The 72,089-nt window shown below is 40.4% G+C and overlaps 1 protein-coding gene across 1 annotated transcript; it reads left to right on the top strand.

Moving 5' to 3' along the window:
- The first annotated feature begins 34,323 nt into the window (after positions 1 to 34,323).
- LOC119508401 (lysosome-associated membrane glycoprotein 3-like) lies at positions 34,324 to 45,333 on the top strand. The gene is given in 4 exon segments (XM_037802014.1): positions 34,324 to 34,417; positions 42,171 to 42,191; positions 44,573 to 44,754; positions 44,756 to 45,333. Coding segments are annotated over 4 exon segments (855 nt in total). The 3' UTR covers positions 45,314 to 45,333.
- Positions 45,334 to 72,089: the final 26,756 nt, after the last annotated feature.

The following is a 72,089-nucleotide window of genomic DNA, read 5'->3' as shown; positions in this document are numbered from 1 at the left end:
GCCATTTAATTGAGATGCCAGTGTATTTTGTGGTTTGAATCTGTAAGGTTTGTATGTGTAGATCCTACCAATGATCATATTTACATGTGTCTGAAATATCATTCTATAGAGCAGTGGTTTTTCTAGAGGATGCCCAGTTTGACTTCTTTGGAATGGAATTAATTAGAGATTTGAATGAATTGACTTGGGAAGATAAAGCCACAGTTCTTAACTTGTTCCCTAGGAGAATGGAGCTATATATATTTTTAAGGTGATTAAATATGCTGTTTGAGTCTTGAACACATGCAAACTATTGTCCTCCCATTCTTATTGTAGAAGAGCAAAACAGAAATGTGGAAGCTTTTTCTAGTTGAATATTTTCAACATAGGCTTCAAAGCCTTCTTCCTCAGGACATGTGTATGATCAGCTAATTAATAACAGGGGTTTGCTTATTCTGTGATTTGCTCTTCCCTGGGCAGTGCCACTCATTACTGGTGTCCTGGCCAAGAGACTGTTGTTTACATCTCTCTCCCTCCAAAGAGTTGAGCCTAAAGGGTTCTTCCTACTTGCCAAGGGTAGCACTTACATCTAAAACAAAGGAATTGTTTACAGCTACTAGTAATTTTGCGTGCCTTACAGCCAGGAACTTTACAAAGGCTGAATAGCTCAATAACAATAATAGCACTGAGGCAAACAATGCTCATAAACTTGACATAACCTCAAACATGTTAACACAGTGAGACATTAATCAGCTTCTAAGAGTACTATGTTTCTTCTCAGTTGTTTCTGTTTCCTTCTCTAAATGTAGTGACTTTCCATGTGACTACTCCTTATGATTTTGATGATATTCAAATGATAACTAGTCGCTTTTGCTATTTGATAACCATGCAAAATTCTAAGCGTCAATTGGGATGTTTCAAAGCATTGTTCCATGGCTCAATATTATCTTCTTTTTTCTGTCTGTAGCAAAGACCTTTTAAGGATCAGGGGAATGGCGGGGTAGGGGGTTGGGGGAGTGGAGGGGTGCAGTGTGCAGAGAGGACATAAGTGTGCTGTAGTATAGATTGGTGAGATTTCCCATTTTTATAGGATTTCCCAGTGGTGATGTTTCAGGCAATGTAACATTGGAAGGTTGACCTAGGAACCAGGCAGGGGCTATATGCATGTAACGCTACTCAGGGGAAGTCTCTGTCCTAGAATAGCCTAGTGGTTGAAGGTGCAGAGTTCAGAGTCAAAAAAGGGATGGGTTCCTATGTTGGCTTTGCCACTTATTAGCTATGTAACTTTGAGCTTCTGGTCTCTGAGCTTCTGTTCCTGCTTCTATAAACTGGGGTTGGCCATTCTCACAACTACTCTAGAAAAAAGATATCATTAGTCCCCTCTTGCATAGAGTTGTAAGGATCAACAGCAACTAGAAGCTAACATTCCTTTATTCATTTATTTATTCAGCAAATTTTTGTGAGTCAGACACTGTTCTAGTGGCTAGAGACAGAGTAGTGAGCAAGAAAAATAAGATTCCTCACCTCATGGAGCTTACATTTCAGTTGGGGTAAGACAGACAATAAACAAATGAACTAATATTCAAGGTAATTACTAGTTGTGATTCATGCTATAAAGAGGTGAAACCAAGTGGTATGATAGAGAATAATCATGGCAGGGAAATGAATTTAGATCTGGTGGTCAGTGAGGTTGACTTTTGAGCTAAGGACTAAAGTTGGGAGTATCTGGGGTTGAGAATATTTAGAAATGAGCTTTATCCTATTTAGTTATCACAAAATCCTATAGGATAGAGTTATATCCATATTTTCCAAATAAGGAAATTTGTATTTAAAAGATTGAGGTCATGCAAGTAATAGGTTGGACTGGGGCTGGCATTACAACTCTAGAACCCAAGTTTATGACCATGAAAGCCAGGCACTGTGGGTCTTAGAAGAGAGAAGAAAGCTTAGAAACAACCTATCTCAGTGCAGTTATTTTACGGATGAAGAAAGAGGCTGAGGGAGCATGTGTGACTTGCCCAAGGTGGTGAGGACACGACCAGAAACCAGGTTTCCTGCTGTCCTCCTCTGAGTCCAGTACTTTTCTCACTACACCCCTTTATCCATCTGGTTTGCAGTTAAGGTCTTAATGACCCAGCCAGTTTCACCATTTTCTTCTAGTTTCTGATAAAGATGACAGTTGGCTGATTTTGGACTCCTACAATGTTTTGTTGAAAGCTAAATCAATTTGACAGGTTTTGTTCTAGTGTGCATACTTGGTTTTGCTTTCTTTTAAATGTGTATATGCATATTATAAAAAGAAATTAAATCAGTATGTGAAACGGCGTTCAATGAAAATCTTTTTCCTGCCAGAGTTATCGCCCCATTCCCACCATGGGTTTTCTCCTAAAGGTAAACATTGTTAGCACTTTGTGTGTATCCTTCTAGAAATAATCTGTGCCTATGTAAGCATATATTTGCACATATCTGTTTTACAAAAGAATATACCATAGTGTACACAATATCTGCACCTTGCTTTTTATGCTTAGCATTAGATGTTAGAGCTCCTTCCTTGTCATCAACTTGGAGTTGATTCATTCTTTTTAGTGGCTACAGAGTGTTCCATTGTATGGGCAAACCTTAATATATTATCCCACCCCAACAGATCAGAATGTAGGTAGTTTCCAGTCTTTTGTGAGCACAAACATACTGTGGTGAATATTGTTGCAGAGATTTTTTTGTGTGTGCGTGTGCATATGCAAGTCTATCTGTAGGATGTACTTGTAGTGGAATAACTGGGTCAAATAGTGTTAAATTTTACGTTGTGATAGGTGCTGCCAAATTGCCCTTTGATGAGGTGGAGCATGCTCAAGAACTGTGTGTAAGATTAGCATCTGTGATACTTTGTGACATCAGCCTAAATTGATGAGGGCTTTTGGGAAAGCTTCAGACTTTTCTGCTCTGGGTTCCCTGGGCACACTCCTCTGTTCCCAACACATTGACTCTTGAGATCCCTCCTGGTTTGCCCTCTGTGCTTGGGTTAGAACCTCCGAGTCCCTGACCTACCTAGTTCCAATTCCTGAACATGTATTTACCTTGATCGTGCCCCATGACATACTGGTGCAGGCAATTGCCCTCACTTTCTGGGCCTTGGTCAGAGGGAGGAGGAGAGGGAGAATGGAGAAAGGAGAAAGAGGGAGAGAGGCAGAGGAGGTGGTGGTGGATTATGCCAACTTTCTTGTTGCTCTTTCTCCTTTCTGCGCTTGTTTTCTATAGATTTTGAACCTTTTTAAAGAAGATTTTGAACCGTCAGTTCCTTAGTCATTTTAATCTTTTGTTCATCACTGGGGTCCTTAGGATCTGCTACATCACTGCTGTCCAGCTTGTTTCTTTGCTTGCTGCCACTTAAACCCATAAGGAACTAGAGCTGGAAAAGAACCGAAGGAGCATCAACTCCAGTGATCTCCAAACTATTCTCCTTGGGGAGGGATGGTATCTATGGAGTTTACTCAGGATTACTGAGGGTAGCTTTAGGGTAAGGGGCTGTTATGGGGGGTGTGGGTGGTTGTGCTGTTTTGGAGCTGTTATGTACCCCCACAAAAGGCCATGTTCTATTAATCCATCCCTATGAGGGCAGACCTATTGTGGGTGGGAACTTTTGGTTAGGCTATTTTAATTGAAATGTGACCCAGCCTATTCAAGGTGGGTCTTAATCCTTTACCAGACCCCTTTATGAGCAGATAGAAGGCAGAGACACAGACACACACAGAAAGAGAGGACAGAGAGAGAGAGAGAGAGAAATGACCAAAGATATTTGGAGACAGCCATTGAAACCAGAACCCAGGAGAGAAGGACCAGCAGATGTCACCAGGTGCCTCCCCATGTGACAGAGGAACCCCAGATGCCAGCAGCCTTTCTTCAGAGAAAGTATCCTCTTGTTGATGCCTTAATTTGGACATTTTCATGGCCTTAGAATTGTAACTTGTAACTTAATAAATCCCCATTGTTAAAAGCCAACCCATTTCTGGTATATTGCATCCTGGCAGCTTTATCAAACCAAAAGAACTGTCAAGTATCTGGGCCTCTCAGTTTTGCTTTAAGTAGAGAGGTTATATTTTTATCTGGTTTATATTATTGTTTATGTAATATATTTTAAAAAGAAACTGTTGCCTTAGCAAAAAATGTTATAAAACCACCACTCTAGTCCAATTCCCTCTTTTAATGTAAGGAAACTAGTCCAGAAAGGAAAGGCAACTTATCCAAGATCACCCAGATATTTAAATGATGAAGGAGGGATTTGAACTCTATAGACTCCTGGTTCAGTTCTCTTTCTTCTGGAGAATATGAGCAGAGTAAAAGCCCCTCACAAACCACCCATTTGATGGAGAGGCCTAAATCTCTAGTTTATACTCAAACCAAACCCTTGTTGAAATTTCTTAGCTCCTTAAAAAAACAATTTTCACTTTTACACTGAACCCATCTGGGAATAAAAGTGTCTAAAGACACTCAGAAAAGCTGTTCTCACTGTACATATTTCTTTCCCATTTAAAAATTCTAGAAGGATTTGCCACGTAGTGTATCTCAGGAGAAAACTGTTAAGATATATTTTCTCGCTATTTTCAGCTGACTTTACCCATCTCCCCTCCAGAGAGCTTGGAGAAGCCTGAGAAGCACTTAGGTCTGTTCCAGAACCTACTTCAGATCTGTTTGAAGTGTTACAGTCGCTAAAATAGAAGGATTCTTCATTTGGTATTTTATTCTTAAAATCGCCATTACTGAACTTATTTGTTCCAACAAATCATGCACACCTATTGGCCTAGAGTGCCACAAGCCAACCCATGCCAAATTCCACCAAAGGGAGTACAGGCAAAAGGTACATAGAAAATGAAAACGAAAGAGACAGTACTCAAACATTTATCTCTAAGTCCAAACAAATGCGTCAGAGAAATGGATTGGAAATGGAAACATTTCACAAATTGTAAAGAAGAGAAATTTCAGTCTAGGGGCTGTGTTGACACCAATTCCCTCAGTATAACAGCCCTTGCTGAAGGTAGAATTTTCTTTATTCAGATTTTTCTTTGCTTTCCTTCAGTCTCTCCCAGTTACAGCCGCTCGAACCATCTTAATAACAATAATTTTAAAAAATCCCTCTTTATGGCATTAGTTACACCTTTCAAACGCTCATGGTATTTATATCCCTTTTCAGGTGTCATTTGGCCAAGTTCTACATATTTAATTCTTTTACTTTTCCCTCATAAAGGAATATTTCTGGCTCTCTGATCCTCCCCTCCCAATTCAGGAATAAGCAGAACCAAGCTATTGAGGGGTTCAGGCCTCTGTCCCTCTGAATTAAGGGGGAGAGAGGGCAGGTACTTAGAACACTGCTTATCCCAGTACAAGTGCACAGATTTTCGTATTGCAACACACAGAGGAAACTGTGGTTTTGAAAGTTATTTGGATGGAGTAATGAAAGATTTGTATGCAGAAGCAAGGAGCGACAGAAAGTTATATCAAAGGCTTGGCTCCTCATATGGGGCCTTCTGGAATTTCCTTGCCTTGGACTCTCTCCCTTTTCCAAATAGGACTGGATAAATAGATCTTCAAAATCACATAGCCCCTGCTTGTTTAACCTGGCTGCTTTCATTTGATCTCTTGAATATTGGAAGGATAGTGGGGTTTGGTTTTGGTCACTGCTTAGATCCTAGTTTGATCTTCCTCCTTCATGGGAGCCTAAGAAGGACTAATGAATTCATTCTGGAGAAGGGTGTTCAAAATCCAAATGTAAATATACACTGTGATGATTCTCATTTGGATTCAGTCTTTCAAATGTATGTGTCCACACGAACATCCATACTTCTCTCTTATTGTCGTAGCACTGTTGAGTGTTTATGGAAGAACACCTTTTATTTAGGGGAGTAGCTGGAGCACAGACATGGGATATGCAATTCAGGAACCTTGTTCTGGAGTATTAAGATAGATTATAAATGCAGTTCCACTACTTAATTAAAAGGAAGGATTTCCACCATAAACAAACAAAGGCTTGCCGTGAAAAGAGCTGCACAATAGCTTATTGCACAGACTAATGATGCTTTTTGCTAGAACAGCAGTGAGGGACTTTACCTGGGTCTCTAGGCTGAAATGCTGCAGAAAGTTCTCAGTGTGCTGATGAGAGAAGTGAGTGAGATAATATCTCCCTTCCCTTCTACTATGAAGTGTTGTTATTTTGCCAGGACTGAACTAAGATTAAGGGGGAACAATTAGGAGTATAAGAAAGAATGACATGAAGGTCAGAGGCAAATAAATAGGCTCAGGAACCAGAACCTCTTATCAACCGGCTTTAGAATCCAAATGACAGTTAACACCAGAAATTTGTCATTAAGAATGTTTCCTGTGTTTTCTCTGGGCTTCTTAGGGATTAACTTGAGGCCAGGGCTGTTTAAGGAAGATATGGAGAACTCCTGGGCAGTTGTTGGCTGTTCCTGCAGCTAAATGTCTAGATTGATGAAGGATATGTTTAGTCAACATAGCCTTGGTCTTCTGACTGTATTCATTCATTCCAGGTGTGAGGGGATATAATCTCTTTAACTTCCATGTAGCTAATGTACCTATCTCTTCTCTTTAGTTGTGGTCATAGCCTCTCATTTTGATGCTTTTTAGGTATTCATTCATCATTCATTTCTTTTGTTTATTCAATCTTTTAACAGATGTTTATTGGACACCTAATTTGTGCTTGCATGCCAAGCTCTCCAAATGGTCCCCTTAAAGCCTCTTCCATACGGGTTGGGATGGGACAGGAAATGCCCAGCACACTGATAACTCTCTCCAAAGAAATCCTTTCTCCTGACATGAACTTCTTATATGGGCTGGAGGTGGGTTTGGGGCCAAACCTCTCTTCTGTAAGTCTTGCAAGGATGGTCCAGCATCTTTAGAACTACAGTTTTCTTTCTTTGGGGTAGTCTGCCCAAAGTGTGAGACAATGGGAAGAGTTGTATTTAACAGCCAGCTACATTCATATGTGGGTTAGAGAGCTGTCTAGAAGGGAGAGAGGAGGGGAGAGGGAGAAAGAGTGAGAAGGAGAGGGCATAAAGGGTAAAGGCATGAGAGACTCAGTCACAAGTACAGCCAAGATGTTCTTTTATTACCTCCTTAGCCTTCTTTTCTGCAGATTCTTTATCTTGCCCCCTTTTCTTGCCCTATGCCATCTGAGTCAGGTAAATCCTCCCTCTGTCATTCCATTTTACTTGTCACTGGCCATCCCACTAGTGTCTTCACATGACTCTCAGAGCACAAGATCCCCTTTTTTAGTCTCCCAATGTCTGCACTCTCAAGGGGAAGGCTGGCACAGTGTAAAGGTGTGGATGTCAAGTCCAGAGGCCATTACTTGTTTATTGTGACTCCTTACTGTTTTTGACTCTCAGTTTTCTCCTCTGTAACAGTGGGGATGATAAGAAGCTCACTGAATATGGTGGCTAGGAGAATTAGATAAAAAACTGCAATGGGTTGTAAAATTCTATGCAATTATTAATTTTTTTTTCTACTCTATCATACAATACAATGCTCTGTATTTGTCTCATTAGGTTGGGGTGGGTAAGTTATCATTATCACCAAAGTATAATTTCCCTTTCCTCTCCCGAAATCACAATTCCCTCTTTTACTTAGACAAAGAGTTTCAATAAATTCATGTCTGCCTGTCCTTTGGCCAGACATCAGTAAGTCTTTCAAGAGGCCGGGGCCATGCTTTTGCTACATTCTGCTGAGTGCTTTGCCAGTTATTGAGAACCCACCCCCCAAACACACAAGCGTGCGCGCGTGCGCGCGCGCGCGCGCACACACACACACACACACACACACACACACACCTGTTAATTATCTGAGCATAAAGGAAACTGAGGATTGAGCTGAAGGGACACTTACTTTCTTGTTGCCCGGGGCCTGTGGTAAGCTAGTAGTTGCTTCCCCAGAACATATGGATTCGATTTTTGCCTTCAGGTCCCTTCTGTTGTCAGGAGGATGTACATAAATAAACAGGAAAAGGGTGCTTGAGAAGGTGCCAATGGGGGATATAGAAGAAGGTGCCAATATTGGCATCACAAAGGATAGGCTCTTAATTGGCATGAAGCAGAATTGAAACCCAGCCACCAGTCTTCTCAGGGTCACAGATGTTTTGGATGAAAAAATCGGTCAGTGTGCATAATGGATAATGGAAACTCTTCCACACTTGTCTGTTAGGAGAAAGAAAACACTCTGCTATGTTATGTCTTAGTAGACATTATTATCTGTTCTCCTTGGATTCTGTACATGTGAAGAAATCAACTACCAAGATGAGGGGTGACTGAGTTTTGCCTAGAAGATGATATAAATGTCTTAGTATAGGCATATTTTAGTATTTTAGTAGAAAATGTCTGGTAACTCTATTACCAATGACAGACAAGCTATATAAGGTTGCTTAACCAAGTGATTTTTCCCCTTTGAGTGGATTTCTCCACTAAGGGTAGGGTCTGTGCCTTATCCATCAGTGCCCTCCCAATGCCTAGCATGGCACCCAGTTTGTAGTAACTGCTCAATAAATATTTCTGGAATCAAACAGAGAGAAGTGTTAATAAAATTAATTGAGTAGACTGAGCAAAGTCTGAAAAAAAAATCCAGAATATTAAATAGTGTTTTTGTTTCATTTTATTTTGTTTTGCATTAGATTAGTGCTATTAGGCAAACTTTACCAAACCTACTGCTTCTGTTCTGGTGCCTGGAAAAGCAGATGGGATTTTATTGGCCCAAAAGGAATGGGCACTTTCTCTTTGAAGTGGGATTGAGTAAACAGTCAGGCGAGAGGTGGCCTGCCCAAGCAGTCCACTGGGAGAGGGGCAGGGGCATTAGGCAATGCAAGGCAGGAGTGGAGCATTGTTTTTGACCTGGTTGTGGTGCCAAAATGGTCTCAGCAAGGCGACTTACTTCCATGGGAGTGGCTGGCAAGGGTTTCTTTCCCAGCTGCAGCATCTGGCCTGTCTCTGCTTGAGCACAGGTAGAAGAGGAAAATAGAGCAGGTTAAAATGGTGCAGGCGTGGCAAGAGCATGGCAGCCAAGATGGCTGTGGCCCAGGATCTTTGAACCTTTACCCCACCCCTCTAGTGTTGTTTTGTTGAGAAGTAAGGGAGAGGGAGGGACAACACACCAATTAATAAGGAAATTTTTTTTTCCTTTCAGCTGGTTAGGGACTGTGAAGATGTAACTGAGAATTAAGAATTAACCAATAATTATGATTACTGAATCACTGCATAGATACTTTTGTTTCTTTTTCATACATTGTAAAATGGCCAAAGGGAAATGCATGAGGTTGCTGAGGCCCAGCTGCCTTGATCTTTGATAATGATTGTCTAACTGTATAGCCTTTATCTTGTGATGCTAAAAGCCTTGTGACTGGCCCCCATTTGTACCACCTAATCCTGTTTTTCAACTGTAGAGTCTTATGATCACAATAGACAGTCTCTAATGTTTATTAACAAAGAAACTTGAGTCAGCCCAGAACTAACCCACCCCAATTCCTAAACTGTCTTGCTAGATGAAGCTGGATCTAACCAAAATTGGCCCGCCTGACATGCGCAGTAGCATAAACTTTAACCTGTAAGTGACCTACACCTCATTATAATACTAAAAATCACATCTATTGTCATATTGAGGCTGCCATTGTCTTACACACATTCTGTGACTAAGCAGATAATCAATCCGCACATGCTTAATAATTGGATCACCTCTAATTACATCATCTAAAAATTACATCATCCTAAAATCTGCCCATCTTTTGATACTATAAAACTATCAGAGTTACTGCAGTTCTTGGAGACAGATTTTTAGGTCTATAGGCCATTTGATCTCCTGCTTCACACTTAGCAGTAAACTCTTTGTCTCTTTGAAATCCTGATGTCTCAGGGATTGATCATTTGAATGCATCAGGCAGAGAACCCACTGCTTTTGATCAGTATCAAAGAGGCTAACAAGGTTCGCTGGCTCAGGGGTGACCCAGGTTTGGGGGGAATTAAACCCAAATAGCATAGTTTTCCATTAAAAACAACAAAACCCAAAAGACAACAAATAAACAACAAGTTTATGGGAAAGTACCTAAAAAGCAAAAAATAAAAAATCTTCTTCCCCTTCTTCCCAGTCTCCTATTACTGCTTGTCTTTCTCAGGGAACACACAGGTTCCCACAAAGGCCACCCACTTAGGGGAGAAGGGGGACCACTCCCGAGGTCCGAGTCCACCAGGCATCAAATCAGGGGCTGAACGAACATGAGTGAACCATCTCACCCTCTGCTTGCACTTCTGCTTGCATCTCCCTGCACCCGTTTTGATTTCTGTTCTAAAGTACATGGGTCCTTAGGTATCATATTTCATTGTTGAGATCCAAAAGCTACTTTTAAGTTTTAAGCATATCTATTGAAATAATGCTTCAGTTAGAGTAAGGATAAGAAAGCTGGGAAATTTGTTTGGGAATGAGCACCGTTTTTTCACTGAATAGCAAAAATTCTAGGAGATCTCCTACCAAGGATTAGGAGATCCTGCAAAGGACTAAAAGACTAGGAAGGGGCTTTCTCAGGGGAAAAATTTATTGGGAAAGCATAATATAACAGAAAAGAATGTGGGCTATGGAGTCAGACAGGCCTGTGTTCAAGTCTCTCAACTCTGCCCCTTACTAGGGTGGGATTACAGACATATTGCTTGTCTTATTGTGGCCTAAATTCCTTCATCTGTAAAGCAGGAAATAATACCTACCTCACGGAGAGGATCAAAGTAAGTTAGCACTTAAGACAGTGCCTGGAACATCGTTAAGCGTTGGACTTAACTATGCTCTTTTTTATGCGGTTGTTAAAAATAGAGAGTCAGAAATTATAAGAAGGCAAGAATAGGAGGGAGTGATCAGATCCCTTGGCAGGTGGAAGTCCCAAGCAGGGGTGGGAAGTAACTCAAGTGTATCTTTTGAGGGTCTCTTCCCTCCTTTGTCTGCCACACTCTTAATCTCTTCCACAGATTTAAATGCATCTCCTTCTAGCTATCCAGAGCCACAAATAGTACCTCCAATGAGGTAATAGCCCAAGGGGTTCCACCCTGGGCAGGGCAGAAGTCTGGAGAATGGATTTTCCATTTCCAAGGCACAAGGCCTTAGGGATGAAAACTGCCTTCTGGAGGCCAAGAAGGAGTAAGTTTCTCTCCCTCTTCAGCCACTGGGAAAGAAAGCATCATTAGTCCTGGCCTACACCTACAGTTAGGGTAGAAGGACAGGAGCCCAATGTCACATTTCAGAGGGTCTGAAACTATAAACCACCACAGTAAGGATTTTGTGGGCTTTGACCTTTTCCCATCTTGTTAATTTTGTTTCCTCCCATCTCTGTTTCCCTGTAGTGTTCAGCTAAATCTCTAAAATGAAAAATAATCCCCCATGATTATTTTTGGGAGCCACAAGAAAGCAAGAGAACTGGGATGAATTATTCCCTTTACACTCAATCTTCAAGTAGTGGGAGTAGAAACCCAAGGAACAGAGTCCACAGTCGTGGCTATTGAGAGGAAATAAAAAGCTGACGCTAAGGCTTTGGGCCAGTTTCAAGAAACATAAGAAATGATAGGAGCTTGCTAAGGTTTGAGAAGACTAAAGGAATGTCCTCGGCATATGACCCCAATCAAAACCTTCTACTGCCAAGTGACTCTTTGCCAAGACCGTCAGCCAAGGCAGTTCTGTACATTAGTTCTCATCTTTATAAAGGCCCTGCAAGGTAATTACCACCCCCCATTTTGCAGCGGAGAAAACTGAGGCTAGGGGTGGTGGTGGTGGTGGAGTTATTTGCCCTAGTCTCTGGCCAGAGAGTGGTGCATCCAGGATTTGCACTCAGGAGTGCCTGATTCATAATGCATGTTTTCTCCATCCTGAGTGCTCCAGAATTATCCTTCATTTCTTTTTGGGAAATTTTCCCATTTTTTTCAAAGCCCTTATCTCAGTTGGCAATCCTGAGTACATGGTGGCTGACAGACTAATTTTTAGTTGAAGTGGTAAAGATTGAAAACCACTTACAATGTCACTCCCCTCACTGCATTTCTAAAAGAGGAACTTGGATAAGGCTATGAGTTAGGCCATGAAGGAGAATTTCAAGAGGTGGGATTTCATTGACTGTTGAAAAGAATGGGTGGGGTAGGGGGTAATTCTGGGCAGTAGTTTCCTCCTGGCATCGTTTCAATCACTCAGTGGAGGTGCCTGTAAGTTGCCTATTTATCACATTGTTCCAAATTCTTGGAATTATTCAAATGTGAGTGCAGCTTATTAGTTTCTGAGTCTTTTTTCCAAGTACCTTAGCAAAAAGTCTCCCTTATTGCTTCCACTTTAGAATAGTCTGTCAGGGATATTGCAGTCTTTTCTCTCCCCTGAGTCCTATTCTGTAAGTGAGCCAACAAAGAGTATATGCTGTAATGCTGCTTGCAGTTCTTGGGGGTACAGGAATCCTCAATGCCTTCCCCTCTCCCCACTCCCATCCATCACCATTAACTTTTGATTTTCCAGGTATTGGAGTGTGAGAGCCAGAAGATATAGTAGTGAGAAGGCAAGTTTTGCAGGAACAAAATGGTTAGGATTAGGGGATCAGGCAGGGAAGGTGGATTGGTTAAAGCAAAGAGTACCAGTCAGAAAAATAGAAACCACAGTAGGTCTTTTAACAAGGAAGATGTAATGTAGAGAACTGGTTTCAGAAAACTGTTTCAGAAAATTTTCAGAGGAAGCAAAAAGGAAACACTGAGGTAACACAGAGGTGATGCTTAAACTAAGTAGTTACCACTCCAAGGCCTGGGGAACAAAGAGGAGAAGTTGGGTTGATCGGAAGCTAGAAGCTCAGAGGGAGGGCCTCACAGTGTCGGGGCTCAGCCATCCGAGGATGGGGTACCACCCAGCTGGTACAGATACCTCAGCAGCTCAGGGTAGGGGACAGCGGGGATGAGGGGTGACAAGGTTGATTCTGTAAGGGCAGAAAGAAGCAGGAGATGGGAACCAACTGCCATTTCCAAGATAAAGAGCCCTTGCAGGGGTGATACTCACAGGAACAAGAGGCAAACAGGGAGGAAGTTGCTTTTCCCTCCTTCTACCTTGTAGTTTCCCTCTAGTTCCGCCTACTGGCAGAGCCTAACATGGAGCCAGCTGATAAAGGAAAAATATGGGTTTGCAGCCCCAGAATCCCAGAGCAGAGGAGAGAGGGTGGGTTTTAGAGCAAGAGAAAGTATCTTAAAAATTGGCACATAGGGTGAATAATTGTGTGTGGTTGCCAATAAATCACAGATTAAAAGGAGCTTCAAAATTGATGTTTGAAGAGGATAGTAAGAGACTGTTTTTAGTGAAGTGTTTCCTACCTCTACCCATCTGTGATGCTTTCACCATTGTGACTATTGACCCTGTGTTTGTGTGTGTGTGTGTGTGTGTGTGTGTGTACTTGCACATGTGTTTAAGGATTGTGAAGAGGGCTTGGTCTTTTTTACATCTGCAGGAGTCTACTCCGTCACGCTGGGAATAAACTATTACTCTCTTCTGTGTTGTTAATGATACTCCAAAATAAATGTTTTCCTTTAGATTACACCTTGTAATTTATGATTTAGCCCCAGAATAAGAAAATTTAGTGGATTGGGAAATGGGGAAAGAAGAGAATGTACCCAAAGAAATTTAACAGGGGCCAGAGCTGGAAGGATCTGGAATAAGGACAAACTCAATTGCCAGTAAACTTCAGTTAAGCTTCATGTCTTCAAATCTTAGGAGCAAGCCAATGGATTGCAGTTTTCTCTTCTTGCTTGTGTAGTTCCAGGAAGACAGGCAGTTTACAGCTGAGAAAGCTTAGTAACTGAACTTCACATAATACCTGGGAACATAAGAGTATGTGTGGGGAAGTGATGATAGGGCTATTTGCAGGTCGAAGTTAGTGCCTGGAAATTGTTCATCACCTGTCTTAGCATGCAGAACTACTGGAAACTAAATTGGTGGTGATTATGCAAGAGAGGTAAATGGCAGCAGAATAAACACCAGCTGAAAGGGCATCATGCTTGTTGAATGAATCAGAACCCAGTAGCAAGTTTGTGTTCCTTGATTGGGTCCTGGTTAGTTCTTCTCTCTTAGGCACTGGTTACATTGGAGTCCACCATAAGAACAAAGTGTAAAATTGCAAGTGCACTGTTTGTCAGGCTCCTACATGGCACCAAAATAGGTAAGTGCTGATCTCATAAATAACATCATCTGCTAGCACTGTAGTTCTCTGGCACCACAAATTATCAGTGATTGAGAGAAATCACAATAGCCAAAAATAAATTACAAGGAATAGATTGTTTACCTCATTCTGTCTGCAGGGTTCCTGTTGGAAGCACCTAAAGGTTAATATATTAGTATATTAATTATTTATTATCAGAAAGGTCATAAAAATTGGGCTAAAAAGTTTGGGCTCTGGAGTCTAACGAACCCAGATTTGAACTTCTTTTCTTCCACATAATATGTATGTGATCTTGACCAAATAAATTATCTAAATCTCAGTTTTCTCATATTTCAGGTGGGGATAATTATATTCCTTCTCTTGGAGTGCAGTTATAAAGACGAAACGAGATGATGTGAATGTGATGTTCCTCCAAGTTCTTGGTGCAAAATAAGTGCTCAAGAAATGTTTTTAGTCTAGCTTTATCCTTGGTATTGCTGTTATTAACAAATAGTCATTGAGCATTTACTGTGTACTAGAGACACAGTATATGGTGGCAGTCCCTAGGAAGAAAAGGATGAGTAAGACAATCCCTGGCATCAAAGAGTTTACAACCTACAGCCAATAGGTATTTGGGAGCCTTTATTTAGAGAAAACGTCCTAACTTGGGTGGGTTGCATGGACCCATTCTGCGAGATCTTAATAAGTGAGGGAAACAGCAGGTTTACTGGAGGAGTATATCTGCAGGTGCAAGGTGAACGGTGAAGTCAGGAATGGAGCCTGGACATGCAGTGCTGGCTGGGAGTGAATGAGGAGGCAGGAAGAAGTGGATTAGAGAGACATCTGTTTTCTCTTTGTACTGCTTTAACTCTGATGAACCCACAGAGCTAAACCAATTTAAAGGACACACTATCTCTAACCTCCAACTTGAATAGATGATGCAATGGTATTGAGTTAATGACAGAGGCTCTGTTAGATGTCACTTATGAAATGTGAATCCACATTTAATAGATAACTCGCTTGCTGTTAAATGTCTCTCTCTTTGTTGCTGACATGGATTATTGAGGACAAGGTGTGAAATGTTTTGATTCTAAAATTGTTGGAAAGACCAAGGCCAATAAAAACTACTCATGGTCCTTGAGTTAGGAATTGAGCAGGTGGACCTTCTCTTGGCCATCAGCAAACTTTGACAGATCCCTTATTGCTCCTGACAAATAGGCTTTTGGTATCTTCTGTGAAGAGAAGCAGGGTAGCCCAGTTATAAAAGGCTCCTTGAAGGATTTAAATGTGCTGCCTTGTAGAAGATGAAGGGTGACAAAAACCTGAAGACCACAGAGGAAATAACTGTGTTCTGCCAAGATTGAACACATCTAGAGGTTATTTTGGAGGCCATCTATACCTTGGTTAAAGGAAATAAAGACTCTGTTAATTGAAAGAGTTCTTAATTTTTCTATCCTGTAACGGAATATTAAATCTCAGTTAACATTTTTGTTTACTTAGCTGGGTTTCTGTGAAATTGCTAGGCCTCAGTTGTCAGCATTCACATATCTTTAGTAAGGCCCTTGCAAATTTTGTGAGAATTTTTAGGGTTGATAGGGAGTCACTATTCTCTTTCTTGTTATTACAGAAATTTGATAAACTACCTGAATACTAAAGTACCCATGAAACAACACTCCAGCAAAAGGAAATCATGGCTTTTGTGGTATAATTTTCATTTTTTTACAAACACATTTTTTTTCTTGTATATACTTTGCTATTTTTGGTTGACATGTGCAAACATATGCAAGAAAGCTGAATCTTGGGTTAAAAAAAAAGCCACTAAATGGTTTATATTTCAGTGAGCCAGTAAAATCCAGAAGTTTTCCCTATGGATAAAAATATTTTTCCATATAGCTTGCATTTCCAGAAATAAAAAAAAAAAAAAAAAAAAACTGGATCATTTTCCTAATTGGTTTGGTCCTTGGAAAGAGGATACCATATGTGATGCTTATAGTAATTCATTCTGGGACACTGGAACCTGCCATAAGGTAGCCCAGAGTTTGTGCCATGGGGAGCCATGAGTGAAACACCTTGTAATTCAATCATTTTTGGATCTTATTTTATTACTTTGGTAACAAAGCTCATTGAAGGGAGTCCACTAAGAGACTTTTATAAACATATATGCTTAATGGCAGATTCCCCTATGAAGGGGAGAGAAGTAAATTCTAGGATGATATTAAAATCTATTCAGCACATCACATAGCTTTATTATGCCCTGCCATTGCCCAATTTTGAATAAATTTGGCTGTATGTTTTTATTATTTTTTCCAAATTCAATAAGTAGGTTTTATTGCAAAAATTTTAATTTTAATTAAAAACAAAAATTAAAAAAAGCAGTAGCTATTGCTGAATTACATATTTGAATGTAGTTAAAAGGGGAAAATTCATAAAAGTCCTTTTCCTTGGTATTGACCAAGGAAGAAATGGGCCTAAACTGGACTTGGGAATACAAAGATGTGGATATAATGATAACAAAATAGTGGTTATGATCATTATTTATTATTTCATTAATATCAGTTTTATTGCAGCATTTTATAATGGCAAACTGAAAATAATTGGAATATAAATTAATAGTGAAAGTGTCAAATTTACTGGAATACATTTATACTGTGGCATATTGTGTGACTATTAAAGGGAAAAGATATACATGTAATGACCTGGAGAGATGAACAGATGTTTTTTCATGTTAAAAAAGGTAAATTGCAAAATAAAGTATATAGTATATATTAAAGAGAAAGGAAAAAAAAAAAAAACAAAACTATATGTACATTTTTGTCTTGTGAATTTGTATGAGCACAAAGAATGGTGTGAAAATATCACACCGAGCCTTACAGTGGCCCCATAGGAGGATGGATAGAGAGCTGAGGAAGATCATGAACTTAAAAACTCATCTCTGTATTTTTATTTGTTACAATAAACATGTATCACTTTTGAAATAAAAAATCTGATCTAATTTAAAAGGAAGATGTTAAAGTTTTTATGCACTCATGACCTCTAATATTTAGTGTTATTCTCTGAGAAGTCACTGTGCTAGACTTCAATATATTGTAATAATCGTAATAGCTCCATAGGAAGGTACCAGTATTGTTTCCACCTTATAGGTGTGAAAACGAAGCTCACAGAAGTAACCTGTCCAAGTTCACACATATATATCCATGTATCTACAAACTGGAGATCTTCTGGAGGAGGGTTTAGGACAAAGTACCAATAGACATAGAATTTTTATTTTCAAAACATAGTTTCAAAGTGGTATACCCATACAATGGAAAGTTCACTAACAATAAAAAGGAATGAAGTACTGATACACACAATATGGATGAGCCTTGAGAAGTTTATGCTAAGTGAAAGAAGCCAGACACAGAAAGACCACATATTTTACGATATAGTACATGAAATGTCCAGAATAGGCAAATCCATAGGGACAGAAAGTAGATTAGTGGTTGCCTAGAGCTGGGTGGTAGGGGTAGGAACAATGTGGAAGGGAGTGGCTACAAATGGGTATGGAGTTTCTTTTTTGAGGGTGGGGGGACAAAAATGTTCCAAAATTAGACTGTGGTGATGGTTGCACCATTCTGTGAATATACCTAAAACCACAGAATGGCTGACTTTAAGTGGGTGAATTGTACTCCATGTGAATTGTATCTCAATAAAACCATTATTAAAAGCATAGCTTTGTGAATGGACATCTTGGTGTGTGCACACACACGTACACCCTTCTGCTCAGATTGTTCCTTGTTCTCCTGGGCAATGGGGCTCATGCTGGACAGATTATTCTGATTTATTGAAGCACAAGGAAACTTACAGGACAGTGTCAAAGGAATGAGTGCACCCAAGGAGTTCATTTTTGTGTTGCTTTAGAAGATTCCATTCATGAATCCTGCATGGGTCTTTCTGCTTCCTTGAAACGATCTTCTCCTCCCAGGTCCCTTTGTTAATCAAAGTCTGCTGTAATTTAATGCTTCTCGAGTTTAAGAAGTCCTGACTCTGAGAGTTACCATTACTTCTTTCTTCAGCCAGATTTTTTCAGCTCCAATTCTATTTCTCAAATACCATCTTTTAAACTTGTCATTCCCTTTTCACTCACTCTTTTCTCTGACTGATTCATTAGCACAGGTTCAGTTGTTAGTTTACAGTTGCCTGAACACTAATAACAGTAGCTATTGTGTTTCACTAGTAAAATAGTTACAGCTACAGTTGTTTTTAAAAATTAAAAATAAATTATTACCAACAACTGGTTGCAATTATTCTCAGAAGCCTTCAGTTATAATCGTCACTGTTACCATTTAGGCTATGATGACTCACAATGCAACTACTGAGATGACCGGAAAAAAAATAAAAACCTCAATATGTTAATGAGGATGACTCTTAAAAAATCCAACAAATATTTATTGAGTGCAGATTATGTTTGGGACATGGTGAGATTTTATGGGAAATAGCAAACCTGCTAGAAACTTAAAATCTTTTAGGGAAGACAAGGCATGAAAAATTACAAGGTTGAATAACAATGTAAGAGTTAATGATGAATACCCAAAATGCTGAAATGTTCATTGTTCAAAATATTAAAAAAAAAAAAAAACTTTGTTAATTCACTCACCAAACAGCTGTTTATCTAGCATTTCTTATAAGCAATTTCTCATGGTTGAAGCCAGTGCTTTCATGGGGGCAAGTAGCCTCATGGGCTTCTCTCTCTCTCTCTATTTTTCTATGAAGTGGGATAGAAAACAGCTGAGCCTCATGGGGCTTACAATCTAGTGGGAAGACAAGAAGGTATATGATGATGTTACTCAAATCAGAGTGGCAGCATCTCCCTTAGACCCAAGTCTCCTGCTTGGTCCCTGCCTTTGAAAGCCTCCACTTTAGTCCTCCCTATGGAATGTGTGCATCCAAAAAGAGCACCTGTCTGTAAGGGGTGTGGACAGAAGTTGAGTGTGCAGGTTGCGGGTGTCTGCAAGCATGCATGGAAGGCACATCATGATATATGGAGAGAAGAGGAATAGGCCACAGGCCAGGAGCTGACTTTCCCACATGTGCCAATTTGGATATATTATGTCCCCCAGAAAAGTCATATTCTTTAATGCAATCTTGTGGGAACAGACTGATTAGTCTGTTGATTAGAGTAAAACCTGTGATTGAATTATTTCCGTGGAGGTGTGGACCCTGCCCATTCAGGCTGGGTCTTAACTAGATCATTGAAGTCCTTTAAAGGGAGCTCACACAGACAGCAGATGGATAAAAATGCCCATAGAGAAGCTGAGAGAGACATTTTGGAGACAGCCATTGAAAGCTGATGCTTGGAGATGCTTGGAGTTGCAGATAGAAGGACACTTGGAGATGCTAAGCTAAGAGATGAAGCCCAGAGTTTGCCCCAGAGAAGCTAAGAGAGGACCCCCAGATGCTTAGAAACATCCTGGGAGAAAGCACCAAGGATGCATAGGAGCTGAGAGAGAGGAGCTAAGACAGATGCCCAGAGACATTTTGGAGAAAGCCATTTTAAAACACAACCCAGGAGCAAAGGACTAGCAGATGCCAGCCTTATGCCTTCCCAGATGACAGAGGTGTTCCTGATGCCATCGACCTTTCTTCAGTGAAGGTATCCTCATGTTGATGCCTTAGTTGGGACACTTTTATGGCCTCAGAACCGTAAATTTGTAACCTAATAAATCCCCTTTGTAAAAACCAATCCCTTTCTGGTATTTTGCATAATAGTAGCACTAGCAAACTGGAACACCACCCACTTGGTTCTGAACCAGAACTCCGAGAATTCTAAATTCCAACCTGGTCTTCCAATTCATCATGTCAGTAATTTGTCAGGCAGGAGGATGAGCCTATTTTATTTAACAGTCTGCTTCTCTTATCCTGGGTCCTGCAAATGTGATGGGTGAGTCTTCAGAGAGTAGTAAATGTCATCATAGAGACAGGAACAGTAAATTTGATGAGGAAGCTTCATGGTTGGGTGACATGAAGGATCCTTAATAAACATTTTTCCAGGGCTTGCACTGTGGCAGGGACATTCCTAGACACTGAGATACCTAGAAGAATCTGCTGTGGTCCCTATCAGCAGGGAATGTGTAGTCTAACAAAGGAATGAGATTTGTAAACAAAAACTTCTATAAAGCAAGCTAGGCATCGTAATGGAGATTCTAGAAAGGACACTGAAGACACAAAGAACTTGATGAGCTCTTCAGAAAGCAATATGGCAAGACTTCCGGGAGAAGGAGGTCTTTGACTGGAGTCCAGAAGACTGAGTAGAAGTTTTCAAATAGATAGGAGGATAACTAAAGACCATTCCAGGCAGAAGATGATAGCATTTGCAAAGATATCAGCATGGCATGCTTGGGGAAGTGCACATAGTTTGCTATGAGATATAGTGTAGAGTTTGTGTGGGAAAGGTGAAAGATGATGTTTGTTCATCAATTTTTATGTACTTTAGTTGGGGACTAGAAATTGTGGAATAAACTTGGTTGGAGGTTAGAGAGATAGATAGGGTTTGATATTTCATATCATTTGTTATGCAAAGAGTTTGAAATTTATAACTACTATAGTTAATTAAGTAGGAGACTAGATAAGGGATAAGATGGGTGACTACTGCAAAGTCCAGGAAAGTTAAGGATGCAGTGTCAGTAGTGGTTTGGGTCAGGAATGTAGTACAGAATACCATAATAAAGGAACTTTATTTATAGAGGACTCTTTTTTTTTAAGGGGAGAACACACATGACTTGACCAATTGACATGGGGTTGCAGATAAGGAAGGCCAGAATAATACTCTCAGGGTGTGAGAACTGTTGTGGGTGGTAATGGCATTTATTAAGCTAGGGTGATCAGCACATTTAGTTGGGGTGAGGGTAGTGAGTATTAATTTTTCCTTTGGACACATGGAGTCATTGATATTCTTGTAGAATATCTAGATGGAAATGGCTACTGGGCATTTGGAACTATGGGTCTGAGATCATATAAGAATTCTTGACTGAGTATGTAGTTTTGTGAGCATAGAAGTAATAGTAAAAAATCCATGCAACTGGATGGAGTCACTCGTTTATTAAGTACCTACTATATACCAGGAATTGTATTAGGCTCTGGGGATACACTGATTAGATAAGGTCATATTTCTTTTAAGTGACTTACAGTTTATGTAGGGGTGGGGTTTAGGAGGTGGGATGGGAGGACAGATTATGTTCTGTAGGGAAGTATGGATGTTAAGGAAGTGTTCTGCTTTTGGCTCATTCATCTGCTTGTTTTATAGATTCAAAGAAGGTGAATATAGAATTCTATGAGATAGAAGAGAATGGTTAGATGGAATGGCTAAGTTTTAGCTCTGGTAGGATAGGTGGTGGTGTTCAGAGTATGGTACCTCGGGCTTGATGGTTTAGTAGGTGGAATATGGTACTGAGGAGCCATGGCAATGGTTGCTGATGTTCAGGGCCAGTGAGAGCCATGAAGTCCAGGAGGTACTGGAACTGTAAGATCAGGGGTTAGGTGACCTAAAGTCACCCCAGAAGATGGCACAAGTTGTGGTAAGGACTATATAAAGCAGGTGACTCCATCCTCATTGGACATCACTGGACATCCACTGGAGGCAGATGGGGGGAAAAGTCAAGAAACTGTAGAGGGTGGCAAAGCTAGATGGCAAGAGCTTTAAAGGCAGACAAGTTTTCAAAAAAGGGAGGAAAGATCACTGTCGGTTGGAAAAATGCTCATACACAGTTATCTGTCTTCACAGTATCTCCTGGAGGTGGGGTTAATATTCCATGGTGTGGTTTAATGTGATGGGGATTTGTTTGCAATGTGAATTCCAGAGGAATCAGTGGGAGATAGGTCACCTTTGGGAGCAGGTCACTGGGCAGGAGGCCCAGACTGATAATGTGACGGTTTGGGAATGGTCTTGAATTTCAGGTGGTAACAGGAGAGGTGGGTGAGCAGTTTCAACTTGCCTCATGGTTCAGGAACATTTAGAACTCTCACAAAATAGCAAAACAGAAGCATACCATTTCGGAATGGAATTTTGTGACCAAGTTTTTCAGTGATAAAACTCAGGTATTTGAGTCCCATTGCTGCCTCCAGCTTTGCTTGTCTATATGAATCTGGTCAGGGACCCTTCGAAAATAAGTGCAATTTTGGAAATGTTGGGGGTGTCCTTTTCTCCTTACCGTACAAAAGGACATAGAGCATTCCAGAGGTGAAAGTACAGAAGTCACCTTGTTCTGAGGCTGTTAAAGAGGCAAAGATTTCAACTGTAGGTGGTGGCCTGTTTGGGAAGGCCCTCGAATGCCAGACTGAGTTTTGTTCTGTAGTGAGAAGCCATGAACACTTCTGAAGAGGGGGGTGCGGGGTGGGGAGTGACAGGAGCAGCCATTCTGTGGCTTAGAAGGATCACCACAAGGGCAATGTGGAGGGTAAAGCAGCCCAGAAAAGGAAGACCTGTCAAGAGACTATGGGTATTGGCCACTTAATAATGAAGAGCACCTGGTACCTGCCCGCCGAAGCTTTTAATCTAGCTGGATGAAATAGAGAGTGTCAACAAACAGTTACAAGGTAGAATGCGGTAATATGAAAAGAGGGATTCAAAATGCCATCCTGACTAGTGGAGGGGAATTGAGGGTGGCTTTATAAAAGAGGTGGCATTGGTTACACACCGAGGGGCAGGTAAGCTTTTGATTTGTGGTAATGAAGGGAGGGAAATAGATATTCTGAAAATAGAAATTGCCTTGGCCCAAAGTGTGGAATGTGTTTAGGGGAAGAGTGAGTAGTCTGTTTAGTTTAGATCCAGGGTTCTTAACCTTTATTTGTGCCATGGACCTATTGGACACTCAGATGAAGTCTGTGGACTGATTGGAAGTATGTTTTAAATACATAAAATAAGATTGCAAAAGAAAGCAATTGTATTGAAGTAAAGTTATCACTAAAATAAGCAAACATGATATAGTAGTAAATGTGCTTCATTAGTAACGCAATAAATAACAAGGTCTAGCAATAATCTAATAGTGACTGTAATTTCCGTGTTGATGAGTTTATGCGGCATTTTGAGTTATGTGCAACTGTAATGTGATATGAGAATAACTGGGATCTAAAATGGTGACAGAAGCTACTGGTACTGCTAATACTGGGGTTTCATGCCTATGTTCATAATTGAGGAAAATGCTAAATTTTAGTTAGTGATTATTGAAAATAAAGATAAAACTTTTTCCTTATCCAAGCTCATGTATTCCATAAATTCTCTCCATAGATGCTTTGGGAATCTTGGACTCCCTAGCCACTTTAGAGACTGGAGGTTAGCAAATGAATATACCACAGTGTTGCTCTAAGTTATGAGCATTTCTTGGGCTTTAAGATATAATTTGATTTACAAAATCAAGATTTATTCACAACTGGAAAAGATCATGCTTATTGAATAAACCATGAATGCCCACGATGGTGTAGTACCTCAGGCCACTGTTTGGCTCTCTGTTGCCTCAGAAGACCTCTTGTCGATATTTGCAGAAGGATGAGTTTATTCCAGGTCCTCTTTAAAAGTCGACAGAAAGGCATCATGTAGAACTGACGTCTGTAGCTCGGTGGCTAGTGGGACAGCATGCTCTTTGTTTGTCTCCCAATCCTTGGATGGGGGTGGAGGGCAGTGGAGATACTTCCTTCAGCTCTGGCATCATGAGCTGTTCTCTGGTCTCCTTGTTACGTGGGCTGCTTAGCTTTTTGTTAGTTGGAGGAATCTTAGTAAAACGCAAATGGAGCAGTTAGATGGAGAGATAGAAGGCCAACATAAGCAGAAGGAAAGAGCGAGGGGGCCTTTGGAAAGTCTTTTGGGGGTGGTGATGTAGGTGTATACAGTGAGCCCAGTCTTTAGCACTGAGATTTCCCCCTGTGCCTGGGACTTAGGGGGACTAAGACTTTTGGTTTTGGAATATGACAAAAGCTTTGGTTACAGCTGCTTACGTTAGCGAGAAATAAGAGCCTCTTTGTTTTCTAACAGTCAAGTGGTAACAGAAGGACTTTACGTATGTGGCTTTAGTCACAGCCTGACCACACAGAATGGGAACCTTGGACACTCTGAGCTCCTGAGGCGGAGAGAAAATAAACCTTTTTAGTCCTGTAACCTTCCTGCTCTCTCCTTTCTTCTCTTGGCAGTGTGGCTCTATAGTAATGTGTCAACATTGTGCTTGTGAAATTTGCTCTTTATTCAGTTTATAACTGCTGTTCCTTGTGTCTCCCCACCCTTGGGGACACCTGGTATGGCTTGAGTTCAGAGATCTCAGGGTGTCCCAGCTAGGCTACTTCATGTCTCCTGTCATCCACCACTAGATGTTCCTGCTCATGGAAAATGTCAACTGTGCCACTCACTGCACAAAGGAGTGATTCTTTCTGTGAAGGCAAAGAGGAAACATCTGATGTTGCAGCCAGCCATCTGGCTATCTTTGGGGACTAACATGCATATTAATTTATTCTTTTGTTTATTACGTTGTTCACCCTCAAACACTTAGGTGGTGTTTATTACAATGTTAAGCAGGCTCCCAACTGCAATTCAACCTTTCAGTCCCAATCATTGGACAATTACTGCTGCTAGTGTATTTCTTGTTTAGTGTGCCACCAAGAAAAGTTGGTTGCCTGAGGTCTATTTCTCTTGGATGATGATCAGTCAGCTTTTCTGGCTTGTGAAAATGTAAAGATGAAGTATATTATGGAAAGATTTAATTTTCTAAAGTTAAGAAATTCAAAAAGGTTCCTTGAGAAAACTGCCCAGTGGAGTGTATTCATGGAATAGTACTGCTAAATCTTATTTATACAAAAGGTACAAAATATTTGTGTGGGTCAAATCTTCACTGAACTTGTAAGCAAAACAAAGTCCTAAGACAGATAGTTTGGCCTCTCTTGAATGGGTTCTAGTCACTGCTTTGCAGCATGAGTCCACTACAGGATCACATGCCCGTAAATATCCTTTTTCTGCTTGCCAAGGATGTGAAGAAGACCAGAACCAACCATCTATCTTAACAGGCACACCTGTGTTTACATTGACTTCTCCTTTTGGTTCCTCTTATAACACAGGAACTATCTACAACAAATGAAAACAGTGTCTAAGTCTACAAAGCTAAGAGGAAAGTGGAGAGACAATGGCTGGTTCACTGGATTACCATCTTCATTAAATTGGCCTCTAATTCCAGTTTCAACTAGGAAAGGAAGATGCCTCTGCAGATGTGAAGTGGCAAGTTGTTTCCATCTGAGAAGATGGTTTGAAAGAAGGTTTAGAGAGAGGAATGGAAAAAGGAAATATAAGGAAGCAAAGAGGAATTTACAGCAAAACCCTTTGGTGTTTGACATTCTTTTGTAGTTTTCTTTGATTTTTCAGTGATCCAAAGCTATCCCTATAGGAAACATTTGTAATTTCGGACCCTAATCTGTCAGGGTACAGGAAGAGAAAAGAGAATGGCTAAAGTTAATGATTTTTAGAACTAATTAAGGGACATGAAATTTAACACCTCCTTAAGAATCAGCATTTCTTGATACCTAGAACTTCATGCTTAACATCTTTTGGTTTTTCTATATACTGTGTTTATATATTAATATGTCTTCTGTTCTATTTGTTTATAGCATCACAAAGATAGCCATTCGCCTTTCCATGAACCTGTAGTCAATGTAAATTTCTAGATGTCAAAAGTAAAACATTTGGTTTCATTTATCTTACTCTGTGTCACGTAGGCTACTCTGAGACATGAATACTTTGAGTAGCTTGAAGGAAAACCAGGTTGACAAAAATGTAGATTGGTGACTTACATTGTTTGCACTGTTCTGCAAGGACAAATTAAAAAAAAAAGCAAACTTAAAGCAGTTAATATATATACCTATGGATTTACTCTTGAAAACTGGGCTTGTTGGAGATAGCTTTTAGAATGAAAGAGCAGATTAATTATTTTTCACTTTTTGACCATTTTGTGTTTTGTTCCTAAATACCCTAAATCCTGGTTTCCCAATGATTTTTATCAAATTAGTTTGAAAATTAAAATCATTTGCTTTTCCTTTTCAAAGTAAAAATCTGCAGCACCTACCATGTCATATTGCAAGTAATAGGCATCCAATAAATTCTTGTTGCATAAATGCCAAACTGGACACTAAATCTTGTGACTTTTCCCTGTTTCTGGTCATATTTATAAGCACACTATATATTTTAATAATAATTAACTTTTTTTAGTAAAATGTGCTGACATGTCTTCTGATTTAATCTTTATAGCATTATTATTCCTACATTTAGACCAATATATGGGGATTCATAAAGCTTCAGTTATTTTTTGTCCAACATTTATCACAAAAACTCTCAAACCATTTCTGATGGTTGTCTTCATTCCTTCCTGAAGATCCAACTTTCTATCCATCTGAAGAACTCCCTTTAGCATTTCTTAAGAAACTCTTTGAGTTTCTTAACTTTAGAAAATTCTTTGTTCCTTTTATCTGAAAATGTCTTTATTTTATCTTCATTCTTGGAGGATATTTTCTCTGAATATATTTTCTCTGAATATGGAATTCTGGGTTTATGTATTTTATAATTTTTTTCTTTCAGAACTTTAAATATGTTGTTCTCCCATTTTTTGATTTGTTTTTGATGCCCATCTAGTGAATTTTTTTTCTGATATTATATATTTTTCAATTCTAGAATTTCACTTTGGTTCTATTTTATAGTTTCTTGTTCTCTGCTAATATTTCCTGTCTTTTCATTTATTAAAAGGATATTTTTCTTTATGTCACTGAGCATAGTCATAATAGCTGCTTTAGAGTCCTTGTCTTACAACGCCAACATTTGGGCATCTCAGAATTGGCCTCTGCAGATTGCCTTTTCTCTTGAGAAGGGTCACAGTTTGCATATGCTGAGTACTTTTGGATTATATACTGGTGATTCTCAGTGATATGTCCAGAGTAAACTCTGGATTCTATATACTTCTTTGAATAGAGTTAATTTCTTTTGTCATAGCAGGCAATTTAGCTGGACTCAAACTGCAAATACTGTCTCTTGTGTGGCAGCTCCAATCTCAGTTTAGTTGTTTTTTCTTTGGTTGAGATGCTTGGAGTCTGCCCACACATGTGTGTTTCAATGGCCAGCCAGAGATTTGGGAGAAGTTTATGCACAGAATTTGGAGATTCCCATTTCTGGGTCTCTACCTGTTGGTCCTGCCCTGATGCTAGAAATCATGAAACAGGTTACTCTCCCTGTGTCATTTTCTAAGTGTTAACTCTCCTCCAGAATCTTCCTGCTCTTGGTTACTCTCAAAAGTCTTCAGGTGGCTTTTTTTTTGTTTATTTGTTTGTTTGTTTGTTTTTGGATTTTGTCCAGAGTTCATAGTTGTTATCTGTGGAAGAGTTGGTCTGTTAAGAGCTTACTTGGCCATTTTGAATTATTTTTGAGCTTCTTGATGATAACCACATTTTGGATGAAATAGGACTCTAAAAGCAAACACCTTTTCCAACTCTACAGCTGCCCCACTCATCAGTTATCCTTTAACTTGGTTGCTGTTCACTAGTTCTCTTTACTTGAGTGAAACAGTTGTAGACCATCAAAACATGTGTCAGCCTGGATCTGACTATGGTGTTCAAGCTAAACATTCACCTTTTACAGACCTTTCTTAGAAGTCTTTTTCTGATACTCTTATTTTTAAAACAGAGCAGAATCAGTTACAACAAGAACCATTAAAATTATCTCTTTATAACAAAGTAAATTGCAAGGTTGGTAAAATGGCTTGTTTATTTCAAGTTATATTTGACATGAAAAAAATGTCAAGCTAACGAAAGAACTGGGGCAATCTTGTGGAATTGGCTGTGATGGGACTTGAACTATCCTAATGGATTCAAAACATGGGAACAGTGAACACAATCCTTGTTAAGTGACTTAAAAACACAACCTAATGCAAACTTGTTCAATTTTTATTTCTTATTTAATGTTCTATTAGTTGAACTGTTGAAAGCATTCTTCATAGAGATGTTTTTCTCATTTGACAGCATTTTCAAATGTAGTTTGGAGGATATTGCATAGCTGATTTTCAGCCTTCAAAAAAATATAAGATATTTATTTACAGGGACTGTGGTATAGCCTAATAACATTGAACAAATATCAGATATACCTGAGCTTTGTATATTAGTGTAAATTGTAAAATTTCTGGCTCTATTAAAGTTACTACTGGAAAACTTCACTTTAACTTTTCTTGTAATAAACAGTGTGCAAAATTATTTTGGACATGAAAGTACAGAAATCGTTTTTTTTCTTTCCCTCTCTTTCTTTGTATTTCTGATCCTACTCCCTTGAGGGGTTCTTTGAACTGGCACTGTTCTTTTCAAAATTTAATAGCATTTGTAAAGCAAAGTGATACACCATTTTATGGCATAGCATTGTGGTTGAAACTTGATATGATTAATTTTATTCCCAGTAACTAAATCGTTCTTTTTTTTTAAAAATTTATTTTGAAATAAATTCAAACTTACAGGAACAGTTGCAAAAACAATACAAAACCCCATACACAGAACTCCAGCATACACCGTCCCCACTCCCCCGATACCCCAATCCACCAACTTTAACATTCTGTCACACCATCATTTCTTTCTTTCCCTCCCTCCTTCCCTCCCTCCCTGTCTATCATCCATCATCTATTACTCTGTCTTCTGAACATATGAGAACAAGTTGCACACATCCTTGAAAAAACAATGTAATTCACATATACATTTCCCGTGAACAAGAACATTCTTTTACGCAATTCCATTAAGTGCAGCTAAGAAGTTCAAGAAATTCAACATTGATACAAAGCTTACATTCTATATTTCCTTTTTTTTTTTCTTATGTCCCAGCTGTGTCCCTTTGAGCCTCCTCTCCTCCATCCTCAGATCCCATCCAGGATCATCCTTGGCATTTAATTGTCATTATCTATTTAGACTGTCTTTTTTTTTTTTTTTCAAATGTGGAAACATATATACAGCCTAAATCTTCCCATTCCCACCCCTCCCTAGCATTCCATTAGTGGGATTAATCACATTTAGAATGTTGCAATGCCATCACCTTCCCACCATCCACTACTAGAAATTTCTCTTCACCCCAAACAGAAGCCCTACACTCATTTCTTAACTCCCCATTGCCCCTTCCCCCACTTCTCATAACCCACACTCTACTTTTCATCTCTATGGTCATATTCTCTGATACTTTCTTTGTGTTTACCATGGGGCTTAAATTTAACCTCTTAAATCTATAACAATCTTGTTTTTCTTTGATACCAACTTAACTTCAATAGGACACATAAACCATGTTCCTATATTCCTCCATTCCCCCACCTTTATGTAATTCTTGTCAAAAATTACATATTTTACACTGAGTCCAAAACCACTGATTTATCATTATAGTTTATGTATTTTACATCCTACAGGAAATAAATAGTGGAGTTACAAATCAAAAATACAGTAGCATTGGTATTTATATTTACCATGTGATCTTTACTGGAAATCTTTGTTTCTTTATGTGGTTTCAGTCAACTGTTTAGTGTCCCTTCCTTTCAGCCTGCTCAATTCCCTTTAGCATTTCTTATAGGATGATCTACTGGTAATGAAATCCCTCAGCTTTTGATTATCTGGGAATGTTTTCATCTCTCTCTCATTTTTACCCTCCAGCTGTTTGTGAATTTTCTAAGTCTCTGATAGTTATTGACTTCTATTTGTATTCCATGTGGTTAGAGAATATGCTTTGAATAAATTCAATTTTTTAAAAAATTTATTGAGGCTTGTTTTATGTCCCAGCACATGGTCTATTCTGTAGAAAGATCCATGATCACTATAGAAGAATGTGTGTCCTGGTGATTTGGGATGTAATGTTCTATATATGTCTGTTAAATTTCTATCTCTCTCTCCTTTCTTTGTTTCTCTGTCAGTAGGGTTCCCTTTAGTATCTGAAGTAGAGCAGGTCTTTTATTAGCAAAATCTCTCAGCATTTGTTTGTCTGTGAAAAATTTAAGTTCTCTCTCAAATTTGAAGGAGAGTTTTGCTGGATAAGGTATTCTTGGTTGGAAATTTTTCTCTCTCAGAATTTTAAGTATGTCATGCCACTGCCTTCTCGCCTCCATGGTGGCCACTGAATAGTCACTACTTAGTCTTATGTTATTTCCTTTGTATGTGGTGAATTGCTTTTCTCTTGCTGCTTTCAGAACTTGCTCCTTCTCTTCATATTTGACAGTCTGATCAGAATATGTCTTGGAGTGGGTTTATTTGGATTTATTCTATTTGGAGTTTGCTGGGCATTTTATGCTTTGTGTATTTATATTGTGTAGAAGGTTTGGGAATTTTCCCCAACAATTTCTTTGAAAATTCTTTCTAGACCTTTACCCTTCTGGGACACCAATAAGTCTTAAATTTGGACCTTTTATTTTATCTATCATATCCCTGAGATCCATTTCAAATTTTTCCCCATTCTTTCTTTTGTTCTTTCATTTTCATTTCTGTGATCCTTGAGGAGGCTGAGTTATTGTTCAACTTCCTCTAGTCTTGTATGTTATGAGTATCCAGAGTCTTTTTAATTTGGCCAACAGTTTATTTTATTTCCATAAGATCTTCTATTTTTTTTTTTTTACTTTTGCAATTTCTTCTTTATGCTCTTCTAGGGTCTTCTTTATGTCTTTTATATCCTGTGCCATGCTCTCATTGTTTGTCCTTAATTCTTTGATTAATTGTGCCAAGTACTGTATCTCTTCTGATCTTTTGATTTGGGTGTTTGGGTTTGGGTTCTCCATATTGTCTGGTTTTATCATATGATTTAAGATTTTCTGTTGTTTTTGGCCTCTTGGCATTTGCTTTACTTGATAGGGCTCTTTCTGGATATAAAAAGTACCAATATCAAATTTGTCAGATCCAGAGCTTGGTGGCGTACACTTTCTCTAACTAGCCAGCAGATGGCATCCGTGAGTCACCTATTCCCCTCAAATCAGTTCTCCTCAACTTTGTCTTTGTGGTGTGTGGGGATCTGATTCTTGTGGGGTTCAACTGGTGCACTAAGCTGTTCGCCCTGAATGTGGGGCATGTGTCTGGGTGGTTAAGGAGACAGGGCAGCTTTAATAATCAAACCTCCCAGGTGGTTCCCAGAGATTTAAATTCCTCCCAGGTGTTGCAAGAGTCTAAGCCTTCATTTCAATCTTGCCACAGATTGTCTCTGCCACTGACCCACAAGTCCTTGGTATTGGCGTAGGGTCCCTGGGATTTCCAAGTGGGTCCCCCTTCTCAGCCATGCTCTTCCAGGACCTCTGCTGAGGGAAGGCTGTGCCAGGTCACAAGTGCGTGCCAGCCCTCCAGAGAAGCCCTGGGCCGGGCCTTGCAGGGGTGTTCCTAGCCTGCTGTAAAGATGGTTGAATGGGGTGTGTTAATTTCCCCCTTTTCGCACAGCTCTGCTTTCCCAGCTCTGGGACAATTAGCTGTGGGTGCACTAAAGGCCACTGTTCACAGCCAATATTGTGGCGTGTGCATGATGCTGCAGCAAATACTCCCCGTCACACTGGGACCCTTGGTTGGGCTCTGGGCTATGGCTCTGGCTCCAGGAAGGAGCGTCCCCAGGCTGCTGGGGAGATGGCTGCAAGGGTCGCAGTTTCTTTCCCCTTTTGGATCCCCTCTGCCCCCCTGGCCCCGAGACAAGCAGCAGCGGGTGTGGGAAGGGCTATCCTCCGTGCCAGACACTGAGGTGTTGGCACCGCCCGTTCCTGCCGTGCTTTACTGAGTGGTTCTCACTGCTGTATCCACAACCACTCCTGGTTTTTTTTTTAAAAAGAACTAGTCTGTCTCCAAACACCAACCCATTGTTTCCCCACACCGCAGCACGGCCGCCGGACTTTCAGCCAGCTCACTCACTCGTTTCAGAATGCAGGCTCTTGGTTTCAACAAATGCATGATCCCTGTGGGTTTAGAAGACCTTGTCCGGCTGGTGCATTGCTGGAACTGGTGTTCTGGATCACTTTCTGGCTTTTATTTAGTATTTTTCACAGAGGTGTTTTTTTGCCCTGTCTCACCTAGCCACCATTTTAGGTTCTCTCTCCTGAATCCTTCTTTATCAATAACTTTTATTAGCTCAACCACTTATTTGTTCTGCAGTTGTTTTTCTTGTTGATTTGTTCTATCCTTACAGATATCTTCTTATGAAAATGAAAATTTAATTATATTTTCTCTGAAATCCTTTATTAGACGGTGATCAGTGTAATTAAGGTAGAAGTTTCATTTTGAATGTATCTTTCCATATACATGTTGACCTATTATATAGGAAATATGTTTCCTGGAATTTATGTTTTGACTCCTTAGGTAGTACATGATACCAATGAGGCTTTGCTCCATTGGACAATAACTAAAGCAAATTCTTGTCTATTCTTATGGTGATATTCAGACTTGTTTATTCAGAAGCATAAATAGTACTCTGCTTTAAACTTCAGCTGGTTAAGCTGGTTGTTAGATTGTTGTTCTGTAAGGCTACAAACAATTTCTTTCTCCTTCCAGTAATTATGTGTCTTGCACATAGTAGTTGTTTAATCAGGCTCTGCTTAACTTATGTTTAGTGGAATGAAAAAGTCCAAAATGACAATGTTCTTTGGGGATGCATGCTTTTCATTTGTGAGTTTATTGAATACATTTTCCTTAACTTTATGCTTTTTGGTTCTAGGATAATTAAATATTGATATTTGTTATGATAAGTAATATTGCTCCTTTACTTAAACAGTTGTTTTAATTTAGTATAAAAATGGAAGACCCTCAAAAAATTGTTCTCATGCACTTTTCCAGTAGGGGGACAAAAAAACCCTGAAACCTTATATAAATGAATAAAATCATTCCAATACAGAGTGCCATCTGAAATTGAAGTAATTAAACTTAGGTAAAGATATTAGCACATAGTATTTGTGTCATAAATCCCTACCAAGTTGAATTTTATGGACTGGGATGTGTTATTGGTGTTGAGCTAACTTATCTGCATCTTAGACATTCGTGAAATTAAAGAGTGAAGGTACTTAGGCCTAAAAGAACTTTGAGAGTGGTGGGCAGAAATTATAAAACTCTATGTATTAAGGCTCTTTCCTCTCTATGGATTTTAGCTTATTATATTGGATATTTTGGGGAAACTATTTGCTTTATAATCTGTTTATGAAGTGTGTATACTCTTCATTGTTATGACTGTCACTTTCATGTTTACAAATCAATTGGCTATGTCAGCTTTATACCCTATTCAATTAAATCATCTTCCTTCTTTCTAAATAAGGTGTAACTAGAAACTGACAGTGTCTGGTGGGTTGCATTTGCATTATGGTGCAGTGAAAAATCTCAGGACTGGCTAATTATATTTTCATCCCACACTAGGTACTTATGGTCACTCTCTTTTCTCTTATTCTCACTTACTACCTTATAGTTAGTTGTGTACAAGGAGGTGAGTTTCTTGAAGGCAAGAGCCAAGTTTTACTCCTCTTATCCCAATGCCTAGCACAGGTCCTGACACAAAGTGGTTTCTCTGGTAATAGTTGTTATATAAAATAAATTACCATAATTGCGAAATAAATAACAGCTGATATTGTCATCATAATTCACCAAATGAGTGAACTGGTATATAGGGTAATACTAATATGTGGGATCCTCCTCAGCAAGTATATTAGTTTCTTATTGCTGCTGTAACAAAAAGCACAAACTTAGGGGCTAAAAAAACAATACAAATTTATTCTTTTATAGTTCTGGAGGTCAGAAGTCCAAAATCAGAATTATGGGACTAAAGTCAAGGTGTCAGGAGGGTTGGTTTGTTTTGTAAGCTCTGAGGGGAGAATCCTTTCTCTTGAGTTTTTCAGCTTCTTGAGTTGCCTGCATGCTTTGATTCATTAACCCTCCCCCACATCACTCTGGCTTCTTCCTTCTGTCATCACATCTTCTCCTCCTACTCTGATCTACTGCCTCCTCTTATATGGACCCTTGTGGTTACTTCAGGCTCACCTAGACAATCCAGGATAATCTCTGCATCTCAAATTCCTTAATCACATTCGCAAAATTCTTTTTGCCATTTAAGGTTGCATTCAGTTTCTGGAGATTAGGACGTGGACATCTCAGGAGGGTGGTGGTCATTATTCAGCCACCACAGGAAAGCTATGTAGTGACCTGAGGACCCAGGATCTGGAGACCCCATGGCAGACACCAGCAACCTGAGCATTGTGCTTCGCAGGCTACCTTTTCTTGATGAAAGTGGCCATTTTCCTCACAGAAACGACAACAACAAAAGTATGAGCTAACACACATTACCAGTGAGACCTGGATTACTCCATGCGATTCTCTGCATAAATTGAATTTCCAAATATTTGAGTGGATTTAGACCAAGAAATGACAACCCCAGTGGTATTAATGAAGTATGATAAGGAAAGAAGTCTATAACTATTGGTCATTTGTTGTTGTTTTGGTCTGCCTGGAGTGTTAAATCTAATTGTGATTTGGCTAAAGTGAATTTAAGATGGTTATGAGCCTTTTAGCACTGTGTGTGGAATTTTAGCAGGCTTGACTATTTCAGAATTATTCATGAAAAAACATCACACTCCACACTCTAAGACAAAAGGAGCAGAAATATTAAGCAAGTATACTTCAGAATTAGTGCTATCTTTAAAATCTGCCAACATCTTTAAGCAACGTTGCAAACCTATGAGGTAGGCTCTGAAGTTACTGACATTAACACCAGTAAAATTGTGAAGTAGGCATTAATAATCTTTAAAATAACATCAGGCATTTGTAGAGTAGCAGAGCTACTATTGTTTCCTTAGCTGTCTGTGCTTTGCTTTTAGGTTTGGCCAGGAGCCCCCTTCTGATTGACTTGCTTTTGAAGCAGTAGCTCCTTACTTAGGTTGTCAGACGCACTGATGAAGACTATTTTACAGTCCTTGAAAATAATGTCTACTGTGAAAATAGAGTTGCCATGAGCAAGAACATGTTGGTCCTTATTTCTAATGGAGATGCAGACAACTAAAGAGAGGGAATGAGAGAAGGAGGAGGTAATTTAAGTCCCCCCTCATAAGACCCTCTTAGAAGGATAGGGAAAGGGAGCAAAGATGACCAGAATTATAGAATCATGGAATTTTGGAGCTAGGAAGTAACTTAGCCTTGGATTAGTATAAGTATGCATAATAATAATAATAAAGTTGGTAGACTTTCAAACATTTCTGGAAATTAGAATCAATTAGATGGTAGATTTTCATCCTTAAGTATTTCTGAACAGTATACCTTGAACTCTGTAATGAATTTTGAAACAGTGTTCTATAAGGCTTTTAGTTACACTACATTGGGACAGTTTATAATATAGAAAAGTTCTGTCATATCTTTATTACAGGAAAGCCCAACCCTATTTCTTCAATTTGAACTTCACATATGAATTTTAGAATGGGCTAACTGATATTGACATCTAGGTCCAGGACCACTAAGAAGAATGCTGAAAGAAGAGGGGAGCATGGAACAGTGAACAAGGCACTAAGCCCAAGATCTTAAAAATGGTTTCCAAGTTTTCTAAGTCATTAGCTTCCTTCCACTAGCCCTTTCATATGTAGAAATTGAGTCACTAGCCCCTTCAGATGAGGAAATTGAGTCACAGGAAAACTAAAGGAATAAGCCACATTTCTTAGGCATACATCTTTGTGTTTTACTCTAACCCCCAATCCCCTCATTCTCTTTTTGTTACTTGCTCTGTTATGAATTAAAAATGATTGTTACCATGAATGGAGTTGGTCTTTCTTTACTCCTTCCCACCATTCATTTGACAGATCTCATTAAGAATTACAGTATCAAATTGAAGTCAAATGTCTAGCTTCTCCCTATTTATGTGTCCATTTTGAGATCTTATCTTACCTTGAGACCTAAGTTGTTATTTGGAATACAGGACTATGCATCATAGTGTTGGGTGGCATACCAGACATTTGTCAGGCTGCTTGAAAAGACCATAATGTTAAAAAATCTGTTGCATTATCTTCTTGTTGTAAGGCTAATTCTTAAGAAGGGACTGCATTTCATATATAGGATTCAAGTCTTCTGTGGTCTTTTTAGTGATTTTTCAAGGATTTTTATTGGCTTCTGTGTGGTCTGTAGTCAGGATTCCAAGAGTTCAAGGCTTGACTTTCATGTTGGGGAGTTACCTGTAATCTGAGCATGCCCAAGGAAAGTTTTTTTTTAAACATGAAAATATCTTTCAACTCTTTTCATTTAAATAAAGCAGTTGATGAAAATGGCAGCATGAATGAAGGACCTACATGGATGGAGGACTTGAAACAAGAAGCTTAGGCAAATACCCGCAGACACATCTCTGGTTGGTGCTTCACATCAAGGGGTGGACTGTTATGGATAAAGGTAAATTGATATTCTCCTCTTGACCCTAACACTCATGCTGTGCCTCATTTTCTGTCAAGGCAGCTGCTTGGTTGCTATACAGTTGAAGTCACTGCCAAAGATGAGCTCTGAGTGCTATGTCTAGGTAGTGGCAAAAAGACTCTTATCCTCCTCTGAAGGTGACATGCAGTTCTCCAATGAATTAGGCAACAGTCCTTGCAGAGGAAATAGAATGCCTTGGAAAAGCAGCAGAGTGGGTGTTGGACCTGGCTTAAGGGATAGTGAGAGCACAGGCTCCGCAGAGAAGAGAGACCTTGGAGAGCCAGGGTTATATAGGTGCATGGACACGACACTTGGCTTTGCTATCATCTCTTTGGACAGATCTAACATTGGGGCAGGAAAACAATTCTTTCCCATCTTGATCTCATTTTATTTTTACATATCTGCCTCTCTTCCTTAGGACGAGTTGTTCTCCTGTGTTAATTTAAGCAATACTGACTACACTGAGCATGATTCTTCATTCTAAAGCAAAATCTCAGATTGAAAAATGGCTCATTTGACTTTGGAAAATCCTTCTGTACCTGTCTCTGCTTAAATTTATATAATTTCTATGAAGTCTTTCAGTGTGAATCCTTTTTGGGCAGGATTAAAGACTTGTGGAAAAACACATGAAGTTGGCTCCACTTTTGCTTCCCCTGTTTGAGTGAGACACCCTTCTAACCCATGGAGTTGAAATTCATGATATGACATTAACTTTTCTAAAGAGGATAGAAAAGGGTGAGGCTAGTGGTATTTTTTTTTAATGCCAACTAACCACTCTGCAGCTGGACCAGGAAGCTTCCTGGCAGTACGACACTCCAGAGGAGAAATGTGGTCACTGATCAATAAAACCCCAATATGGGGAAAATAACAGGAGGCCAGTTGTAATATTAGGAGTGTTCTTTTTGGCTTCATTCTCATTTCTTCTAAGTGTGTGTGTTTGTGTGTGGCAGCTCTCTATTTAGTTTCTCACACAAAAGCTCAGTGGAGTAACTGTTTTCACTAATTGCTAATGGCCCAAATTGCTGGGGCTCACAAGGAGAGATTCTGGTGACAGATAATTAAGTATCTAAGTAGGTGAAAGAGTCAGGAAAGTAAAATGACATCTTCATCTCACCAGGTTCATTTTTTAAAACGTAATAGTTAAGTTTGTTTTCCTCCCTTTTGCTCTCATTCTTGTCAATTAGAAAAATCCAGAGAAATTGAAAAAGAAAATCCCACTCAACTCTAGACCTTCTTTCCCCTTGTCTCAATTCTTAAATAAAGAGGGTCCATAAATGATGATACTATGAACAACTGATTGTATGCTTTGGAAGATTGTATGTCATGTGAATATATATCAATAAAATTGCATTTAAAAAAAAAAGAGTGTACAGAAGCCACTAATAGATGAGTCCCTAGGACTCTTTCTCATGTCTTTCTCCAGCCTACTCTTAGTCAGTCTTTACTCAGGGGTTCTGTTTTTATTCTGGAATAAATGGTGCTTTTTTAGGTCACTTCTGTATGCTCTCAAGTGAAGTAACTGTGTACCCATGGTGGTGGGGAGAGGATATATTTCAGAACAGTGCAGGGGCACTCTCTTCAAACAATAAATGCAGTCCTCAAAAATTTTAAATAGTTAAATGACTTGGGGGGAAGGGGACTAAGGGAGTTTTAGATTTAAAGGGAATTCTGTGAATTTTATAAGTAAAATATTGAATCTTTTTTTGAAGCCAATGATCACATCCCAATTTATCCTGGGCAAATCTGGAATGCCACATGGAGGCCTGAATAACTGGAACACGCATTTGCTAAGCTCATGGAAAGCCAACACCTCCTACTCTGGCTAGAAAGGAAACTCCATGAAAGCAGAGTCCCTGCTGGTTTATGGACTGCTGATGCTCTAGAGGACATAGTATGTACTCACTAAATATTTGCTGAATAAATAGGAAGAATGAAAAGGTAAGGGGCTGATATTCTAAAATGATATCAGAAAAGATCCAGAACTCCTTATTAATGCTACTATTTGAAAGAGGCGTCTTTGGATTAAAACTAGAAAGAAGATGGTTTGGGGTCTCAACATAAGAGCTGAGTAATTATTTTACCCTAATGCGATTTATCAGGACAAATGGAATTCTTTTTACGTTTGCATAGGACACAAAACATTTCCTGCATGGAGAAGTGACTTGAAGTCAGCTCACTGGGGATGTTTGGTCACACATCCTGGTTGGTCTCCTTTCTCTGTGTTGGCACATGTTTGCAAATTCTTGCACAGGTCATGAACTGTCAACGTGCACGTTTGCAGCACTTCTTGTTCCATGCAATGACCTTCCCTTGTCAAAGCGCAAATGGGAACTGATGGGGGCGCTGAGAGGAGGTTCTCCCCATTAAATGAAAACTCGGTCTGGCTGTATCTCTTACAGAGAAGCTGGAACACAGGCTCCCATAACATGATTCCCTTGTTCAAGTTACACTCGGGAAAAACTAGAGCCACATGTTTGAGTGGCACCTTCTGAGTTCCTGTTTCCAGATTCAAACTGAGCTGACACGTGGTATACATGATTTAAACTCAGGAGCAAATTTCACTTAATCCACAGGGCATCTGAGTTACATGAGTGCAAAATGAGAAACAGACGTGACTGCAGGTGCTTTCTGCTCTGCTCTTGCATAACTAACTCAAAGGTGTCTTTGATTTCAATAAGGAATTTGGCAGACAGCTTGTTCATAAACCAGTTTAATTGCATTGGTTTTTGGTGAAAGGGCTTCTCTCTCCTCCCCTCTCACTCTCACCATACGCATTCAAACACACATAAAACCCCCATTAGAAGAGTAGAATGACGGTGTTAAAAATAAAATTTAAAGTTAAGGCCAACATCAGTAACCATAAATTTCCCGTCCTCTCTGTAAATGGCCATCAGTTTTCTTGCTTTGGATAGCCTGATTTTAATATAGGGAATAATTACTCGGTAGTCCAGAATGGTTCCTAATCTATTATGTAAACAAATAACTTTTAAGTGTATTAATGAATAAATATTTAACCAGTAAACCAAAGCAGCTTCAGAGAAGTCAATCAACCTGAACGGGAACATAACACATTTTTAAAAAATTGCCTAAATAAGGATTTGTTCAATAGACCATAACCATTCATGGTGCAAAGAAAGAGTATGCTACTTTTGTGCCTGGAAATGTTCTAGCAAAGTCCTCATTTCCTGGACCAAAGCTTGTGTGTGATTGATGCAAAGCTCTGCCCTATTGTTGCCTCACAAACTGGGACCTTCGGAGGGATTCTTTGGTGCTCTCAAGGATTAGCTTTTAGAAGGTGCTTAGTACATTTTAAATAATATTAATGCATAAGACTCAATTTAGGGTCTAGGTGGACTGAACTCCATTCATAGCAAGGTGGCACATTTTGGCCCTTCCTGCGGAGCTGGAGAAATCTGCCTCTTCTTTTTAGAAAAGGCCTGTCGATCTTGGGCAAGGCATCTTATGTCTCTGGCCTTCTGTTGCCTCATTTGCAAAATGCGGGGATGGTCTGGCTATAATTTAGGCTTAATTTTGTAAGAAGTTCAGGCTTTACCGTGCGCATTAGGAATTTTCAACAGATTAGTTCATACAATTTATATTTTCCATAGCCTAAAACTGCCAACCTTTCTGGAAATTGGCCCAATATTGTGAGCACTTTTCTGACTTTGTTACCCTGAACGAGGGCTGTCCAAATTTGGCCTCACAGGTTGTGTGTAGACTGTGAAGGGAATGGCAACCCCCACTCACCCCGAGTTATGCAATGTTGCGCCCCACGTTGAACATGCAATACATTTACTTTTCTTTCCTGCTAGTGTTGGTTTATTTTCACCTCCCATGTCTGCTGGAATTCCGCCAGCTTCTTTCTTCAGACTCCTTTTCAAAGAAACTCTTCCTCTGGTCCTCTTCCCAAGCCTTGATTAGAATTAAACTAACATCTAGTTTAAAAGGTAATCACTCTCACTCAGATGGGTTCTATTCTGAAAGCAAGATAGAAAAAAAAGCCAGAATTGGGGCACCAAGCTACTTTATTGCCCTCCTCTCTGGCGCTGTGCACGGATGGTAGGATAGACCAAAATAGGACATGTGTTTTTAGTGGCCTAGAGGATGGATAGCCTCTATATATTGTATGTTTCCCATATAGAAAGGGATCAGCAATAGATTGCTGTTTCTTGAAACTCTGCTTAGTGGTTTGGCTCATGAAACTTTTGCAGCTTGCCTTGTGGAGGAAGTTTGATCTTGAACTGGGGCTGATCCCACCCGAAGGGGGTCTCAGGCTTGGTGGCCTGGGGAAGGCCCAAGTGGAATGATTTATAGCTGATTGCTTCTCTGCTCACACACTCAGAAGACGCAAAGACACTACGATTTGCTCAAGCTGCTCCTCTCCCTTGTGGGGAGAAAAACTGGGCTCTTTAAAAAAACATTATTGCTTAAAAATAACAAGTAGGAGCTGAAGTGGGTAAAAACTAGCTCTTCCTTACCCAGAGTCAAATTAAAATTTAAAGCCTGGATTCTGGGCTTCGAGATGTTCTCACTAAGTTAGTGGAGTTTTCACCACCTGCTACTGATGAGAGTTATTTTTTGCCAAGTGTCCTCTCCTCTAGCACATGCTTCACTTTGCTGGCAGCACTTTCCAGCTTTAGGCACACAGGTCTAGAATATGCAGTGTGTAGGAAAAAAAGTCAATGTCCTTCTGCCTACCCAGACTTTTTTAACTCTAATGATGAGATTATTTGATATTAAAAGTTAGAACTGTCTTAACATGGAGCCCTTAAACTGAAGCGTCTCAGAACTAGCAGCCTAATTTCCAACAGTCCCATATCATCATAGCAATATTAGGGTAGAAATGTGGAGCCTGAAACGCCTTCAGCAACAGAATTCTGCCTAGTTAATCTCTTTTGATGCTTATATCTTGCTCTTAACTAATCTCTTAATAATAGTAGTACACTCCATAACCCCAACAATTATACCTTTTATTGAGAGCCTGCTTTTGTGCCAACCACTTAAGATACATTTTCACTAATCCCTGCACAGTCCTGTGGGATAGTGAGTATTATCATCCTTATTTTACAGAAGACATTGAATCTCAGAGATGGGAAGGTTTTTGCCCAAGATCATGCAGCTGTTGAGTGATGGGGTCAGGAGTCAAGGCCAAGTCAAGCCTGGCTCTGTCCTCCATGCTGTGCTGCCATTTCACCCTCAGTTCTGGTTACAAATGCAAGCCTTCCTGCATTCTCTTCCCATGTTCTCATTCCTCCTCAACTCTACTCCACTCTGCAGGCTCAGGCCAGTCTTGTGGGTGTACTATTGGCCTCTTCCAATTGTCCTGGGGAATCTTCCATCTTTCTACAAGGTCTCTTCCCTGCCTGGCCTTAACAGAAATACAGCTTTTACCTAATGATCCTACTTCCATCACACTCCTCTCCAGTGGAAGTTTCTCCTTCTTTCAACACCTTTTCCCTTGAATTCCAACCCAAAACTCAGAGTAAACAGAGGAAACCACCATATCCTGGTTATCCCTTCCTGCAAAACCTCTCTTTTGCAAGTTCCTCTTCCGCTTTTTTCCCCCTGAAACATAAATTTCCTAGTTTCCTTGCTCAACTCTCATGCTTTCTCTTTCTACACTCACTTCTAGGGTGCACAACTGTCCCAGCTTGCCTGAGACTGAGGGGTTTTCTGGGGCAATGAAACTACAGGGCTAAAATTGGGGTACTACTGGGCAAAATGGAGTGGTTGAGCACCTTAATTTGTCTCCCTCAAACAAAATGGGCTCTATCATTACTTCTAGGCACCTGACTCCCACGTCCATAGCTCAACATTCCCTGCTCCATACTCTCTCCTGACCTCCACTCCTATATTTCTATTTTATAGACATCTCCACTTGATCACTCCATCTTCACCTCAAACCCAGTGTGGCTGAGGCCAAACTCAGCAGTTCATCCTCTAAACCAGCTTCCCTACTGATTTCCCTCTTCCTGTGAATGAAGGTCTATCTTACTATCTTACTTCAGTATAAGTTTCCGAGGGCTCGCTCATTTCAGTGTCCCTGCAGGACCTGGATTTATGGGAGTCTTTGAAGAGTTGACATCTGAAGTTCAATCCTGTCTTGGGCCCTTTGTAGTTGCGTGAACTTGAGAAGGTTATTTCATTTTCTGGCCTGCAGTTTCCTCATCTACAAAATGGATGTAATGTGTCCATCTCATTACAAGATTTTTCAAGGCCTAAATGTGATAAATTATGTAGTATCTTTAGCACAGTGCTTCATATATAGTAGGGCCTCAATAAAGGCCCTTTATTTGCAGTAGCTACTCAAATTTTGAGGAATTGATGCTGTACTTCAATTCCTACCAGTTAGTGTCTCCACTGTATCACCTTTCTGCTGGCACTGCTCATCCTCTAATTCAGATTCTCATGACTTATTGCTTTGATGTGTTACAGCTGCCCCCTAATTTTTCTTCTTACCTTCTGTCTTTCTCTTTTACAATCCATCCCACACATTTCTGAAAAATTAATTTTGCCAAAGTATAGCTCTGATCATAGCACTTTTCCACTCTGGAACCTTTAATGATGTCAAAACTGTCCAGTGACACAAGCAAAATTGTGTGGTAATATTCTAACCTATATTTCCAAATGTATCTCTCCCGGCTGCCCAAGTGCACCTTCATTAGATTGAAGCTTATCCTAGAGACACAATGTCTGCCTGCCAACTCCTTTTTCTACAGAAACTGCCACACCCACAGCCCTTGCTGAAGAATGTGCACATGAGAACAGCTGGTTGGACCAGAGCCAGACCCCTGACTCAGGGGCTGCCAATTCATAAGATGTTTAGTGACCCAGAATGTTTGACCCAGCTCTAGAAGATGAACTGGTCCAATTAGATTTTAACTTGGAAATATCAACTAAAAAACCTCATTTCAAAAAAGTCATGAGATACTGTAAAGGCTGATGGGGATGTGGAAAACTGAAGCCATGTGTGCAGTGAAATATGGAGGAAGCAGAAATGATAAGCAAGCAGAGTAAGCACAACCTAGGACATGGGTGACCCTCAGTAAATATTCATTGAGGGAATGAATAAATGCTGTTGGCAAAGGCCAGGAAGAAGCAGATGTATGGAGTATGTATTTATGATATAATTGGGGGACCAGAAGAAAGAACCCCTAAAGGGAGCTCTCCAGTATCATTTTGCATTCCAGGACCCCTCGCTAGCTTTGATCCCTGTGGGGCCCAGCCTTACTATGGCTCCTGTTTGTGGAATTCAGAGTCATTTTACCTTGTCATTCTGTATTCTCACAAAAGTTCCCTTTATTTGAGCTAGCTTGAGTGGATCTCTGTTTCTAGTAAACCAAAGAGCAAGACTGGAACAGCTCTGGAATGGGAACTGAGAAGCACAGATTTGACTTCTAGTTTTGCTGCTATCTTTTAGCATCAGTCAGTCAACAAATATTTATCAAGTGTTTTCTCTGAAACTGGCACTTTTCAGGAGTGCTGAACAAGAAAGTCTTTCCTCTAAGTGTTTACATTCTTCAGGAGTGACAGACAATAATAACATGCAAAAATTTAAGGTACAGAACAGGTGCCAAGAAGAAGAGAGTAATGAGGTAGAGATGGACGGCCTGCTTTAGCCAGTGATTGACTCTCTGAGAAGAGACTTGAGTGTTGAGAAGGAAGGGATCATGAAAAATCTTGAGGAAGAGTATTCCAAGCAAAAGGAACTACCATGCAGAGACTAAACTAGGAATGAGCTGGTCTGTTCAAGGAATGAAGATGGCCAGTGTGGCAGGATTTAGGTGAAAAGGGAGGAGCAGAAGGAGATGAGGTGAGGGGGTTGGCAGGGTCAGATCTTATAGGTTCATAAAGACATGTTAAGGAATTTGGGTTTCATTATAAGTCTAAAAGGGTTTAAGCAGGTGTGTGAGATGATATGCTTATGCTTTAAAAAGATCATTCTGTTTACTACACAGTAGATCCACTGGAAAGGGAAAGAGTGGAAGGAGAGACATGAGTCCAGAGCTGTTAAAATAAAACAGACAAGAACAGCTTTGTCCACAGCACCACACAACAGCACAACCGGTCAGATGCCCACTCAACCCACCCCCACCCCAGGAACAACCACAGCCCCGCACAACACCACCCACACGGCGTTGCCGACTACCATGGCCCCTGGGCCCACCCTTGCACCACAGCCATTGTCGGCAAAGACTGGAATTTATCAGGTTCTAAAATGGAAGAAAGCTCTGTATAAAAGCAGAGATGGGGGTTGGGCTGATTCTTCAAGAGAAGGAGTTGGTTTTTTCACCTCTGAAATACTTCAATATTGACCCCAATGTGACCCAAGCCTCTGGGAACTGTGGTTTCCGAAAATCCAACCTTCTCTTGAATTTCCAAGGCAGCTTTGTGAATTTCACATTTACCAAGGATGAAAACTCTTATTATTTCAGTGAAATGGGAGCCTATTTGACTGTCTCAAATCCAGAGAAAATTTACCAAGGAATGAAAAGTGCTATGGTGATGTTTGAGACTATGGTTGGGCATTCCTTCAAATGTGTGAGCAAACAGAGCATCATGCTTTCAACCCACCTTCATCTGAAAACAAATAATATCCAACTTCAGGCCTTTGATTTTGTAGGAGACAACTTTGGAAATGTGGATGAGTGTTCATCTGACTACACAATTGTGCTTCCTGTGATTGGGGCCACTGTGCTGGGTCTCTGCGCTGTGGGTTTGATTGTTTATGGCCTCCACCTAAGGCATGAATCATCTGGATACCAGAGAATCTAATGGGTGCCCAGGGGAAAAGAAAACAATGGGGCTTAGAGAATTCCTTATTTCTAGCATGTAGAAGACTTCCCTCATACTGTTGGACCTTCCAACAATGTAAACCACAATCTTCCACAGAAACCAAATCATGTCTGATTTTTCAAGAAGCACTTCAATTTCTAATTTTTTTTTTGTTAATTTTATGAACAATTTAGTGAGCTGTTTAAGAGCATTTTCTAGTTTCCTTCATAATATTTTAACCTCTCAAAGGCAACATTTGAGATATGCTAACATAACTCTCATAATGTATGTAAAGTGACACATGCTGCCTGTGTGTGCATTGGGGATTTGTCTATAAAGCAGACTTTCAGGGCCTTTACTATCTATGTTTTATGTGGTATACATATGTCTGGTGATGTAATTACCTGCCTTTCCACTTTTTGATTTCTTAAAATCATCAAAAAGAGCAACATTATCACAGGTTGTCTTGGTTTTTGATGTGAAAACAAGAAGAAAAAATCAGCTAATCATTTTTATCTTGATGATTCCTGCTCCAAAATCATTAAAGACTAAGAATTTGGTGGCTACAGAAAAACAGATTTCAATCATATGCAAGAAACAATAATAATGGTTTCTTGTTTCTTGAACTCATTTGTATCAGATACTAGGCTAAGCAGTTTTCATATTCAAAGCACATTCTCTGACCACAATGGAATACAATTAGAAGTCAATAACCATCAGAGACTTAGAAAATTCAAAAATACCTGGAGGTTAAACAACACACTCCTAAACAAGCAGTGGGTTAAAGAAGAAATAGCAAGAGAAATTGCTAAATATATAGAGATAAATGAAAATGAAAACACAACATACCAAAACCTATGGGATGCAGCAAAAGCTGTACTGACAGGGAATTTTACAGCACTGAACACATATATTAAAAAGGAAGAAAGAGCCAAAATCAAAGAACTAATGGATTAACTGAAGAAGCTAGAAAATTAACAGCAAACCAATCCTAAACCAAGTAGAAGAAAAGAAATAACAAGGATTAAAGCAGAAATAAATGACATATGAACAAAAAAAAACAATAGAGAGGATAAATAACACTGAAAGTTGGTTCTTTGAGAAGATCTACAAGATTGACAAGCCCCTAGCTAGAATGACAAAATTGAAAAGAGAGAAGACCCGTATAAACAAAATAATGAATGAGAAAGGTGACATTACTGTGGATCCCGAAGAAATTTAAAAAATTGTAAGAGGATACTATGAACAACTGTATGCCAACAAACTGGATAATGTAGAGGAAATGGACAATTTCCTGGAAACATATGAACAACCTAGACTGACCAGAGAAGAAACAGAAGACCTCAATCAACCAATCACAAGTAGAGATCCAATCAGTCATCAAAAAGCTTCCCACAAATAAATGCCCAGGGCCAGATAACTTCACAGGGGGAATTCTACCAAACTTTCCAAAAAGAACTGACACCAGTCTTACTTAAACTCTGTCAAAACGTTGAAGAAAATGGAACACTACCTAACCCATTTTATGAAGCTAACATCAATGGAATACCAAAAGCAGGCAAAGATGCTACAAAAAGGGAAATCTACAGGCCTATCTTCCTAATGAATATAGATGCAAAAATTCTCAACAAAATACTTGCAAATCAAATCCAAAGACACATTAAAAAAATCATACACCATGACCAAGTGGGGTTCATTCCAGGCATGCAAGGATGGTTCAACATAAGAAAATCAATCAGTGTATTACAACACATTAACAAATCAAAATAGAAAAATCAAATGATCATCTCAATAGATGCTGAAAAAACATTCAACAAAATCCAGCATCCCTTTTTGATAAAAACAATACAAAAGGTAGGAATTGAAGGAAATTTCCTCAATATGATAAAAAGCATATACAAAAAACCTACAGCCAGCATAGTATTCAAGGTGAGAGACTGTAAGCCTTCTCTCTAAGATCAGGAACAAGACAAGGATGACTTCTGTCACCACTGTTATTCAACACTGTGCTGGAAGTGCTAGCCAGGGCAATCTGGGCAAGACAAAGAAATAAAAGGCATCCAAATTGGAAAGGAAGACGTAAAACTGTCATTGTTTGCAGATGATATGATTTTATATATGGAAAACCCCGAGAAATCGATAATACAGCTACTAGAGCTAATAAACAAATTTAGCAAAGTAGCGGGATACAAGATTAATGCACATAAGTCAGTAATGTTCTATATGCTAGAAATGAACAAACTGAAGAGACACTCAAGAAAAAGATACCATTTTCAATAGCAACTAAAAAAATCAAGTACCTAGGAATAAACTTAACCAAAGATGTAAGTTAAGAAAACTACATAACTACTAAAAGAAATAGAAGGGGACCTTAAAAGATGGAAAAATATTCCATGTACATGGATAGGAAGGCTAAATGTCATTAAGATGTCAATTCTACCCAAACTCATCTACAGATGCAATGCAATCCCAATCAAAATTCCAACAACCTTCTTTGCAGACTTGGAAAAGCTAGTAATCAAATTTATTTGGAAAGGGAAGATGCCTTGAATTGCTAAAGACACTCTAAAAAAAGAAAAATGAAGTGGGAGGACTTAGACTCCCCGACTTTGAAGCTTACTATAAAGCCACAGTTGTCAAAACAGCATGGTACTGGCACAAAGATAGACATGTTGATCAATGGAATCAAATTGAGAATTCAGAGGTAGACCCCCAGATCTACAGCCAACTGATTTTTGATATGACCCCCAAAACCACTGAACTGGGACATAACAGTCTTTTCAACGAATGGGGCTGGGAGAGTTGGATATCCATATCCAAAAGAATGAAAGAGGACCCCTACTTCATACCCTACACAAAAATTAACTCAAAGTGGATCAAAGATCTCAATATAAAAGAAAGTACCATAAAACTCCTAGAAGATAATGTAGGGAAACATCTTCAAGACCTTGTATTAGGCGGCCACTTCATATACTTTACACCCAAAGCACAAGCAACAAAAGAAAAAAATAGATAAATGGGAACTCTTCAAGCTCAGAAGTTTCTGTACCTCAAAGGAATTTGTCAAAAAGGTGAAGAGGCAGCCAACTCAATGGGAAAAAAATTTTTGGAAACCATGTATCTGACAAAAGACTGATATCTTGCATATATAAAGAAATCCTACAACTCAATGACAATAGTACAGACAGCCCAGTTATAAAATGGGCAAAAGATATGAAAAGACAGTTCTCTGAAGAGGAAATACAAATGGCCAAGAAACACATGAAAAAATGTTCAGCTTCATTAGCTATTAGAGAGATACAAATTAAGAACACAATGAGATACCATCTCACACCGATTAGAATGGCTGCCATTAAACAAACAGGAAACTACAAATGCTGGAGAGGAAGTGGAGAAATTGGAACTCTTATTCATTGTTGGTGGGACTGTATAATGGTTCAGTGACTCTGGAAGTCAGTCTGGCAATTCCTTAGAAAACTAGATATAGAGTTACCCTTCTATCCAGCGATTGCACTTCTCAGTATATACCTGGAAGATCTGAAAGCAGTGACACGAACAGATATCTGCACGCCAGTGTTCATAACAGCATTATTCACAATTGCCAAGAGATGGAAACAACCCAAATGTCCTTCAACAGATGAGTGGATAAATAAAATGTGGTATATACACACAATGGAATACTATGTGGCTGTAAGAAGGAATGATGTCATGAAACATGACAACATGGATGAACCTTGAAGACATAATGCTGAGCGAAATAAGCCAGGCACAAAAAGAGAAATATTATATGCTACCACTGATGTGAACATTGAAAAATGTAAAAGAAATGGTTTATAATGTAGAATGTAGGGGGACTAGTGATAGAGAGCAATTAAGGAAGGGGGAATGATAACCCAATAAGAACAGATAAGTTATCAAGGGTAAATTTAACGTTCTGGGAATGCCCAGGAATGACTATGGTCTGTTAATTTCTAATGGGTATGGTAGGAACAAGTTCACAGAAATGTTGCAATATTAGGTTATTTTCTTGGGGAAGAGTAGGAACATGTTGGAAGTAAAGTAGTTATTTTAGGTTAGTTGTCTTTTTCTTATTCCCGTGTTATGGTTTGTTTGAAATGTTTATTTTATTGTATGTTTAAAATTTTTTAATATAGTTGATTTAAAAAAAAGAGTTAATTAAAAAAATACTATAAAAAATATGCAGAGCCCCCTTGAGATAAAAAAATAAATAAATAAAAATAAAAATAAATAAATTAATAAATAAAACAGACAAGAGTTGGCTATAGTGTGTGAAGTAGAATCATAGTAATGGAGCTTATAGGAAAGGGTTGACTTGTTGATATGTTCTGAAAGTGGAGCTAGCACCATCAATGTTGACTTAGATTTGGAATATATGAGTAAGGGAAGAATAAAGGATCGTTGTGAGGTTTTGGACCTGAGCAGTCATTGACTAGGTGTAATTTGAGAAGACTCAAGGGAAGGGTACAGGATGGTGAGAGGCTTGGCATAGAAAATCAACATTCTGGAGAGGGGTCTGGGCTGCGAGTTATTAGTATGTGCATTGCATTTGAACTCATGGGACTGGATGAGATTTCTAGAGAGAAAATATGGGATTAAAAAAGAGGAAGGCCAAGGGCAGAATTCTTGGGCTGGTCACTTTGTTTTCCTAGGTTATAGTTCCCTCTTGAAATGAAGGATGTGGACTAGATCTCTAAGCTGCCCACTAGCCTTAATATTCTAAGATTTTATGATTGAAACAAGGACAAACATATATATCATCTCAATTTGAACTTGAAAGTATACATTGTCAGAGTCCACACATTCAACAATAGCTTTCCCTGGCAAAGCAGCAGCCTGCAATAAGGCCAATCATATTCCATCTGACTCTCACTTGGTTGTGAGAAGCCAATGATTATTATATTCTTTGTTCAGGAAGTGGCACTTCAAGAAAGGAATGACTTCACTTAACAAAAGTAACTGATTTTGTGCAGACATAGAAGAGGAAGCGGAAAATGCTAAGTGGCCAGGGTTGCAGCTATAAAGTGGAGACCCTTCCTAATCGTTAACCTGGAGGCTCTGTTGCCTAATTATCTGAAAATAATTTGTGCTTCATAAAAGGAATCTGCCTTGTATGAACAGGTCTTACTGGACTGACTAGAGCACCATTTGTTGATCTGATTCCAACCCCTTTCTGGCCTGGGTTAAACAAATGTCAAGGAATTAGCAGCCAATGAATTCCATCTCCAAGGAGTCTGTGATGAGGAGAGGAGTTGCTGACAGGATGCCTACTTGCTCACCTCTACACAGGGAAGCTCAAGCCCTGACTTCGCCTTCTGCTGTGACACAGGGAAAGTCACTTCAGTGGGCAAAGATTATAATTCGTGAGTTGGGGAGTGAGGTGGAGAGGAGCAATTAATCTTGGGACTTGTGTGAAAACTAATAACACCAGGCCTTGACTCTTTGCCATTACTCAAGGAGCTCAAAGCACTTAATAAACATGTAATAATTTATTCATGCCTCCAAATTTTTCTTGTAATACAACTCAGTGTTCTCTTCTTTCCTCCTACTTCTGTGGCTGTGGAAACATGCTGAATCACAGAGAGGTAAGTTACCTCCAAACCCACCACAAATTAGTTACCAGTTACAGCATATGAAAATTGCAGTGCAAGTGTTGCCATCCACCTTGCTCAATATTTCCTGATTTGGTGAAAATAGTCCCAGTTACCTAGGAGACTGGTATAACTTTGTAGATAGACTAAAAGCATTTAGTAGCTACAAAAAATGTTCAGTGGACAGCCTGATTTTTCCATCTTAGCTAAGACATACTTGAATGACTTACATGGCTAAGCTAGAGTCACATGGCAGCTGAGTTCATAGAGTTGGGGTGAATAGGCGAGGAAAATTAGAAGGCATTTTTCCGGGATCCACATACCCTGCATTGCAATGTGATTGCCCAGTGATTCTCTTAAAAAAAACCTGATACTCTATCCTAACCAATTGAGTCAGACTCTCTGAGGATTGGACCTGGGCATCTATATATGTTTTAAAAGCTCCCCAGGTGATTCTACTCAGCCACCAGGGCGGAAAACCACTGGTGGAGCAGAAAGGGCACAGATTCTCCATTTGTTTGCTCTAGACAAGTCAGTCAACTTCTCTGAACTTTGGTTTCCTCACAAATTGAAGACAGTGTTGCTTACCTCACGGAGTTGTTGGGAAGACCAAGTGAATGAAAGGAAACTAGGTACCTTAGGGCAGGTACCTAGAGTTTGCTCACAAAATGTTTAGGCCGCTGCTCTACTTTACCTTGGCTGTTGTAGAAACCATTTCTTTAGATTTTGTGACCCACATAAGGTTTGAAAATGAGATGATTGAAATGCACCTGTCAATCTCATTGTCAATTAAAAGACTGAGAAACAAAGGGACAATAATCTCTGCTTTGGGTTTAATTGAAGTTAGTAAAGCAAAATGAAGCAAAATGGGGTGGCAAGTATTGCCAAGAAGCCCAGGGCCTCAGCCTTCATAAGGGGTGCTTCTTTCATTTTTCATGGTTTGTGAGTGTCCCATTTACCAAGCAAAAGCCAGGATGAAAGATCAAAGCAGAAAAGAGGTGCTATCCATCAGCCAGCCAGGGCCAGTTAGATCCCTGCATACCAGTGTGGAGTGCGGTCTAGGGTGGGAGAAGGGGAAGTGACATCCCTCTGTTATAAGAAGGTAGGTCTTTTCCCAGTCACAGACCTCTGACCATGAATAAATACTATCTGGTAACCAGCCTGACTTTTCCTTTGCTGAATTTCATCCCTCTGCCTCTCAAGTTACCCTGGTGCTGGTTCTTTCCCTTCCAGCTCAGAGGAGACTTGGTGAGGAGCTCAGCAGCCTCTATTTTGTAACAATGCCCTAGATGGCTGGAAAATGAAGCAAAGCCAGTGAAATGGCTATCCACAAAACCAACTACTTTCCACTCAAAGGCACTTCCAGTCTTAGGCCTCAAACACTGGGAGGAAAGCCTAACTGCACACATAGAAATGTCTGTGTCCTGTGTAGATGAACAGGCTGTGTCAGGCTCCGAGTCCTCCTTAGCCGCATCCTGGATGAACAGTCAGTGGTATAGTGGGGGCTGGAATTACAGGCTCCTGCCCATCCTCCTTCACCATGCTGAGGGCCAGGGAGGAGACTGTGCCTCCAACTGGAGGGGAGCAACATGCAGGTAAAAGGGAAGGCTGCCTTAGGTTTTGCAAATGTCCCTGTATTCTACAGCTGATCCCAATGGATCTGCTATGGATGGTTCACCTCTCCCTACAACCAGGCCTCTAGGGAGAGTCTGATTCAGGGTGCAGGAGCCATGGCTTTGCCATGCTCTGACTTAGGGGCTACAGGGTGCCATGTGGGCTTTTCTTGCACCAAACTGGTCAAAGCTCAGCAGGAGAGAGTTACGGTCAAACTCTTTATGCTCTACTGCACATCATCGGTCCTGCCTTCTACCAAGCACAACACTGAAATAATTCATAATTCATTCATTCAGCATTTGTTGGGCATCCACTGTACACCTGGCATGTGGTGGGTGCTGAACGTCGATGGATGAGGAAGACGCAAGGCCTTCAAGGATCTCAGGGTTAGTAAGTGAGGTTGACAACTGAACAGACCATTAGAATACCATCTGATTAGACAAGAATTATGACAGTTAGAAACAGAACGTGTTGAAGCACAGGGGAGAGGCACCCAACCCAACGGGATTCAGAGTTTAACAGCAGGAGCCCTGGGTCAGGAAGGGGGAGAAGGCACACTTCTGAAGATTTTTCTGAGGTTGGTTAATAAATGCCCTGGGACAAGTGGTCCACCTCAGAGACCATCTACTCTGCTCATTGAGAGGGACCCAGGGAAAGCCTCAGGTGGGAACTGGGTTGTGGGGCTTGGGGACAACTGCTGCGTGGGGGACTGTTGTTCTCCATTCCCATCTCCCACCTTGAGGGGGAGGACTGGAGAAAAGGCAGGAGAGGGTTGCTCTCCTGAGGCTCATTACCACAAGCTGCCTTCCCAGGAATAAAGCCTGGAGACCATCCATCCCACTTTATTATTTGGAAGAAGTTACAAGTGCAGGGATGGTGGTGGAGGCTGCTTTCAGGATTATATATAGAGATCGACTCCTACATTCAAATGGAATCAAAAGCAGGTTTTCAGGTGGGTGGAGCAGTTGCTTGGCTGGGCAATCTTCCTTTCGGATACTGGGAGCAGCTACCTAAATCCTGGTCAGGGGGGATCTTTGGTTTGTCAGCAGGAGGAAATGGGAGAAGGTACACTTTCGTGCTAGAATAAGCCCCCAGCCTACACTCCAGCTGGAGCTGATTAAGATTTGTGGCTCCTTGGTATTTCCTGAAGAAATGGAATGGTTTTTGTTTTTTTTTTTTTTCCTCCCCAAACCAGCAGATCCCTGGTGCTGTAATGAGGCACTAAGATTTGAAAATAAAGATGAACCTGATACATTTTTATATTTAGTAAGACCAGGACAGATGCTGATGCTGCCACATCAAACGCAGTATTTCTCTTAAGCAGGACTTAGGTTTCATTTCTCTCTTTTTGTACAAAGAAAGCTGGATTTATTTTGTAGTAAAAACTAATAACAAAAAACATTAAAGGACAATTTAAACACCATTAAAGAGGAAAAAAAAAAGATGAATCTGAAATTCATTTTGATTGAAGCCAAATTTGGTTTGATTCCTGTTTTCAATGACCTCAGATAATTTTGCTTCATTACTCAGCATATTATATTTGTATTGGGGGGTTCTGAAAAAAATTCTTACTTGCTCAAGATATGACTGAGACATGATCTCTTTTCATGATAGGTCAGTCCGATTCTATTTCTCCTGAGGTTATGAATATGGAATGAGGACAGGAATGAGAGGAGAGGCAAAGGAAAATGGGAGCCTGCATTTCCTCTTTCATTTATAAGAGGTGCTCCAGTATGGCCAAGTTCCTTTTTCCCTTCTATTTCTTAGCTGGGATCTTGCTCTCCTTTACTTTGGGTTCATACTACCATTGCCCAGTCCCTCAACATCTTAGGTGATCAGTGCCACACAGAAGAATTTACTAACAGGTTATTTATGTGTAGTGGCTCCTCTTGCCCTTAGCAGAGATTCTAAAGGAGAGTACCTAGAAACCCACCATCTTGTTTAATGAATATCTCAGACAGGGATACATGCAGCCCAATGCGCCTTCTTTAAAGTAATCCTTGGGAGAGTTTCTGGTTGTTGCACCCTGAAAGCAACTTTGCTGCCAACACAAGAGCCCTTAGTATACTCTCCATTCTGTTATGTGAAAGCTGGACTATAGGTGTCGAGAACCAAAGATGACACAAAGGCTAGCTTTTTCTGGCACATAGCTGGCCACAAACACCTTGGCTCCTTCCATGACCCTACTTCCTGACCCCTCTTCCCAAGTTTGACAGAATTAATCTGCTGTTTCTTGCTAGAGCTAACACTACTACTACTGTTTTTATTCCCGCATTCAAGAAACATTTAATCCAATACTTCCTATGTATCAGGGATACAAAGATGAAAGACCTGGCTCTGTTTTCAAAAAGTCTACAGTCCAGTGGGAATACAGGCATGCAGAACTGGTGGCTCTTCCAAGGCCTGGTGTGGGCAGTAGTGTAGACACACCCAGGGAGCATGGAGGAGAGTGAATCTCAGTTGCCCAGGGGCATTGGGGAAGTTTCTCAATGGGAATAGCCATGAGGATTGAGGGAAGATTAAGGAATTTCTAAGAAGATAAGAGTGGAGAACACATTCTAGCAGGGACATCGGCATGTGTGATGCTCAGAGCCATGAAAGAGCATGATAATTACCATGACTGTTGAGTAGCCTTATGTGGCTGGAGCCTAGTTTCTATAGGGGAGACTGCCACATGAACCTTGACCTCTAGGCCCTAGAGAAGCTCCATGGACTTGCTTAGGGGGGTTGATTTGCTTCAGTGGGTGATAGGAAGCTGCTGAGGATTTGCAGAGAGGATTGTCAGGGGTAGATTTTTTTGTGATTGCTTTGAAAACTGTATAGAAGAGTTGATATCCTCTTTGTGCCCTGTGATCCCAGGCACTCATATCCCCGGCTGATGGGAGCGTTGCCTGCTGAGGTCTCACAGCTGAGTCCCTTCCGGAAGGGTGGATGAAGAGAGTTGGTTGCTCAAGGCCGTGTGGGCATATAAAGGCTGGTACCCTTACCCTAACTTGGCAAGGGCCAACTGGATAACTCTGAAGGGCCATCCCAGCTCTAGAGTGCTCTGTGGGATCCACTGATACTTTTATTGTGACTGTATCACAGTTCAACTCATTTTTATGCCTAATTCTGCTTCTTTCATTCCCTCAGTGATGGTGTTCCCAGGAGCCTTCCCCAGTAAATGACCTACAGGAAAATCTCCATCTGAGAGTCTGTTTTGTAGAAACGTGAACTGCAGCATCCTCCCCTAGACCTGAGAGTTTGTAACCTGCTCCTTAGTCCTTTAAGCCTTCATATCAGACTAAAGGGGATGGAGAGGTTGGGGAGTGAGGATGGGTGGCAGGAATGTAGGGAGGGAGGTGGGGGAGGGTTTGGGACTTTGGCTCAGCATTTTTGCAAAGTTTCTTATAAGTAATTGCAGCAAGATCTTTCTTCAGGCAATTTTGAAGACTGTGGTAGAGAGGAGAGGTGACCCCATTCACTGACCACCGTTTCCTCCAGGCCACGGGAATAACATGCTGAGGCTCTTCTCCAATGAAAGTGGCAAACATTCCTGCAATGATCAGTTCTACTTATGGCTTGGTAGAATTCTGTTTGGAAATTATGAATTGGCTTTTTCATTCAGCCTCTGTCTCTGCTGTTACCCAAGTCAAAGAACATTTCTGACGATATTACAAAATGTGCTGGCACTTAGAATTTTTTTGAATAGATGATAAATGCATATATCAAAATGTTCAAAAGGCATAATAGGGTATAAAGTAACTGTGATGTCTAATGTGATGTGTCAGCTTTGCTAGGTTATGGTGTTTTTTGGTCAAACACTGGTATAGATGTTGCTGTGGCGATTTGTTGTAGATGAGATTAACATCTACAATCAGTTGACTTTAAATAAAGGAAATTACTCTTGGTAATGTGGGCGGGCCTCATCCAATCAATTGAAGGTTCAAGGAAGAAGCAGGAATTCTGCCTCAAGATTAGACCCTCCACTCCTTCCTGAATTTCCGGCTGAAGGAACTTGGATTCAAGAATACAGTATTGCTCTTACCAGCCTCTGGCGTGCCCTATAAATTTGGATTGGCCAGCCCCCACAATCATGTGAGGCAATTCCTATAAATTTCTCATTTCTCTATCTCTACATACATGTGCGTGCATGCATGCATACACACACACACACACACACACACACACACACACACACACATGGGAGGTGGGGGAGAGAGAGAGAGAGAGAGAGAGAGAGAGAGAGAGAGGAAGAGAGATAAAGCTCCTGTTGGTTCTGTTTTTCTGGAGAATCCTGACACTGGTAAATATGCTACTTTTTCTTGCCTCCAGTCCCCCAATACTTCCCCCTCTCCCAGTTCCTCTTCCCCACTCTAAACATCCATTGAAGCTAATTTCTTAGTACTTTTTTTTAAAAGGTAAAATATTTATCTCTTCTTTTCTGATGAATTTATCTTCATTGACTAAGCCTTACTATGTGGAGGCTGGGGAATGGTGGTGTTGGTAGCACAATATGAACATAATGAACAGCACTGAATTATATATTTGAATGTAGTTAAAGGGGAAATTTTAGGTTATATCTATTACTAGAAAAAAATTAAAGGACTGTACAACACAGGCAGTGAACCCTAACGTAAACTATGCGTTATTTCTAATGGTACAAGTCAAATACTCTTTCATTGATTGTAACAAAAGTACCACCCTAATGCAAAGTTTTAATAACAGGAGGGGTATATGGGGAACTCTGTATTTTCTGCATGATTTTTCTGTAAACTTACAACTTTTCTAATAAAAAAATTACATTAAAATATGTGAAGGCTGGGAACCAGGGGTTGTATAATTAAACTGATCTATTTCTGAGGCTGAGGCTAATTTATAGATTTTCAATGTTGGAAGTCTCATTAATAGATACTTGAGAAGACTGCTTTAATTTTTCTCAAGAAATCTTTATCCCGTTTGAGCTCCTATGCCTTTTTTTTAAATACTTCTCAAAATATCCTTTCCTTTATAATGTTAAATATATTTTATTTTTAATTTATAAAATCAAAACAGATTCAAGATTGAAATATTAGAAATGTAGATAATATACCTATACTACCACCATCCAGAGATTATTACCTACACCTTGTGGTTCATTCTTCTAGAACTTTCTCATTGTGTGCTTATGTACATTTACATATACTTTTAAAAGATGAGACTATAGTCTACATAACAGTTTTTCAGCTTATTCTACTCTACTGTACCTGTGAATATCTTTCCATATCAATTGAATTTTAGGTAACTTGAGGTACTTTGTTTTGCTGGTTTGTATGTATTATGTCCCCCAAAATGCCATTATCTTTGATGCAGTCTTGTGTGGGCAGGGAACTATTGGTGTTGATTGGGTTGGAGACTTTTGATTGGATGTTTCCGTGGAGATGTGATCACTCAACTGTGGGCGAGATCTTTCATTGGATAATTTCCATGGAGGTGTGGCCCCGCCCATTCAGCATGGGCCTTGATTAGTTTGCTGGATCACTATTTAAGCTCAGACAGAAGGAGCAAGCTTGCTACAGCCAAGAGAGACACTTTGAAGAACATGATGAAGATGAACGAGGAGCTGAAACTTACAGAGACATTTTGGAGATGGCCTTTGAAAGCAGACTTTTGCTCCAGAGAAGCTGAGAGAGGACAAATGCCCCTAGAGCAACTGAGAGTGACATTTTGAAGAGAAGCTGCAGCCTAGAGAAGAACATCCTGGGAGAAAGCCATTTTGAAACCAGAACTTCGGAGCAAATGCCAGCCACGTGCCTTCCCAGTGAACAGAGGTTTTCCGGACACCATTGGCCATCCTCCAGTGAAGGTACCCGATTGTTGATGCATTACCTTGGACACTTTATTGGCTTTAAGACTGTCACTGTGTAACCAAATAAACTCCTTTTTATAAAAGCCAGTCCATTTCTGGTGTTTTGCATTCTGACAGCATTAGCAAACTGGAACACTTGTCTTATGGTTTATATTAGTGAGAATAGCCTGGCTGCTGTTACAAATAGACACAATCATGTAATTGATCAACACAGTAAAGGTTTTTTCATGAATAGGCCAGAAGAGCAGCTCTGCTCCAAGTGGATATATAGGGACTCAGGCTATCCGAGTCTCTGCCATCTTCGACATGTGGCTTCCATGGTCTGGTGATCATGCCCAGCCAGCTGGAAGGGGGAAAGAGCATGCAGGCTCTCACAGGCTGGGCTTGGAAGTGGTGCACATCAATTTCACTTACTTTTATTGGCTGTTGAGGAGTCTGGGAAGTGTATCTAGCTGTGTTTCCAGGAACGAGAGGAGGAATTTGGATGAAAAGCTCTGCTGCATATTTATTAACATAGCTCTGTGTGTCTGAGGTCCCTCTTCCTCCTGAAAGGCTGAATGCATGTCTGATTCATTCCCACAACACTTTATACAATAATTTGCACATTATCACTGTTCAATAGATATTTGCTGAATGAATGAATGAATGAATGAACAAATGAAGCCTACCTAGTTCTATTGTTCAGCATTAATGAGGATCTAGTATTTTAAGGGATAAACAAGAGCCACCTCTCAGTTCATAGGGGAGAAATGGAGTAGAAACCTGGCATCTGAGAAAGAAAACCTTAGTTGAAGAGCTCAGCCTGGACTAGAAATAGAAGTGAAGGGAATATGGACTTCCTAGAAGTTAATAAGGATCCTGACCAGAAATAGTCTGGACTTGCATTGTAAGGTAACACACATGAATTTTTTTCAAAGCTGGATAAAGCTGGCCTCCCTATAACCATCTTATGGGTCCAAACTGTAATCCTTGATGCTTTTGTGGTCTGTATCTTCTTGGCATCCTCACATTTACAGAAAAGATGTTTTGTGTTGCTTTTGAGAAGACAGACCTGAAATTGCACTGTTGAGGATCTATACTGAGGAGTAGGAAGGCTCTGCAGCTCAGGAACTGCCACAAGCCCCCAGGGAACTAGAATTGGGACCCTGGAATGGCACCCCCGGAAGGAAGTGGTGAGGACAACTGGTGTCCTCGAGTAGCTGGTAGACGGCAGGGTCAAGACTATCATCAATAACACAGATATTTTTGTTTTTGTTTTTGTTTTTTTTCTCTGCATTGGGTAATCCTGGCAGTGGCTCTGGGCAGGCAGGTGGGAACAAGAGAGGTTGTGCCAATTCTCCACGTGCTCTCTGCCCAGGAGAGCCTGAAGTGTCCACACTGTTCTGCTCCCCTTCTGCCAACCCCCTAAGCATACTGACTGGTGCCAAGGTAGCTGGCAAAGGAAACTGAAGCCAGGTCCAGAATTCCTTCCTCACTCCCAGCTTTGGTTTAACTATAATGTCAGGAGCCAATGGACTGGGTACATGATCTCCCCATTCTGACGTGGCCACCCCGCCCTCCAACTTTATTTTGAGACATCCATTAATGAATAGTTAATTTCTCACTGTGCAATATGATCCTTTCAATATGTACTTGCTCTCAGGAACTACCCCCACAAAGAGCACTGTGGTTCTCTTCCATAGTTGACCTGGTTGGGGAGTGGACTGAAGGCTTTGGGACATTCTGAAAACCTTTTATTTGCGGGAGTGGGAGTGTTCTACAGGAACAGATGGGGCACTGGAAGAAGAGGGAGAAGTAATGCTCACCTCCCACCCTCCACCCCCAGTATGACTTTGGAAGCTAGTGGCCTGTCAACCAACATCTAGAGGTAGACATGCATCCCTCAAGGCTCATGAATTCACCTTCTCACCTTCTGCAAAGGAAAAGGGGGGTTAGGCCAGGTAATTTCCTCATTGGAAAGAAGTTATGGTCATTTAGTATTTTACAACTTACATGAATATTGGCTTAATGTGTTAAAGGCTACTTGCTTTTTCAGTGGAAATTTAAAATTGTGTAGCGGTTACTTTGGCTGCAGTAAAAGCTTAGAATGAGTTAAGTAAAGAGTATATATGGAGAGAGTTTCCTTTCAATATCCCAAATGACACATGCAGTTATTAAGATTTAAAGCATTTTGGCCTTCAGGTCATAAAATTCCTAGAGCTAGGGGGGGTAGGAGTAGAGATGTGAGGACAAAGGAAAGGAAAGAGAGGATAAGAGGTTTCTGGCAAATGCCCTTAGCTGTTAAATAACAGTGTTTTATAGAGCACCATCCATCTGAAAGCCACAGAGCCTTCTGCGGGAATCATTCCATCAATCCTCACACTGTCCCCTTTCAGGAGATAAGAGGAAAGTGGCAACTGAAATGAAATATGAAAGAAGAGGTGTGAAAGATGGGGACATCCATTAGTCACTGAATGTCACCCAGGTATCTTCTACACTGGGAGTGTCGGTCCAGGTGTTCCAACCCCTGTTGAAATGGTCTGACTGCTCACCTGGTCTTACCCTGGACCAAGTAAATGGATGAACCCTGCCACTCGGCTTGATGATCCATGCAGCACCAGAAAAGATAACAATGAAAAATCATTGAGGGTAGAAATAGGAACAAAGCTTGTGGGCTGGAGGAAATGATAGTTCTACTTGCTTCCATTTTAATTATGAGGCTGTTTGCTTGGAGATGGGTACAATTTGAGAGCCATCGAAAGCAACGGAGAGTATAAAAGTGTTCACCATTAAAAAACAGTGAAAAAAAAAGCAGCATGGGTACACAGAAGAGGATATCACAACCCCTCTCTCCTAAGCCTTCCCCCCAACACTTATTCCCCACCCAATGAATCTCATTAGTTGGTTTACAAGGGAGAAATTGTAATTTAGTCATGGTTGAATGTATTCCATTTCCTTTTAGTATTTAGAGACTTTTTTTTGTCATAATTATGCTTTTGCAGTGAGACAGGTATGGGGATTCTCTGGGGTTTGGGAATATTTTTGCTTTATCCTAAAAGCACCTCTCTATTCCCTCTGTGCAATGGTTTCTAATCCTACTTAGGATATAGAGATACAAAATGGGCTTCTAATTTCATGGTTGAAGTGAGAAGAGATAATATAGGCTCAGTTCCCTGCATAAAAATTATTTCTAATACAAATCTTCTAGACGTTTACCTTTGCGGCCTCAGCATGGTCGGGAGAATATGTATGTGTACGTGTGTGCATATAGTTATCATTCATATATATTTATAAATGGATCATGAGAAGAAATTCTTTTCTTAAAGAATCTAAGAGTTAGGCAGGAATCCCTATGTTATCACTGTGAGAGTGCGAGGTGATTCTTTCTAAGCATTTTGACACATCCCTTGAGATATAATCGTGGCCAGTGTCAGGGTATTTCAGCCCTTGATGGGGAGCACTATTTCAACTCAACCGTGGTTTATCTCAAAATTATTGTCCCTGCACGGACTCAGCACATTGCTCATTGGCATTTGCTGCAATGTAATCTAAAAGAAGCTGAGACAGGAGAGGGTTAAGGAAAATAAGTGGGGTCCTATGTGAACATCTTTCCCTTTTTTCAGCTTTTTAGAAGATAAATGTTACAGATTTCAATCTGTGGTTCCCAGCAGTTCTTTGGGAGCATTGCAGTCAGCCCACAAAAATCGCTACTGCTGAGCCAACCCTAGACAATGCGTCTCAGCAGGGATGACATAATGTGCTAAAAGAAGACTATGATGTAATGCCCATCTCAGAAATCAGAGCCAATTTCCGTTACAAAGCCTTGGAGTCTAGCAGGAGGTAATGAGCTAGCATAAATTGTGCAACACGGAAAACTTCGTCTGATAACCCTATCTGCATGTTTAAAGGCAAAAAATAAAATAATTCTTAGATCTGCTCAGCAAGAAGCTTTGCCCTCTTCCAATTTGAACAGAATGGTGCTCCGGGCTGCCTGGATCACCTTGGTCCATGTGGAAAATAGCTATATGGGTCCATAATCTGCTCCAAGAAGGTGATGTAATTGGTAATGCTAAATTTGTTTTCTGCAGATAATGTTTGAGAAGAGGGTGTGGTGTTTGAAGGAGATCGTGCTTTCCACGGAATGGGAGGTAGCTAGGCTGGAAACATCTAGGAGGAACCTGGGGGTTGAGGAGCATTGAAGAAAGTCAGAATCACCTTGAAAACTTTGTTAGGTGCAACCTCCTCTGGTTTCCAGTTGTGTGTGTATGGGGAACCTGAAGCTGCCAGATAACCAATCTTCTGCAGCTGCCTCTTAATTAATTATACATTCTGACCACCTGGGGTATAGCCTGCCTGGCAACTAGAGTCCAGCTCTTTATCATGTTTAATATAAATGTTAAAAACAATCATAAATTCATCTAAGCAATTATCTAGAGTCCCAGAGAATAAGGAAAGACTAAAGCACTATCTTTGATTTAAACAGCATTCCACCTCATACCCAGTATAAGTTTCTATTTTAGTTCATTTTTCATTTTATTTTTAATTGCTCTGAATGTTTGCATGAGGAACCCATTTCTATTTTGCTTGCCTTCTCTGGTTTCTGTTACTTATTCCTCACTTGGGGCTTGATCCTATAACCCGCCCTGCATACCAGCAACTCCCTCTGGACCAAATGGCACTGGTTTTGCGTCTCTGCCCGCTGCAGATCAGGCCTTCAGAGCCACAGACCTGGGTGCTGACAGCATGGGCTTCACAAACTGAGCACTGTGTCTTTAAATAGGGAATAAGCATTGGGTGCAGATGAATTTTTCTGGTGGAAGAAAAAGAGAGAATAAAACAGAAAATGTAACTTATAGGCTAAAGAAGAGTTGTTCCAGTGACATGCAAATGAAAAATGGGCATTGTTTTCTAGGCTTTCCAGTGAAGTGCTAGCAAGTCTTTTAAGTGTATTCTTCCCTGCTAAAAGGACAGTCACTATCACAGCCACTGGTGGTCATTCACAGACTAGTCACGGGGCAGATATTAATGATAATTTTTATTTAGTGTTTTTAGGTATAGCAGGTGTTGTCTCAAACTCTTTATATTAATTGTCTCATTTAATCCTTACCAGGTTATTCCTCTCTGCATCCTTAATGCCTGTTGAAACTGCCTCCTTTGTTTTTTCACTGCTCATGCTCATTACCTCTCACATGGATCATTACAAGAGCTTCATAACTGGTCTCCCTTCCTCTGGTGCCTCCCACGCCAATTCATTGTGGTCCAATGAATCTGCCCAAAGGTCAGCCCGCTGATGAATTTTCAGTGGCTGTCCATTACCTAGAGAATAGAGACCATGCTCTCTGGTTTGTCCTTCTAGAAACCTCACAACTTGGCTTCTGTCACACTTCTTCAGCCATGTATCTCCCTTCATTTATGTATCCTATGCTTTAGCCAAGCTTGTCCACTTCCTATTTCCCAATCAGATCTTTTCTTCTTCTGTCTATGAGTCATTTCCTTTTTCCAGGATACCCACTCCTCCGTGTTCTTTTACTGTGTTTAAATACTTTCTACCCTTCAAGCCCCAGTTCAGCATGGCACTACTCTGATGAAGATTTCTTGGATCCCCCAACTGGAGATCACATACTGTTTCTCTGGACTCCCATAACACTGAGGTTGAGCCTCCCTAAGGGCACCTGTCTATTCTTCCCTGTGCTACACTCATTGGTGTGCAATGTCACAGAGTCTTAGAATTCTGCAACCAGTAGGAAGATTTTTCTTTTCTCTCTTATTAAACTGTAGATTTCTAGAGGAGAGACAATGTCTTCTTCACATTCATGTCTCTTAGAGTGTGCAACAGAGTTCTTAGTACATAGCAGAGAGCAGATGTTTAGTCGATGACAAATGTATGAAAAGAGCATTTTAAGTACACACTTGCAATATTAACAATTGAGGCATCTATATTTCCAAAGCTGAAAACATGGTCCTCATTTAGATGTACTTGCTTCTGTGTCTTTTCTTCCCCTACCCCCACCCCCTGCCCCGATAAAGGTGACAAAGGATTTCCAGTGAGACTTACTGAAACCTGAGGAGGACAAAGAAATATAAAAAAAATAGTTGGGAAGAAAAAGGATGATTGACTTTCTTCTAATTTAATTTGTCTGTTCTTGTTCAATTTGCTAAAGCTGCCAGAATGCAATATACCAGAAATGGGTTGGTTTTTACAATGGGGATTTATTATTTTACAAATGTACAGTTCTAAGGCCACGAAAATGTCCCAATTAAGGCATCAACAGGACGATACCTTCTCCCAGCATCTGTACACCTCTGTCACATGGGAAGGCACATGGCCGGTGTCTGCTGGTCCTCACTCCTGGGTCGTGTTGCCTTCAGCTTCTGGTTCCAGTGGCTTCCTCTCTGTACTTCTGTGGGTCCTCTCTTAGTGTCTCTGGGGCCTTTGTCTCCAAGCTCTCTGGGTGTTTCTCTGAGCTCTCTGGGCTTTTTCTTTTATCTTCATAAAGGACTCCAGTAAAAGATTAAGACCTTCTTGAATTGGGGAGGTCACATCTCAATTGAAACAACCTAATCAAAAGGTCCCAGGCACAATAAATCTGCACCCACAGGAATGGATTAAAAGAACATGGCATTTTCTGGGGTACATAACAGCTCCAAACTATCACACTTCCCTATCCCCCTATCTTCCTCCTGTTACCGTTTTTTGACCCATGGTAAGAGTGATTGATAAAGTTTGGAAAGATAAATTTCTTGTTCCTTGGAAATTTGCTGGCTCTATTAAATTATTCTGTCCTTTGGGGAGCTTTTAAGTCTTGCTTTCTCATTCTATAAAATGAATTATTATAATGGATTAGCCCTGAGTTTCCTTATAGTGCCAGAATTTGTTAGAATCTAGTAACAGACAGGACTAAAGGCATTTATTTTATCTCCACTGGGGCTGGTGAGTTCCTGAGTAGAACATTGACATTTTCTTTGCTACAGATAGCTTTATGGAGCTTAACGCACATTGCACCAAATAAAATTCATTCATGGTAAACCTTGAGAGGATGGAAAGAATTTGAGTTGATTGTTATAAAAACTCTTGGGGCTAAGGAAATTAGGATAATGAAATTCTCTGGTATAATTTAGAAGTAGAATAAAGGGTGGATATTACTGTGTGAACCAGAGGGGAGCTAAATGTAACCATGCCTTTTCTGGATGTTGGTGTAGGCAGTGCATCTCTGAATCCAAGGAAAAAAGAAAACTTTTCTCATCCATGCTCAAGCACCTGTTAAACGTGAGCCTCCATCCTTGAATAGCTGTGATGCAAATCCACCTCTGACATCCTTAAAGCATTTCCTCTGAGCTAAGATCACACCCTAAGCCTATCCAGGTTGACTTGAAGCCAGTTACTTCCTGTCCAAACCAAAATATGAGCCATGCCAACAGGATAAGATAGTTTTGAACGGACCAGTAGAAAAGATGATCTTGAGATGAGTATCACCAAGATATTTTTGCCTCCACTGATCTTTCCCAGGGTCTCCAGCCCTGACTGGGGAAACGGGGTTGGGTGGGGGTAGAAAAGACGTCCCAGGAGCCATCTGTGCATCATGACTAGTTCCCTGTGACTACCTACTGACGCCCTCCTTCCAGGAGTGAACTCACCCACGATTTCAAAAGAAGCTCAGCCCACGCCTGCCATTGACCACAGTCTTGCCACCAACACCTTATGGTTAACTGAATCCAAAGCTTCCGACAGGTCTAAAATTAGCCTGGCTAAACATATCATTAAGGGTGAGGGAGGAGTGTGAAAGACCCTTCTTCAGCCCTGCTCTCCCGCACCCAGTCAGCTGTGGGGGCTGCTTCCAGCACTAAATCAGGCTTTTAGGTTCTTGAAATAAATGACCCTTTAGATTGATTTTTTTTTTATATTGCCTGAAGGTGTATATTTTTAGAAAGTTTGGAAGCATTCTGTTCATTTATTTTGAATCTTTTCGGTATGAAAATGTCGCATTTTCACACTTTGGGATATTCAAGTCCCCTATTCCTTTTTTAACGTCTCTAATATTTTTTTAAACTTTCCAAATTCGTTTATTTAAAGGCCAAATTTGATTTCCCCACAGTTTCTGAGGTAGGAATGTAACTTTACCAGCTTTGAGGGGGAAAAAAATCATGGTAATTCATCGTAAAGAAGTTATAAATATGTGGGAATACTATTCTAAGCATCATATTTCTGGTAGAGATTTAAATACCTATGGAGAAGAGTGGCAAAGGCAGGCTCTGTGCTTTTACTCTTCTATACAAACCTTTAATGGTAAATTAAAGAGAAAAATGTACTCTATCTTTGTTAGCCAAGGACTCCCTTATCCTCCATTTTGTTCTGTGATCCCAGGATAAAAGACCCAGGGAGAGAAAAGGAAGATAATACGGAGCTATTTCTGACCTCTTGTTTGACAATAGCAGTACGATTTCAATTTCTTTACATTCCGGCTCAATTATTTTGAAATTTATTTCTTTTCTCACTAAGCTGGCAGTCCCAATGTATGTTTCCAGAACACAGGTCTGTAGGATGCTAATAGAAGTCACTTGGAAAAAGGGTTTAGAATTAAGCAGATTTCTTTGCTGCAGGGATTCTTTCTCAGATTCCCTAGTGTGTGATGTGAATCTCCAAGAGGGGAATATGGCATGTAGCATTTCCTATCCTTACGTGTCCTGGACTTTCTTTTTCTTTCCTTCCTCTTTCTGTCCCTTCCTCCCTCCCTCATTCCGTCCATCTTTTCTTCCCTGCAACCCTTCCTCCCTCCCTTCCTGTTCTCTCTTTCTTCCTCCTTCCCTCCCCCTCCCATCCTTCCTCCCCTTCCTCCCTTCCTCTCTCCCTTCTTTCTCCCACCCATCCATCTTGAGGACTGGTGTTTCATGGGCTTAGTCTAGGAAATAATACATGATGGTCACATTTATTTCTCTTTTTCAGTTGACTGAGTACCTCAGTTTCCCTGAACAGTGACCATCTAGAGTGGATACTGGATGTCCCACTTCTCCCACCACTGGTCATGGACAGTCCTTTGGCTTCTCTAAGCCTCAATCCCTTTGTGTGTAAAATGAGATGGCTGGGCTACAGCATCTTTTGGGCCATTTATAGTGCCCCCCTTCCCTGAGTTCCTGTAAGATGGGTGGACAATAGATCACAGGGCTCCCCTCGGCCACACCTGATTGGACTAGGGATAGAAAAGTGTTATCTATTCAGGTTTGAATGATGCACTTTTGGCTTATTCTTTTTCAAATATTGCCAAAGAGATGACAGAGGAAAGAGAATAAGCCTAAGAAATTTGGGGTCAAAGGAGATCCTTTAATAAAGGAGCCAAAATAGGAGCCTGGACAGAAAGTGACTCCTCAGCCAGAATTTTAATATAGGTTTCACAGTACAGCTAAGGTCATTTTCATGATTTTTAATTAAAATGTGTCTGTATTAATGCTGTAATTATAAACAGGTTCTGTCAAGTCAAGGATCATTTGCCCTTCAATCATTGCATTGCAAGGCACTGACTACCCATTTGTGATAAGTGAAAAATATGTTTAGTTTTGAGGTCTACTACAGAAAGATTCAGCTTTTACAGTTAAGTGCCATATTCTTTCTGGTTTTTCCACCTCAAACTCAGAGACTGTTATACACATTTGAAGAACTCTGGACTGGAAATAAGGCCCAAGTTCTATTTAGACACAATAACTCTAAACCCCTCATGGCTCCAGTTCCTTAGGTGAGAAGTAAGATCCTGGTTGTACTGTCTCCAGGAGGCACACTGGCAAGGATTATCATCTTCCTCCCCAGATCAAAACTTACCCACTCTAGAGCCTCACCCTCAGTTTCCCAAGCTAAAAGTCTACAAAAGATGTCACAATAGGGAACGCGTTCATGGCCGAGAGCTTCATTGTTCTCTTGGGGACATCATTATTCTCTTTGCTTCAGGGTCCTCTTGGACACATGCTGCTATGTTTCAGAGTAATACATTACTCCTGATGTAAAATTCATTTCTGAATGTGGCAATAGTGTTTTGGGGACATGGCAAGATGGCATCTTCAATTACATTTCATAAGCACTCCCTCTTTGGGAGTTACTAGCTTTAATAACAGTGTAGAGTAGCAAGGGGGTAAAACCTCACTATTTATACTCCATTCCAGTGTTAACAAGCAACCCAGGTTCAGATAGGCACTTACAGCATCTGTCTGGGCATGGGAAAAATCACTACTGGTTGTCCTGAGCTTGTAATTTGTCCTTTGTTGCTGTAAAGGCTATACTGGTCATTCTCACAACCGCTTTCTCATGAAATCATCTCCCTCTCCCAAAGTTCCTCCAGTGTAGACAGATCTTGCCATGCCTCCTACACCCCCAATTTCTACAGCTACCACTGGTTGGACTAGGAGTAGACTCTTGACCTGGCAGACTCAGTCTATAGGCTGGGCTGATGAATGATATCTGCACTCTCAAGAATTTCAACTGTGAGATTAGCAATGCTTGAGATTGTTGTGACAGAGCTGGCAACACGGGGCCAGCATACCCATGTGGCAGTAGGAGACAGGAGCTGAGTAGCTGCTGCTCTCATTATAGAGATGCATGCTCTCCAGTCCTCCGCAGTCCCCAACTGTCCTCCTCATGTATGTGACCTGCCTGAGGTCCCTCCCAACATGCACTTTACTCTTTACCTTAAGAACTCATCTTAATTATGCCTTTTCACAACTTTCCTGTCATCCCTACCATTTCTCTCTTCTTACAAGTTGAGCTGAGAAATTCTTTCAGGTATGACCTACCTATTTTGCTTGCCCTTTAGTGCATGATGGAGGAACAACTGGATGGATTTTCATCATATTTGGAGGGTATATTTAGATGCTCTGAATTAAAATATTTGTTATGTGACATCCATGAAATTCAACTTTTGGGGATGGATGAGGATGGCTCAGAGAGGGACTCTAGATAGTTTCCAAAACACCTGCAGATACTGATTTGCAATCACGTTGCTTTAGAGACATTGGTTGCAGCTGTATTGAACTCTATGATTGATGCAGAGGCTGAGGTAGTTTGGGAACTAAGAGACTTCGGAGTGTAAATGTTTCTCTCACAGGAATCTGGAGTGTGGTATTATGACCCATTTCTGCCCACCATCACACAGGGATTGTTTGGTTTTCAGCTGAAAACATTTGAATCACTTCAGGGTTAAAGGTAGGTTGAAGGATAAAAGTAAAAGAGAGCAAGCCAAGCAGCCTGAATAGCAGATCCTAAAGAGAAAAGCCTTATGAAGAGAAACTCAGGGAGACCAAACCATGTGGAGCTAAAATAGAGGCCTGGGGTGGGAGTAGGAGAACAGTGTTGCCTCCGACTGAGGGGTGAACTGCATCGCCAACATCCTGGCCACAGTGTCATGGCATGGATATGGGCTCATGTATAGGTTCAGCATTTTTTTTCCAGCATGTTTCTCAGAAGTTGCGGACAGCAAATACTCAGGCATGTGGGTTGCTGTCAGTGATAACAAACGTATATTTTTTTTCTAAATTCCTGGAAACTGCATTTCCACAGGGCTGATTACAAAATAACCCCTCCCTTGTTTTAGCTTCTTAAGTGGGTAAAGGATGACGGGTGATATATTTTCAAGAAATTAGAATTTGGGGAAATCTTGATTTATTCTGAGGCAATTTCAATGACACTTTACAGTTTTTCTGTTGGTGTGCTGCATCATTCAATTCTGCAATGAACTGGATGCTCTTTTAAACCCCGTGAACTGCAAACTTCATAAACTGAAGAGAGGTGGAAGTGATTATAAAGACCACTTATAAAGTCGATTTAATTTGCTTGCACAATTTAAAATTTATGGAGCTCCCTTTGTTATTAAGAATAGTGGAAACAGAAATAACTTTTGTAACAAGGTGACAGCATGACTTTACATACTTAATAGTACTCCTAGGAGAGGATTGTGGGAAGGTGGCAGAGATGGAAGCTCCAGGAATCAGTCCCTCCATCAAACCAACTTCTGAAGTGGCAAGAACTGTCTGAATCAACTATTTTGAAACTCCAGAATCTAGTGGAATACTGTGCAGCATCCAGGGAGGAGTGGGAGGAAGAGGCTGGTAAACTGCAATAAATACTGGTGAGTTTCACCCTCCTTGCAGTGGCTACCATTTCCCTTCCCCAAGCCTTGTGGTGGGCAGTAGTGGGGACTGGAGTTCAGGATCCTGGCTCCGCTTGCTGGTGCCAGGGTGGTACCCAAATACCTAGTCCTCCAAACTCTGGAGGTATGTAGTCTGATCCCTGATCACTGCCTATGATCATCTCCTTCAGATTGCTGGGATCCCAGCTCTAAGGGTGGCCTTTCTCCAACCTCCTTCAGGCAAAGGTGACAAGAGACTCTTAAAGACAGCAACCTTCTTCAAAACAATGGAAAACAGTAAAAAGGCTGTATTAACTGGGAAAGTGCTGAATCAAGAAAACATAGCTTCAAAAGCTGTAGAAGAAGCTGCCAGTACCCTTGCAGGCCCCTCTCCTACCCTTCCACAATGTGGTGTAGAGGCAGCTTGCACCCCATTTATGGGTTCCTGGACCTATTCCTAAGAGAACAGAGTGGCTCTTGTGCATGAACTGGGGTGCCTGTATGTCAGTGCCCATCTATTGGGTGGAAGTCTGAGACTGAGCCAGGGAACTTGTCCAGGGCTCACCCTCCCAGAGTTTGTCCTGAAGGCAGAGGAGTGGTTTGTAGACAGCTAGGACAATATGAAAAACAATTAAGTTGAAGTGGCCTGGGGCAAAGGACTACCTACCTGCCTCAAGTCCCACAAGAGAGCACCAGGGAGGAGGTGAAAGGCTATTTCAAGGGGAGAGAGGGGGCATTTACTTGAAGTCTTATAAATTGTAAATGGGGGAATTCCTAAGGCCTCCAGCAAGAATAAACCCCAGAAAAGCAGCAGGCCCCAGGGCCCCATGCAGACTCAGGTAAGACAGAGGGGACCCTGAGCTTCATATTTGCCTCAGGCCAATTGTCTTCACAGGCAGGCTAAGCTCTGAAGGAGACCACCAGCCAAAGCAGAGCCAATTTGCAGAGACAGTGAAGGGTACTTTTGATTTTGGTTTGTTTTGATTAATTCCTGGCATTCAAAAAAAATCTGTCATATCACTATCTGGATACAAACTTAAGGGACAAACAACTCAGGGGCTAACTCCCAGAGTTAACACTGTAAAATATTAAAATGTACAGTGTAAAAAAAGATTAGAAGACAAAAGAAATAGGAAATGATGGCCCATCCAAAGGAACAAGATAAAAATCCAAAAACTTATCAATGAAGAGAACCAGACTTTGGACTTACCAGACAGAGACATTAACAAAATGATCTCATATCATTTCAAAGAGATCAAGGGAAACACAGAGAAAGAATTAAAGGATATGAAGAAAACAATGAATGCACAATATGGAAATCGCTTTGAAATTGCCACTAGGAACCAAAAAGAAACACTGGAGTTTAAGAACACAATAACTGAAGTTGAAAAATTCCCTAGAGGGTTTCAACAGCATACTGGAGGTGGCATAAGAATGAATCAGTTAACTTGAAGACAAGACAACTGAAATGATTCAGAGTGAGTAGCAGAAAGATAAAAGAATTAAAAAGAATGAACAGAGCCTAAGAGACTAGTGGGACACCATAAGTGTACAAATATATACGTTATGTGAGTTCAAGAAGAAGAAAGAAAAGGGCAGAAGGAATATTTAAAGAAATAAAGGCAGAAAATTTCCCAAATTAA

The sequence above is a fragment of the Choloepus didactylus genome, chromosome 13 (genome assembly GCF_015220235.1).
Source record: "Choloepus didactylus isolate mChoDid1 chromosome 13, mChoDid1.pri, whole genome shotgun sequence".
NCBI classification, from domain to species: Eukaryota; Metazoa; Chordata; class Mammalia; order Pilosa; family Megalonychidae; genus Choloepus; species Choloepus didactylus.
The sequence above is the reverse complement of the archived record's forward strand: the minus strand, read 5'-3'. Positions and strand labels throughout refer to the sequence as shown.